This window comes from Salvelinus fontinalis, chromosome 28 (assembly GCF_029448725.1).
Source record: "Salvelinus fontinalis isolate EN_2023a chromosome 28, ASM2944872v1, whole genome shotgun sequence".
Taxonomy (NCBI): domain Eukaryota; kingdom Metazoa; phylum Chordata; class Actinopteri; order Salmoniformes; family Salmonidae; genus Salvelinus; species Salvelinus fontinalis.
Window position 1 is genome coordinate 44,429,384 of NC_074692.1, and position 71,728 is coordinate 44,501,111.

General features: G+C 45.4%; 3 protein-coding genes across 4 annotated transcripts; 1 reads left to right on the top strand and 2 right to left on the bottom strand.

The window, feature by feature from the left end:
* Positions 1–3,383: 3,383 nt before the first annotated feature.
* On the bottom strand, positions 3,384–17,670 carry LOC129826771 (E3 ubiquitin-protein ligase KCMF1-like). 2 transcript variants are annotated; one of them, XM_055887841.1, is made up of 8 exons: positions 17,476–17,670; positions 15,952–16,167; positions 15,392–15,531; positions 14,962–15,063; positions 13,674–13,854; positions 6,069–6,157; positions 5,475–5,707; positions 3,384–5,296 (listed from the first exon to the last, which is right to left on the bottom strand). In XM_055887841.1, exons 1-8 carry the CDS (start codon positions 17,489–17,491, stop codon positions 5,005–5,007), a joined length of 1,269 nt encoding a protein of 422 aa, XP_055743816.1. In that variant the 5' UTR covers positions 17,492–17,670; the 3' UTR covers positions 3,384–5,004. The 2 variants fall into 2 exon arrangements, with proteins under 2 accessions (XP_055743816.1, XP_055743817.1); XM_055887842.1 differs by having other exon boundaries at positions 15,952–16,119; positions 17,476–17,668.
* On the bottom strand, positions 17,515–29,315 carry LOC129825790 (collagen alpha-5(IV) chain-like). Its single transcript, XM_055885931.1, has 3 exons — positions 29,240–29,315; positions 19,653–25,226; positions 17,515–17,645 (listed from the first exon to the last, which is right to left on the bottom strand). The coding sequence occupies exons 1-3, from the start codon at positions 29,313–29,315 to the stop codon at positions 17,515–17,517; spliced, it is 5,781 nt and encodes a 1,926-aa protein (XP_055741906.1).
* A 3,304-nt stretch (positions 29,316–32,619) lies between these two features.
* LOC129826772 (endothelial lipase-like) lies at positions 32,620–51,929 on the top strand. Its single transcript, XM_055887844.1, has 10 exons — positions 32,620–32,970; positions 38,416–38,597; positions 38,755–38,934; positions 41,411–41,522; positions 41,813–42,037; positions 42,374–42,616; positions 48,189–48,309; positions 50,152–50,382; positions 50,724–50,831; positions 50,986–51,929. Exons 1-10 carry the CDS (start codon positions 32,880–32,882, stop codon positions 50,999–51,001), a joined length of 1,509 nt encoding a protein of 502 aa, XP_055743819.1. The 5' UTR covers positions 32,620–32,879; the 3' UTR covers positions 51,002–51,929.
* The last annotated feature ends 19,799 nt before the right edge of the window (positions 51,930–71,728 follow it).

The following is a 71,728-nucleotide window of genomic DNA, read 5'->3' on the forward strand; positions in this document are numbered from 1 at the left end:
ACACTCTAAAAGATAAGGCTACTGTAGCTAGTTTCATTTATTTACCCAAGAGTGCATATAGTTAGCTACATCTATGGGCTTTCATGATTTTCTGTCGTGCGTAATGTGACGTAGCCCATATCTAGTTGGGCAGGTTACTCTCTAAATGTAATCCGTTAGTTACTAATTACCTGCCCAAAATTGTAATCAGTAACGTCACTTTGGATTACAAAAATGTTGTAACTTAATCTGATTACATTCCGTTAATTTTTAAAAGCGACATTAGAAGAAGACAAATGTATGTTACCAATTTAATTAAATCTATTGCAGGATAAATCAATGTTAAAGTTTACATAGCTGGCCATATGGATATTACATTTTACTTTATGTGTTGGTTATGTAGGCTTCTTCTAACCCATTGCGTTCTACTACATATAATAATATGATTAAATTATATCTTTACCAAAGCCTATCAGAATTCCAGTCATTCCAATAAATGTTATACCCTCTGATCTTCTAGAATAGGACTTGGAAATATGGAAGTATAGATTAGCTACATTGTTTTACCTGAGCATAACCCCAAAACTAAGGACTTATTAGCCAGCCCTGCTGTGTTGTTTATGACTGTGTTGTCATGGAGACAGATTGGGCTCATTGATTCGAGATAAAAAATTAATTCTGCGCTCATGGAATGGCATGCTTTGAGCACAACTAAAAAGTGCTATTTACATGTGAAAAATTAATGGCATATGCATATTCTGCCCTACCAAGCAAAACGGTAGTAACAGCTAATTTGGTCGAAAATGAGTTCATGTCATTTTTTGCTACATTAAATACACGCTTAATCATGTGGACAAGTATCCTACCTCTGCCTCCTATTGTGTTTTGGAGATAATTGGGGTCATGTTAGCAGTAGTGTTACTGTGAAACCAAGGCAAATAAAAGCAATTTTTCTCAGTTCCATGCTATGAGCAGTTATTGCCTTTTTTTGCTTGGTAGGGCCGTACTGTTTACCTTTTTGTTGGTGGCACTTTGATATCTTGATAATATGCACCTGTTTTAAAGGTCAAATCCACAGATTAAAACAATAACAAAACGGATGGCCCCGCCTCTGTTTTGGTAAAAAGATGAGGTATTGGCCTGGAGAAATGTATTCATTCTCAGATTAATAGACAGAACTATGGATGTAAGGACTGACCACCATGATATCAACATGATAGTTGTAACCATGTTATGAGGATATACAGGACTGACCATCCATGATATCAACATGATAGTTGTAACCATGTTATGAGGATATACAGGACTGCCCACCATGATATCAACATGATAGTTGTAACCATGTTATGAGGATATACAGGACTGACCATCCATGATATCAACATGATAGTTGTAACCATGCTATGAGGATATACAGGACTGACCATCCATGATATCAACATGATAGTTGTAACCATGTTATGAGGATATACAGGACTGCCCATCCATGATATCAACATGATAGTTGTAACCATGCTATGAGGATATACAGGACTGACCATCCATGATATCAACATGATAGTTGTAACCATGTTATGAGGATATACAGGACTGCCCATCCATGATATCAACATGATAGTTGTAACCATGTTATGAGGATATACAGGACTGACCATCCATGATATCAACATGATAGTTGTAACCATGTTATGAGGATATACAGGACTGACCACCATGATATCAACATGATAGTTGTAACCATGTTATGAGGATATACAGGACTGCCCACCATGATATCAACATGATAGTTGTAACCATGTTATGAGGATATACAGGACTGACCATCCATAATATCAACATGATAGTTGTAACCATGTTATGAGGATATACAGGACTGCCCACCATGATATCAACATCATAGTTGTAACCATGTTATGAGGATATACAGGACTGACCATCCATGATATCAACATGATAGTTGTAACCATGTTATGAGGATATACAGGACTGACCTTTTTGCGCCGTTTATCAATGATGATTTGAATGTCATTGAGAAAACAGAGAAGTGTCAACGATTTTTTTTCTCGCAAACATCCTTTCTGAATTTAAAAGTAATTCTCTAGTTTTTAATCTGATTACAATATTTTTGCTGGTAACGTAACACATTAGTTACCGATTTTGTAATCCTTTAGTAATTCGTTACTCCCCAACCCTGCTCATATCATATAGCCTATCCTATTGGATGACTGCACAATATGTTGGTATTTTGGGGGGTGTTGGCTCATTAAATATCTTTAAAGTAGGGTTCATAAAATGTAATCAGGCATGAATGTTCGATCAAATCTCTTTTCAAATCCAGACGTAGTCCTGGATATGCTTTTGAATTACGCTTCTGGTTTTGTCGGGAAATACCAGGTTACACGGGAGAAAAGGGATTTGTTCCCGGGATGGATCATTTTGTAAAATACCGGGAAATTATTGAATCCTAATAGAGGCCCTGTTGCAAGTGCTTAAAGTAAGTCACAAACAATTGTTTGTCAGGCTGGGATCTATAAAGCAGTATGTCCTCCAATTGGATGACAACTAATATTCATTCCCTTTTCTTTAGAGCTTCAAATTGAGATTGTGAAATCTTTTTTTCTTCAATGTGCACACTTTGGATTCTCCAGCTTTTGCTGGGAATTGTCCACTGTTGGCATACATTTATTTGGTCCCAAAAACAGTGTGTGGAGGATTCCATTTGTCTAGTTGTATGAGTCTCCAGGTTAAAATCCATGAGGTTCATTTTAAGTTTCTAGAAGTCAATTGAAAAAGACCCTCCTGATTTTTCAGCACCACAATAGGCTTCTTCAGAGGGGTTAGGGATAGATGGTTACCTGCTGGGTTAGGGTTATAGATGGATGTATGGTTACCTGCTGGGTTAGGGTTATAGATGGTTACCTGCTGGGTTAGGGTTATAGATGGTTACCTGCTGGGTTAGGGTTATAGATGTATGGTTACCTGCTGGGTTAGGGTTATAGATGGTTACCTGCTGGGTTAGGGTTATAGATGGTTACCTGCTGGGTTAGGGTTATAGATGTATGGTTACCTGCTGGGTTAGGGTTATAGATGTATGGTTACCTGCTGGGTTAGGATTATAGATGGATCTATGTATGGATAGAAGGTTACCTGCTGAGTTAGGGTTAGGGTTATAGATGGATGTATGGTAACCTGCTGGGTTAGGGTTAGGTTTATAGAATGGATGTATGCATACTAGGTTACCTGCTGGGTTAGGTTTATAGTTAGATGGTTACCTGCTGGTCATCTCTGTCTGCCTGTTGCACCTCCAACAATGTAAGCCAGCTACAGGTCATCAAAGCAGTGACAGGGAGGAGGTGGCATTTAGTTGATTCTTGACACACACACACACAGCAAGATTGGTGTGGTTAATTTTACATCCAAAACAATTTTATTATTCTCCTCCAAGTTGAACAGTTGACCCTGCCTTTTCCAAACACCCAAACCATGTCATCGTCATACAGTACATTGCATTTGTTAAGGTAACAGTGGAGGCAAAAGTCTGTCCTTCATTCTCTCTCCTCCGTGACCCGGAAACCGATAAGTGGTGGAAGAGTGTCAATTCGTTAGTAGGCGAACGGAAGACAGTCCTCCCCTCAAAAGGCTCCTTTTCGCAAGGACGCAAAAGTGTATCCTACCCTGAGTCCATCGTGGAAGAGTTTTGAAATCAGCCACACACCCCCTTTGAATCAGCTGTTTTCTCGAAGAAGAAAAGCATGCACACATTTAAAACTATATTCTACTTATCCTTTTTATCTATAAAATGTTTTGCACCACTGGCTTTTTTAGTTATCACTTTATACATTTTATTTTGGGATTCCACCCTGTAAACGTAATTTGCCTGATGACGCGTGATTGGAGGAGTCATTTTATACAGGTGTATTTGTCCACTTTCCCCCTCTCCTCGATTACCTTTGACCTTTTTCCAAAAGGAGGCCAGAGGATGATGGAAGAGGGGAGGACGCAAGAGTTGAGCAAATCCAATTGAGAAAAGGCCTATCAGTCCAGCAAAAAACAACAAGGAAACTGTCAGGAGAGAGAATAGAATCAGGTTAGTTTTCATGTGATTGTCCATTGGCCTTCCCATGTTGCGTGTCTATGATCTCTTTATGTAGCGCATTTATGCAAACTGTATGCAGCTTCTCTCGATATGAAATTCAAAAAGGGGCCACAGTTCAGTTGGCACAAAGCAAGGCAACATGTCCCCATAAGTGATGTCATCCTGGGTATGGGGAGGAGCTAAATAATGATTAAAACCATTCAATCAACAGTCTAAGGAAAATCATAATTAGTGTAGAATTGAACAGCCATATAGTGACAGGATATGAAAGTACCCATAGACACTGAACAAATGATATCATAGGACCAAAAGAGATTAGTTTAATCTCTATGATCCCAAAAAAAAAATTTTTTTAATACAGTGCTTAATGGAAGACCTCTCTTGACAGTAGTTAAGGGTGAAGAATATCAACATTTGTTGTGGTAAATCAGCCGAGCCCCGTTTTATTATTACTAACCATAAACAAAGAACAGCTTAGCCTGCTGGGAAGAGTCTGTCCGCCTGCCGCCTCCTCTCAGTGTGTGTGTCTTTGCACTCGTTTATGATAATAAATTATCAAAATGGCTACCTACCTTGACCTGTTATGGTCAAACACACAGCTTCATGCGGAATTGATAAACGGCGTTCTTTTCATAGATTTATTTATATATAGATCTTTATATATAGTTCATTCTCTCGCTCTCTCTCTCTCTCACGTTCACATTCTCTCGTCTTGCTTCCGACTTCATGTACACAACGTGGGGTGGGGTCGAGGAAGGGGTGACAAGTGAGTTGACATCACCCAGTCAAATAAAAGAAAACGAAATGAATAACAACCGAAGCCAAGAAAAGAGCTGCAATCTTATTTCTTTCAGTTGACAAGCGACGGTCGGTAACGGCAGTTGGTGGTTTAAACGTTGTAGTGATGACGGCACCCAGCAGTGACGTCATCAAAGAGTCGGGGGTTGCTGCTCCTTCTGTTCTCGGAGGTTGAGGTTCTCCAACGCCACGTCCAAGGTCATGACATCCACGCAGCCCATGTCTCCGAAGGTGCCGAAATCCCTGAACGCGTCAGAACCTCGGATCACGGCGTCGTGGTAGTCATGGAGATCGTCATCTTCGCTGTGGTCGGGATCGGCCAGCAGGGTGGAGAGGAGGAGCTCCGTGACAAAGAGAGAGCGGTCCGCCCACTGGCCCTCACTCAGCTGGCGCTCCGCCTCCGACAACCTTGGCTCACTCAGTCTGGAGGAGGGGGGGGGAGTGAGAAAGAGATGGTGCTCCATTACAAACACAATACATTCTCCTACATGTAGCAGACAGCTTCAGAACAAGTCTCTTGTTCAACAAATATTACCTAAAACTAGAATAACCACAACAACAACAAAGAAGGTTAAACGAAGTGTAGCAGACAGTAGCTAACCTGTTGAGGAGGAACTGGGAGTTGCTGTGCTGTGTGTGTGTGGTGAACTCGTGATGCCCTGGGTTGGGGCTGGTAGAGTTGGAACTGGGGTTGGCGTTGTGATGCCCTGGGCTTGGATTGGCATTCAGTCCCGCGTTGGTGGACGTGCGGCTGCCGCGTTGCGTGACACTCCGGGCCGTCTCCAACTGCTGTCTGGCAGCCTGGGTCTGCTGCCGCTCCAACTGGAGCTGCATCTAGAGGAAGAGAAGAGGAGAAGAAACATGAGGAGGGTTAAGGAGAAGTAAGACATTAAGGAGTTCAGTACTTTGCTTTAAGGGCATAAAGTTACATATTACAGCTTTAAGGGCATAAAGTTACATATTGCAGCTTTAAGGGCATAAAGTTACATATTACAGCTTTAAGGGCATAAAGTTACATATTACAGCTTTAAGGGCATAAAGTTACATTTTGCAACTTTAAGGGCATAAAGTTACATATTACAGCTTTAAGGACATACTTGCATTACAGATTCTAGGATACGGACACCAGCAAAAGGAGGGGGCCGGGATTCAAACCTCTGGTTGCTGGCTCTCCTCTAACCTCTGGACTACCTACCTGGAGCTGCTGTAGCTGGGAGGCTGAAGGACCTGAACTCAGCTGGCCACCCGCCGACCTACGCACCCCCGATAACTGGGAGAGAAGCTCTGTGTGGGGAGAGAGATTGAGTTGAGGGGGGGGTGGGTCACATAAAATGCATTAATTCAACCCTAACCAGACCAGGTCTGGGAAAGAGTGAGATATGGTGTTTCCGAACAGGAGTCATATCAAATCAATGCTTGTCACGTACACAGCATGTATAAATGGTACAGCAGTTCAGTACAAATATCCCTCTCAACAGGACTAGAAGAATGAAATGAGTGATGCATCTACACTGCCTTCAGAAAAATATTCACACTCCCTGGACTTTGTCCTGTTTTCTTTGTTGTGTTACAAAGTGGGATTCCCTGTAACTAGGCCACTCAGGAACATTTAATGTCGTCTTGGTAACCAACTCCTGTATATTTGGCCTTGTTTGAGGTTATTGTCCTGCTGAAGAGTGAATGTCTCTCCCAGTGTCTGGTGGACAGCAGACTGAACCATGTTTTCCTCTAGGATTTAGCCTATGCTTAGCTCCATTGATACCCATAAAACATAGCGGTCAAACAGGGAAACGGTTCCAATTGTTTTTCCACCATTCATTTTTCCCCATAGCTGATTTTTTAGAAACACTTAAAGGGGCTGTGTTTTGTGTATATACCGTAACCCGGCGTGACGTTTTGATAACCATGTAAATCTCTCTTGGACAAGGTGACTTACCAATATAGTTGCCTGTGGTAATGCTTCAGTTTATTTTTATCTCCAAAAACTCCCCTAGTCCTAGCCGATGACAAGCATACCCATAACATGATGCAGCCATCACCATCCTTGATAATATGAAGAGTGGTACTCAGTGATGTGTTTGCCCCAAACATAACACTTTGTATTCAGGATATAACGTTAATTTCTTTGCCACATCTTTTGCAGTTTTACTTTAGTGCCTTAATGCAAACAGGCTTCCATCTTTTCACGCTGTAATTTAGGTTAGTATTGTAGAGCAACTACAATGCTGTTGATCCATCCTCAGTTCTCTCCCATCACAGCCATTAAACTCTGTTTTAAAGTCACCACTGGCCTCATGGTGAAATCTCTGAATGGTTTCCTTCCTCTCTGGTAACTAAGCTAGGAAGGACGCCTGTATCTTTGTAGTGACTGTGTGTATTGATACTCCATTCAAAGTGTAATTAATAACTACACCATGCTTGAATGGGATATTCAATGTCTGCTTCTTTTATTTTACCCATCTACCTATAGGTTCCCTTCTTTGTGAAGCTTTGGAAAACCTCCCTGGTCTTTGTGCTTCAATTCACTGCTCGACTAAGGGATATTACAATTATCTCTATGTGTGGGGTAGTCATTTAAAAATCATGTTACCCACTTTCACACACAGTGAGTCCATGCAACTTGTGAAACACATTTTTACTCTTTAACTTACACTGATCAAAAATATAAAACGCAATAAATAGTGTTGGCCCCATTTTACATGAGCTTCAATAAAATATTTCTCATAGTGTGTACAAATTTCTTTACATCCCCATTTGTGTACATTTCTTCTTTGCCAAGATAATCCATCCACTTCACAGGTGTGGCATATCAAGAAGCTGATTAAACAGCATGATCATTACACAGGTGCACCTTGTGCTGGGACAATAAAAGGCCACTAAAATGTGCAGTTTTGTCCCACGCCGCCACAGATGTCAAGTTGAGGGAGTGTGCAATTGGCATGCTGACTGCAGGAATGGCCAACAGAACTGTTACCAGAGAACGTTAATTTCCCTACCAGAAGCCGCCTCCAACGTCATTTTAGAGAATTTGGCAGTACATCCAACCAGCCTCACAACCACATCAGCCCAGGACCTCCACATCCAGGTTCTTCAGCTGCGGGATCGTCTGAGGGGGGTAACTAAGAAGTATTTCTGTCTGTAATAACGCCATTTTATGGGGAAAAGCTCATTCTGATTGGCTGGGCCTGGCTCGCAAGTGGGTGGACCTGGATTCCAAATGGGTGGGCCAATGCCCTCCCAAGCCCACCCATGGCTGTGCCCCTGCCCAGTCATGTGAAATCCATAGATTATGGCTTATGAATTTATTTCAGAAGTGTCTCCTGACCCCTCCTGTCTCAGCCTCCAGTATTTATGCTGCAGTAGTGTGTCGGGGGGGCTAGGGTCAGTCTGTTATATCTGGAGTATTTCTCCTATCTTATCCGGTGTTCTGTGGGAATTTAAGTATGCTCTCTCTAATTCTCTCTCGGAGGACCTGAGCCCTAGGACCATGCCTCAGGACTACCTGGCATGATGACTCCTTGCTGTCCCCAGTTTCAACTGTTCTGCCTGCGGCTATGGAACCCTGACCTGTTCACCGGACGTGCTACATGTCCCAGACCTTCTGTTCTCAACTCTCTAGAGACAGCAGGAGCGGTAGAGATACTCTGAATGATCGGCTATGAAAAGCCAACTGACATTTACTCCTGAGGTGCTGACTTACTGCACCCTCGACAACTACTGTGATTATTATTATTTGACCCTGCTGGTCATTTATGAACATCTTGGCCATGTTCTGTTATAATCTCCACCCGGCACAGCCAGAAGAGGACTGGCCACCCCTCATAGCCTGGTTCCTCTCTAGGTTTTGGCCTTTCTAGGGAGTTTATCCTAGCCACCGTGCTTCTACACCTGCATTGCTTGCTGGTTGGGGTTTTAGGCTCGGTTTCTGTACAGCACTTTGAGATATCAGCTGATGTAAGAAGGTCTATATAAATAAATTAGATTTATTTCAATAGACTGATTTCCTTCTATGAACTGTAACGCAGTAAAATCTTAGAAATTGTTTCATGTTGCATTTATATTTTTTGGGGTTCAGTATATTTAGGCAATAAAGGGGTTGAATACTTATTGCCTCAAGACATTTCAGCTTCTCATTTTTAAATCAATGTAATAAAAAATAAAAATAAATTCTACTGACATAATGTCAGTAGCTAGGTTTCAATCCAAATGGCAACAGATTTATGTGAATATTTTAAAATCTGCATAAATAAAATGTCCATTTTCCCACCATAGATGTTTCCATCAAATTGACTTGTTGCAGATTTTTTTTTAAGTCTGTGTGTGACGACATAGTGCACATAAATTATTTGTGGTTAAATTCCCCATGTACCGAATAAAATAAAATAAACAAAATGGGTTTCCAATCGCATTTTCAACTCTACTGATGCGTCGGTCACAAAACATGTTGCGTTTATATGGCGAATGTTCCCACGCTGGTCGTGGTTACATGCCCTCTAGTCAACAGCTCTCAGATACAGTGCGGGTAGTGTGGTCATGATGACATTATGGATAAAAGAGCAAGATCTTTTTTGTTTGGTGTGTTTTTTTTTGTCACGCATCGATCACTATGTCACCAGAATAAGAACCTTGACTTGTTTTAGAAAGGAGCATCAAGCTCACCACCATGTGAAGTTCATCATAACTTACTTCATCCGTAGACTAATAAACTGCATGCTTTCCTGAGTCGTAGTGGGAGGACCTCACAACAGATCTGTAGTCTAATAAACTGCATGGTTTCCTGAGTCGTAGTGGGAGGACCTCACAACAGATCTGTAGTCTAATAAACTGCATGGTTTCCTGGGTCGTAGTGGGAGGACCTCACAACAGATCTGTAGTCTAATAAACTGCATGGTTTCCTGAGTCGTAGTGGGAGGACCACAATATGTCATCGCGTGACTCCCAAATGTACTTTGATATTTATTTAACCTTTAACTAGGCAAGTCAGTAAAGAACAAATTCTTATTTATAATGAAGGCCTACCCCCCCCCCCCCAGCTTGTATTTTGTTTTGTCGACATTTGGATAGTTTACGGACAAATTACACTGAACAAAACTATTTTTAAAAACATTCAACAATTTCTAAGATTTTATTGAGTTACAGTTCACCGAGAGTACAGATAAGCATCTGCTGGTTTAAACAATAATAATTATAATGTAGGGGCGTGGATCAGAAAACCAGTCAGTATCTGGTGTGACCACCATTTGCCTGATGCAGCGCGACACATCTCCTTCACATAGAGTTGATCAGGCTGTTGATTGTGTCCTGTGGAATGTTGTCCCACTCCTCTTCAATGGCTGTGTAAAGTTAGCTGGATATTGGCGGGAACTGGGACATGCTGTCGTACAAGTCGATCCAGAGCATCCCAAACATGCTCAATGGATGACATGTCTGGTGAGTATACAGGCCATGGGAAAACTGGGACATTTTCAGCTTCCAGGAATTGTGTACAGATCCTTTTGACATGGGACCGTGCATTATCATGCTGAAACATGAGGTGATGGTGCCAGATGAATGGTACGACAATGGGCCTCAGGATCTCATCACGGTATCTGTGCATTCAAATTGTAATTGATAAAATGCAATTGTGTTCGTTGTCTGGAGCTTATGCCTGCCCATACCATAACCCCACCATGGGCACTCTGTTCACAACGCTGACATCAACAAACCGCTCGCCCACACGACGCCATACACGTTGTCTGCCCGGTAGTTGAAACCGGGATTCATTTCCGTGAAGAGCACACTACTCCAACGTGCCAGTGGCCATCGAAGGTGAGCATTTGCCCACTGAAGTCGGTTACGACACCAAACTGCAGTCAGGTCAAGACCCTGGTGAGGACGACGAGCACACAGATGGGCTTCCCCGAGACGGTTTTTGACAGTTTGTGCAGAAATTCTTCGATTGTGCAAACCCAGTTTCATCAGTTGTCTGGGTGGCTGGTCTCAGACGAAGAAGACGGATGTGGAGGTCCTGGGCTGGAGTGGTTACACATGGCTTGCGGTTGTGAGGCTGGTTGGACGTCCTACCAAATTCTCTAAAACACAGTTGAGGCGGCTTATGGTAGAGAAATTAACATTCAATTCTCTGGCAACAGCTCTGTTGGACATTCTTGCAGTCAGCATGCCAATTGCACGCTCTTTCAAAACTTCAGACATCTGTGGCATTGTGTTGTATGACAAAACTGCATATTTTATTGTCCCCAGCACAAGGTGCACCTGTGTAATGATCACGCTGTTTAACTTCTTATGGCTGCAGTGGCAGTATTGAGTAGCTTGGATGAAAGGTGCAGAGGTGCCCAGAGTAAACGGCCTGCTCCTCAGTCATAGTTGCTAATATTTGCATATTATTATTAGTATTGGATAGAAAACACTCTGAAGTTTCTAAAACTGTTTGAATTATGTCTGTGAGTATAACAGAACTCATATGGCAGGCAAAAACCTGAGAAGTTCCACTTCCTGTTTGAATTTTTTCTGAGCGTGGCAGATTTTCAACCAAGCTCTCATTGAAATTAAAGCGAGATATGGATGAGTTTTCACTTCCTACGGCTTCCGCTAGATGTCAACAGTCAATAGAACTTTGTCTGATGACTAATGTGAAGGGGGGCCGAAGGAGACAGGAATTAGTCACCACTGCCACGAGCTGACCATGCTTTGACCACGCGCGTTCACCTGATAGGCAGCTCCGTTCCATCGCTCAACTGAAGTCAATGTAATTCTCCGGTTGGAACGTTATTCAAGACGTATGTTAACAACATTCTAAAGATTGATTCAATACATCGTTTGACATGTTTCTACTGACTTATGGAACTTTTGGACATTTCGTCACGTTATAGTGGACGCGCTTTGTGACTTTGGAATTGTTTACCAAACGCGCTAACCAATTGGACATAAATAACGGACATTATCGAAGAAATCAAGCATTTATTGTGGACCTGGGATTCCTGGGAATGCATTCTGATGAAGTTCATCAAAGATAAGGAAACATTTATCATGCATTTTCTGGTTTCTGTTGACTCCAAAATGGCGGCTAATTTTACTAATGTTCTGAGCGCCGTCTCAGATTATTGCATGGTTTGCTTTTTCCGTAAAGTTTTTTTGAAATCTGACACAGCGGTTGCATTAAGGAGAGGTATATCTATAATTCCATGTGTATAACTTGTATTATCATCTACATTTATGATGAGTATTTCTGTTGAAATGATGTGGCTATACACTATCACTGGATGTTTTTGGAACTAGTGAATGTAATGCGTCAATGTAAACTTAGATTTTTTTATATAAATATTAACTTTATCAAACAAAACATGCATGCATTGTGTAACATGAAGTCCTATGAGTGTCATCTGATGAAGATCAAAGGTTAGTGATTCATTTCAGCTATACTGCTTTTTGTGAAAGCTATCTTTCGCTGGAAAAATGGCTGTGCTTATTGTGGTTTGGTGTGACCTAACAATTGTTTGTGGTGCTTTCGCTGAAAAGCCTATTTAAAATCGGACACTTTGGTGGGATTAACAACAAGATTGCCTTTAAAATGGTATAAAACACATGTATGTCTGAGGAATTTTAATAATGAGATTTCTGCTTTTTGAATTTGGCGCCCTGCATTTTCACTGGCTGTTGTCATATCGATCCCGTTAGCGGGATTGCAGCCATATGAAGTTAATTAGCTTCTTGATATGCCACACCTGTCAGGTGGATGGATTATCTTGGCAAATGAGAAATGCTCACTATCAGGAATGCAAACAAATTTGTTTTTGTGCGTATGGAACATTTCTGGGATCTTTTATTTCAGCTCAATGAACATGGGACAAACACTTGACATGTTGCGTTTATATTTTTGTTCAGTGGAGCCGTTTCCATCCTGTCGTGACATCTTTTATCCTGCATGTACTTCACACGCATAAAAAGTGATTAGTGACACAAAATCTCCATTTAATCAATATTCTATTCAGGCTGTAACACAACAAAATGTGTAAAACAGTCAAGGGGTGTGAATACATTCTGAAGTCATAAAGCAGCCCTATATGTACACAACAGGATGTACATTTTTCAGTCATTAAAAAAAAACACATCAGGCATTGAACCAATCAGGATTAGAATAACTTCCAAGGAATGTGTTATGGCAACACAGAAACGAACCCTGTCTTTACCGTCTAGACTGGTCTATAAGGGCCTTGGGTGTGTGTGTTACCGTCTAGACTGGTCTATAAGGGTCTTGGGTGGGTGTGTGTGTTACCGTCTAGACTGGTCTATAAGGGCCTTGGGTGGGTGTGTTACCGTCTAGACTGGTCTATAAGGGTCTTGCGTGGGTGTGTAGACTGGTCTATAAGGGTCTTGGGTGGGTGTCTAGACTGGTCTATAAGGGTCTTGCGTGGGTGTGTGTGTTACCGTCTAGACTGGTCTATAAGGGTCTTGGGTGGGTGTGTGTGTTAACGTCTAGACTGGTCTATAAGGGCCTTGGGTGGGTGTGTGTGTTAACGTCTAGACTGGTCTATAAGGGCCTTGCGTGGGTGTGTTACCGTCTAGACTGGTCTATAAGGGCCATGCGTGGGTGTGTAGACTGGTCTATAAGGGTCTTGCGTGGGTGTGTAGACTAGTCTATAAGGGTCTTGCATGGGTGTGTTACCGTCTAGACTGGTCTATAAGGGTCTTGCGTGGGTGTGTTACCGTCTAGACTGGTCTATAAGGGCCTTGCGTGGGTGTGTTACACAGTGCATGTTCTCTTTTGACAAATCTGCTGTGTGTGTGTGTGTGTGTGTCCTACCGGCTATAGGATCCATGGCCTCCCTGTTGTAGTTGGAGCTCTGTGTAGAGGTCTGTGTGGTAGAGCTCCCCCCGGAGGTTGAGGAGGTGAAGTGCATGTTGGATCGACGGGCCCTTGGCCCCCCTAGACCCCGACCCGGGTGGAACATCCTACGCACGTGCCGCACCCCGCTCGACTCATCGTGGAGCAACACCGTCAAGGAACATCATGGACACGTCATGAAATACAGTCTCTCTATGCACCGATCTAAAAACACACTCACAAGAGGCTAAACTGCAACACGCATCAGACAGACACGACAGACACACAGAGACAGACATAGACACACACAGACAGAGACACACACAGACACAGAGAGACACACACAGACACAGAGAGACACACACAGACACAGAGAGACACACACAGACACAGAGAGACACACAGAGACACCGACACACAGAGAGAGACACACAGAGACACCGACACACAGAGAGAGACACACAGAGACACCGACACACAGAGACACCGACACACAGAGAGAGAGACACACAGAGAGAGAGACACACAGAGAGAAGGACACACAGAGAGAGAGACACACAGAGAGAGAGACACACAGAGAGAGAGACACACAGAGAGAGAGACACACAGAGAGAGAGACACAGAGACACAGAGACACACAGAGACACACAGACAGAGACAGAGACACAGAGACAGAGAGAGAGACACACAGAGACAGAGACACAGAGACAGAGACAGAGACACACAGAGAGAGAGAGACACACAGAGAGAGAGAGACACAGAGAGACACACAGAGAGACACACAGAGAGACACACAGAGAGACACACAGAGAGACACACAGAGAGACACACAGAGACAGAGTTTGTTGCAGTACCCAGTGCTGTTCAGCAGATGACCCTGTGGTTCTTGATGAGCTTTTACACTGACATGTTGTTGTTTCCCTGGAGGCGTTTTCCACGTTAGACATGTTACATAGTAGAACTTCAGTGGAATGCCCCACAATTGGAGCATTACATTGTAGGAGCAAAGCAGAGTAGTAGTATGTTTGCCTGTAAAGCATATCAAGTTTCTGGGTTAGGGTTAGACTGAGTGGACTGCAGAGCAGACAGTAGTAGACTAATCAATCACATTTATTTTATATTGCCCCTTTTAAACCAGAGTGCTTTGCAGTTAGACAGTCTAGATTCCAAAGAGCAAGCAATGCAGAAGCGAAAGCACAGTGGAAAGGAAAAAACTCCCTAGAACAAAGAAACCAAGAAGAACCAGGTTCAGAGGAGTAAAGGATATCAAGTCTCTGGGGGCTCTGTGTTCAAGTGTGAGATGAGCAGCGAAGTCGTCGGTCACGTGATTAGGGTCCCCGCCGGGCAGCGAAGCACATATGGGACAGATCTGCAGAGGAGAAGGAGAGAACACAAGCCCATCTGAGCATGCTCCACATCAAATGGATTTGAACACACTGTTTTTTTTGGGTGCTGTTCATTTTACTGAACATGGCCTGGATGTTGATTTGGGGACATTTTTGCACCTCCCTCCTGCCTGGAAAACAATCTAGAGGAAGCACTGGTCTCTTTTCCACTGCAGAGATTTCCACCAATTTCCACCACAGGGTTTTCCCACCACAGGGATTTACACTATAGAGATGTACACTGGTGCTTGGCCTAAAGACTTGTGTTTCCATGCCCGAGGCCGGGTCCAAGAAAAGTAGTGGAAGACTTACCACCTCTAAGGAGGTCTCTGTATGTTCTGCACCAACGTGCTCCTGAAGAGAAGTCTCCGTGTAACCCATCCTGCCACAGTAGGGACAGGTGAAGGCCTGGGGCTGCTCCACGGACAAGGCCTCTCCTCCATAATATAGGTCTATAGTAAGACAGACAGGAGTGGGGGACAGGGTTAGACAGGTGAAAGCCTGGGGCTGCTCCACGGACAAGGCCTCTCCTCCATAATATAGGTCTATAGTAAGACAGACAGGAGTGGGGGACAGGATTAGACAGTAAGGACAAGTGAAAGCAGGAACTGCTCAACTGAGAAGGCTTCTCCTCCATAATATGGGTCTGGAAGGACAGAATCAGTGCAGGCAGAATTAACTCGCTATCTGACTAAAGTTTTCAGGGTGTTTAGTTGTGGTGTTTGTCTTTTACATCTCATGTCTGGTTATATGGAGGGGGGGGGGGGGTTGTAATAGCTATGTACTTACTGAAGTCGACCCTGGTTAGTATGCACTGCATGGTGTGAGTTGTAGTGTGTCTGTGGTGTATATGCAGGGGTGTGTGTACTGACCGAAGTCGACCCTGGTTAGTATGCACTGCATGGCGTGTTCTGTTGTGTGTCTGGTGGTCGTGGCTCCGCCCTCGTAGCACGACGCACACAGGTCGTAGTCGTAGCAAATTAAACACTTGTACCGCCGCCCCCGGAAGTTACCCTTCAAACAAGCATCGCAGCTCACACCTGGGGAAAGACAATTCACAGACGGACCATTTTGACCAATACCCTGTCCTAACCCCACAACACACAAGTCAGAGTATTAGAATAGACCACACAGATCAAACACACAGCAATAAAGCCAACACGGTGCAGCATTTAGCTAGCTACAATACACAACCAATATATTAGCATAACACTCATAATATTTACTAGCCTTTTAGCTACACAAGCACAGCAGTTTCACATTTCCAGTGTCCATGTGACTAATCAAGAGGCAGAACTGCATTGGCCAATATAGCTACAACGCCAGTGCAGAATTGATAGTCGTCGTTATTTAAGACGAGAGTAGACTGACATGAATTTGAAATATGTTTAACTGCTATACCCAGCTAGATAGCTAGCTATGCGGACCACCAACTTTGAGGGCAGGCAATTGCACGACTGGCTCAGTGCAGAACTGATGGCCCTGGTTATTTAAGACTGGCATGAATTGTAAATATGTGTAACTGCTGTACCCAGCTAGCTAGTTTGTTACGTGGACCACCAACTTTGAGGGCATGCAGCTGATTTGACTACAACAGTCGTGCTAAAAGCTAGCTAACGTTAACTGGCACAGCGAGCCAACAAACGGAGCTTGTCAACATAGCTAACTACTAGAGTTCGTTAGCTAGCTAGCTAGTTTGTATAGCCAAATCAGAACTGATCCAGGCAGCACGGTTTCCCACTAGCTAGCTCTTTTAATGTATGTTGGTGGATGTTTAACATGCTAAATAACTAAAGCGCTAACTAGCTACTGATGAAGGCCTCAGTTACAGGGCCTCGTTCAAGGCTACTTTGATGACAGTGCATTCACAACCTGTGACGTTAGCTAGGAAGGTTTGCTAGCTTGAAGGGGAAAGAAAACAAGAATGAAACTAACTAGGACACTTTGCCAAGGTGATGTTTTGACAGACACGATAATTAATACATTTCCATGTATAATGGTTTGCCGTAAGCCTAGTAAACTAGCTAGCTAGTTAGCTAACTACAGGTTAAAATGATAGCTAACTCTCCAGTTACCTAGCTATCTAGTTTAGCAAGCCAATTAACGCTAGCAACCTAGAAGCTAACAAACTAGGCTAGCTCCCGTGCGAACTAGTTAACTCTGGAAAATAGGATCTGTTTTCTTGGGCAGTGCCCTTGCACCCAACTAACGTCAGTTACCAAGATACGTTTAAGTTTTAGCTAAAGAATTACAGGAGCTATATAAAGTGGGTAAATGTATAGCGGCAGCCATTCTAATGCAGTTCATTACAAAATACACGAAGACCTTCATGTAGTTAGCTAGCCAACAATCGCTTCGCTGCGGTCTCGTCCAGCACTTTTTGCGGGTAAACTTACCTTCATGACGGGACATCCTATGGACACTAACACAGCCCCCTACGGGCTCACTCTGGCTTGAACCACGCAATTAATATCGGCTGGAGAATAGAAGCCGGGGCTGGCTGTCCCTGGCCTCTTCCTCATGAAGGATCCGGTTTGGCACAGTGACAGTGCCTTCTCCGCTGCTGCTGTGTCACCGTCCAATGCGCCGGAGCAACGCCAGAGGGCACTGTTGTCCACATTACTGCTACTCAAACCCAACTTTATTTGTCACATGAGCCGAATACAAGTGTAGACCTTACCGTGAAATGCTTAATTACAAGGCCTTAACCAACAGTGCAGTTCAAGAAGAGTTTAAACAATATTTACAAAAAAAAACCATAAAATATCAATAACGAGGCTATATACAGGGGGTACTTTTGTTTGTTGCAAATTTCCTGCAATTCTACCATTTTGCTCTGGAGCTTTGGCGACAACTAAGTATTTTTGAAACCTTCCGCTTTGGGCTGGATGTGTCAATGTGTAGTTCATACACAAGCTTTAGACCCTCGCCATTTGAGTGACAGCTAGCAATGCACACGCAGCAGAGCAAGAAAGAAAGCAATAACGTGGTGCACATATCTGCACATAATGTGATGTAGTGCACCAGATGTAGTGCAACTTTCAGAACTACTGGCTAAAAAGTATATATTTTTTTTAAACTACCTGAGAATCTCTTTAATATGATATCTGAGTGAAAGTGACTAACAAATCAACGTGGACCACTGGAGATCAGGGCCTCTTGGACACGTGATTACTGCAAATGTAGATAGCTGGCTAGACAAACTAGATTAAATTGACCCAATCTTAAAAAACGTTAACTGACATAGGCTAATTGAGTGACTGATACAGCCTAACAAGAGGGACATTGCTGACCAAGTTTCGATATTGCACCTTGTGTATTCTACTATTCTAACTCTCAACAGTAAGTTGAGACCCCGACTGAGTTTCCCCCCAAAATAATGTTTTTCTACATGTAAGGACCTCGGTGTCACCTTTCAGATACACATCAAGGTAGGTAGATACTTGAAACCTAAGATGTAGGTTAATTAACAATTTGTTTGTGTGTTTATCTTTTATCAGTTCCATGATTGTTGTCTCAGTGTTTTAAAGTAACCCAACCCCCGACCACAGAGAGCAAGCAAGAACCACATGTAACAGTATAACTTTAAACCGTCCCCTCGCCCCGACACGGGCGCGAACCAGGGACCCTCTGCACACATCAACAACAGTCACCCACGAAGCTTCGTTACCCATCGCTCCACAAAGGCCGCGGCCCTTGCAGAGCAAGGGGCAACACTACATCTAGGTTTCAGAGCAAGTGACGTAACTGATTGAAACGCTACTAGCTAACTAGCTAGCCATTTCACATCCGTTACACACAGTGGGCCAGGAAAAACTGAAGAAACCTTAAAAGGAACCAGGCTCAGAGAGGAAGCCAATCCTCTTCTGGCTAAACCGGGTAATGTATGACTACATCTGTCTGTATCTAGCTGTATCGAACTAGCTTACCTGGTTAAATAAAGGTGAAATATATATATTTTTTTTTTAAACAGCTTTGTGAATGATTGATTGATTAAGAATGTTATACTGTGTCCTCCTGGCTCTTGTGTTGACTGTCAACTGTCAAGCTGTGTTATTTGTTAGCCTACATTATCTCTGTGTCTTGCTGCATGTGCCATGTACCAATTCTACACTACAAGTACCCTCACAGGAACATACATCTTTACCTGATCGATCTCTGAATATGTTGAGACACAGGCAGACAGACACCAGGGGGAGACACAGGCAGACAGACAACTCTGACCATTCTGAAATCCTATCCAGTACTGATAACTGTGGTTCTGGAAATAAAAGAAACAAAACATGCATTCAGAAAGTATTCACACACCCTGATTTTTTCCCCCCACATTTTTTTTGTGTTACAGCCTGAATGTAAAATTAATTACATTGAGATTTTTAGTCACTGGCTAACATTGCTAGAAAGCTGGCTGTTTTTACAGATTTGAAATCAACAACAAAGGGCAACAAGGGCAGACAGTCACTAAGGGGGATGACATGAAGACTTGTAGTCATCAAATGAGGCAGATAGAAGTCTACTTCTAAGTCGACCAGATGGGCTACTGGTCCAACAGAAATCCTGTCTCTTGATGTACCTGGCCACCCCGTCACCAAGGTGCCTGAGGTCGCCAGACCAGGGTGAGTGTCATGGTGGAGGCCAGTGCAGGCTGGAAGAGGGGAGCCAACAGAACGCGGCAGTGGGTCAGGTGGCAGCTTCCCCCTCTGCCCAGGCAACAGTAGGACCTCGGGCAGTGGGTCAGGTGGCAGCTTCCCCCTCTGCCCAGGCAACAGTAGGACCTCGGGCAGTGGGTCAGGTGGCAGCTTCCCCCTCTTCCCAGGCAACAGTAGGACCTCGGGCAGTGGGTCAGGTGGCAGCTTCCCCCTCTGCCCAGGCAACAGTAGGACCTCGGGCAGTGGGTCAGGTGGCAGCTTCCCCCTCTGCCCAGGCAACAGTAGGACCTCGGGCAGTGGGTCAGGTGGCAGCTTCCCCCTCTGCCCAGGCAACAGTAGGACCTCGGGCAGTGGGTCAGGTGGCAGCTTCCCCCTCTGCCCAGGCAACAGTAGGACCTCGGGCAGTGGGTCAGGTGGCAGCTTCCCCCTCTGCCCAGGCAACAGTAGGACCTCGGGCAGTGGGTCAGGTGGCAGCTTCCCCCTCTGCCCAGGCAACAGTAGGACCTCGGGCAGTGGGTCAGGTGGCAGCTTCCCCCTCTGCCCAGGCAACAGTAGGACCTCGGGCAGTGGGTCAGGTGGCAGCTTCCCCCTCTGCCCAGGCAACAGTAGGACCTCGGGCAGTGGGTCAGGTGGCAGCTTCCCCCTCTGCCCAGGCAACAGTAGGACCTCGGGCAGTGGGTCAGGTGGCAGCTTCCCCCTCTGCCCAGGCAACAGTAGGACCTCGGGCAGTGGGTCAGGTGGCAGCTTCCCCCTCTGCCCAGGCAACAGTAGGACCTCGGGCAGTGGGTCAGGTGGCAGCTTCCCCCTCTGCCCAGGCAACAGTAGGACCTCGGGCAGTGGGTCAGGTGGCAGCTTCCCCCTCTGCCCAGGCAACAGTAGGACCTCGGGCAGTGGGTCAGGTGGCAGCTTCCCCCTCTGCCCAGGCAACAGTAGGACCTCGGGCAGTGGGTCAGGTGGCAGCTTCCCCCTCTGCCCAGGCAACAGTAGGACCTCGGGCAGTGGGTCAGGTGGCAGCTTCCCCCTCTGCCCAGGCAACAGTAGGACCTCGGGCAGTGGGTCAGGTGGCAGCTTCCCCCTCTGCCCAGGCAACAGTAGGACCTCGGGCAGTGGGTCAGGTGGCAGCTTCCCCCTCTGCCCAGGCAACAGTAGGACCTCGGGCAGTGGGTCAGGTGGCAGCTTCCCCCTCTGCCCAGGCAACAGTAGGACCTCGGGCAGTGGGTCAGGTGGCAGCTTCCCCCTCTGCCCAGGCAACAGTAGGACCTCGGGCAGTGGGTCAGGTGGCAGCTTCCCCCTCTGCCCAGGCAACAGTAGGACCTCGGGCAGTGGGTCAGGTGGCAGCTTCCCCCTCTTCCCAGGCAACAGTAGGACCTCGGGCAGTGGGTCAGGTGGCAGCTTCCCCCTCTGCCCAGGCAACAGTAGGACCTCGGGCAGTGGGTCAGGTGGCAGCTTCCCCCTCTGCCCAGGCAACAGTAGGACCTCGGGCAGTGGGTCAGGTGGCAGCTTCCCCCTCTGCCCAGGCAACAGTAGGACCTCGGGCAGTGGGTCAGGTGGCAGCTTCCCCCTCTGCCCAGGCAACAGTAGGACCTCGGGCACTGGGTCAGGTGGCAGCTTCCCCCTCTGCCCAGGCAACAGTAGGACCTCGGGCAGTGGGTCAGGTGGCAGCTTCCCCCTCTGCCCAGGCAACAGTAGGACCTCGGGCAGTGGGTCAGGTGGCAGCTTCCCCCTCTGCCCAGGCAACAGTAGGACCTCGGGCAGTGGGTCAGGTGGCAGCTTCCCCCTCTGCCCAGGCAACAGTAGGACCTCGGGCAGTGGGTCAGGTGGCAGCTTCCCCCTCTGCCCAGGCAACAGTAGGACCTCGGGCAGTGGGTCAGGTGGCAGCTTCCCCCTCTGCCCAGGCAACAGTAGGACCTCGGGCAGTGGGTCAGGTGGCAGCTTCCCCCTCTGCCCAGGCAACAGTAGGACCTCGGGCAGTGGGTCAGGTGGCAGCTTCCCCCTCTGCCCAGGCAACAGTAGGACCTCGGGCAGTGGGTCAGGTGGCAGCTTCCCCCTCTGCCCAGGCAACAGTAGGACCTCGGGCAGTGGGTCAGGTGGCAGCTTCCCCCTCTGCCCAGGCAACAGTAGGACCTCGGGCAGTGGGTCAGGTGGCAGCTTCCCCCTCTGCCCAGGCAACAGTAGGACCTCGGGCAGTGGGTCAGGTGGCAGCTTCCCCCTCTGCCCAGGCAACAGTAGGACCTCGGGCAGTGGGTCAGGTGGCAGCTTCCCCCTCTGCCCAGGCAACAGTAGGACCTCGGGCAGTGGGTCAGGTGGCAGCTTCCCCCTCTGCCCAGGCAACAGTAGGACCTCGGGCAGTGGGTCAGGTGGCAGCTTCCCCCTCTGCCCAGGCAACAGTAGGACCTCGGGCAGTGGGTCAGGTGGCAGCTTCCCCCTCTGCCCAGGCAACAGTAGGACCTCGGGCAGTGGGTCAGGTGGCAGCTTCCCCCTCTGCCCAGGCAACAGTAGGACCTCGGGCAGTGGGTCAGGTGGCAGCTTCCCCCTCTGCCCAGGCAACAGTAGGACCTCGGGCAGTGGGTCAGGTGGCAGCTTCCCCCTCTGCCCAGGCAACAGTAGGACCTCGGGCAGTGGGTCAGGTGGCAGCTTCCCCCTCTGCCCAGGCAACAGTAGGACCTCGGGCAGTGGGTCAGGTGGCAGCTTCCCCCTCTGCCCAGGCAACAGTAGGACCTCGGGCACTGGGTCAGGTGGCAGCTTCCCCCTCTGCCCAGGCAACAGTAGGACCTCGGGCACTGGGTCAGGTGGCAGCTTCCCCCTCTGCCCAGGCAACAGTAGGACCTCGGGCAGTGGGTCAGGTGGCAGCTTCCCCCTCTGCCCAGGCAACAGTAGGACCTCGGGCACTGGGTCAGGTGGCAGCTTCCCCCTCTGCCCAGGCAACAGTAGGACCTCGGGCAGTGGGTCAGGTGGCAACTTCCCACTCTGCCCAGGCAACAGTAGGACCTCGGGCAGTGGGTCAGGTGGCAGCTTCCCCCTCTGCCCAGGCAACAGTAGGACCTCGGGCAGTGGGTCAGGTGGCAGCTTCCCTCTATGCCCAGGCAACAGTAGGACCTCGGGCAGTGGGTCAGGTGGCAGCTTCCCCCTCTGCCCAGGCAACAGTAGGACCTCGGGCAGTGGGTCAGGTGGCAGCTTCCCCCTCTGCCCAGGCAACAGTAGGACCTCGGGCAGTGGGTCAGGTGGCAGCTTCCCCCTCTGCCCAGGCAACAGTAGGACCTCGGGCAGTGGGTCAGGTGGCAGCTTCCCCCTCTGCCCAGGCAACAGTAGGACCTCGGGCAGTGGGTCAGGTGGCAGCTTCCCCCTCTGCCCAGGCAACAGTAGGACCTCGGGCAGTGGGTCAGGTGGCAGCTTCCCCCTTTGCCCAGGCAACAGTAGGACCTCGGGCAGTGGGTCAGGTGGCAGCTTCCCCCTCTGCCCAGGCAACAGTAGGACCTCGGGCAGTGGGTCAGGTGGCAGCTTCCCCCTCTGCCCAGGCAACAGTAGGACCTCGGGCAGTGGGTCAGGTGGCAGCTTCCCCCTCTGCCCAGGCAACAGTAGGACCTCGGGCAGTGGGTCAGGTGGCAGCTTCCCCCTCTGCCCAGGCAACAGTAGGACCTCGGGCAGTGGGTCAGGTGGCAGCTTCCCCCTCTGCCCAGGCAACAGTAGGACCTCGGGCAGTGGGTCAGGTGGCAGCTTCCCCCTCTGCCCAGGCAACAGTAGGACCTCGGGCAGTGGGTCAGGTGGCAGCTTCCCCCTCTGCCCAGGCAACAGTAGGACCTCGGGCAGTGGGTCAGGTGGCAGCTTCCCCCTCTGCCCAGGCAACAGTAGGACCTCGGGCAGTGGGTCAGGTGGCAGCTTCCCCCTCTGCCCAGGCAACAGTAGGACCTCGGGCAGTGGGTCAGGTGGCAGCTTCCCCCTCTGCCCAGGCAACAGTAGGACCTCGGGCAGTGGGTCAGGTGGCAGCTTCCCCCTCTGCCCAGGCAACAGTAGGACCTCGGGCAGTGGGTCAGGTGGCAGCTTCCCCCTCTGCCCAGGCAACAGTAGGACCTCGGGCAGTGGGTCAGGTGGCAGCTTCCCCCTCTGCCCAGGCAACAGTAGGACCTCGGGCAGTGGGTCAGGTGGCAGCTTCCCCCTCTGCCCAGGCAACAGTAGGACCTCGGGCACTGGGTCAGGTGGCAGCTTCCCCCTCTGCCCAGGCAACAGTAGGACCTCGGGCACTGGGTCAGGTGGCAGCTTCCCCCTCTGCCCAGGCAACAGTAGGACCTCGGGCACTGGGTCAGGTGGCAGCTTCCCCCTCTGCCCAGGCAACAGTAGGACCTCGGGCACTGGGTCAGGTGGCAGCTTCCCCCTCTGCCCAGGCAACAGTAGGACCTCGGGCACTGGGTCAGGTGGCAGCTTCCCCCTCTGCCCAGGCAACAGTAGGACCTCGGGCACTGGGTCAGGTGGCAGCTTCCCCCTCTGCCCAGGCAACAGTAGGACCTCGGGCAGTGGGTCAGGTGGCAACTTCCCACTCTGCCCAGGCAACAGTAGGACCTCGGGCAGTGGGTCAGGTGGCAGCTTCCCCCTCTGCCCAGGCAACAGTAGGACCTCAGGCAGTGGGTCAGGTGGCAGCTTCCCTCTATGCCCAGGCAACAGTAGGACCTCAGGCAGTGGGTCAGGTGGCAGCTTCCCCCTCTGCCCAGGCAACAGTAGGACCTCAGGCAGTGGGTCAGGTGGCAACTTCCCACTCTGCCCAGGCAACAGTAGGACCTCGGGCACTGGGTCAGGTGGCAGCTTCCCCCTCTGCCCAGGCAACAGTAGGACCTCGGGCAGTGGGTCAGGTGGCAACTTCCCACTCTGCCCAGGCAACAGTAGGACCTCGGGCAGTGGGTCAGGTGGCAGCTTCCCCCTCTGCCCAGGCAACAGTAGGACCTCAGGCAGTGGGTCAGGTGGCAGCTTCCCTCTATGCCCAGGCAACAGTAGGACCTCAGGCAGTGGGTCAGGTGGCAGCTTCCCTCTATGCCCAGGCAACAGTAGGACCTCGGGCAGTGGGTCAGGTGGCAGCTTCCCCCTCTGCCCAGGCAACAGTAGGACCTCGGGCAGTGGGTCAGGTGGCAACTTCCCACTCTGCCCAGGCAACAGTAGGACCTCGGGCACTGGGTCAGGTGGCAGCTTCCCCCTCTGCCCAGGCAACAGTAGGACCTCGGGCAGTGGGTCAGGTGGCAGCTTCCCTCTCTGCCCAGGCAACAGTAGGACCTCGGGCAGTGGGTCAGGTGGCAGCTTCCCCCTCTGCCCAGGCAACAGTAGGACCTTGGGCACTGGGTCAGGTGGCAGCTTCCCCCTCTGCCCAGGCAACAGTAAGACCTCGGGCACTGGGTCAGGTGGCAGCTTCCCCCTCTGCCCAGGCAACAGTAGGACCTCGGGCCGTGGGTCAGGTAGCAGCTTCCCCCTCTGCCCAGGCAACAGTAGGACCTCGGGCAGTGGGGGCTTGTAAGGCCCTCAGGGGAGGAGCAGGAGTCATCTTGAGCTGAGCTTGAGCTATACGATTGGCCAGTGGTAACCCTATAGGTGCACTTGATTTGCTCTCTCGGGCCTGCCGGGTAGGTTCTACCTTCAGACATGAAATGGTTCAAAATGGGGAAAACTTTGCCTTCCTGGCGCAAAACGAATAATGTGAAGAGAAAAAAAAGAACACAAGGATTTATCGTAGTTTTTTTTTGACAGAAATGTTTGGAGATCGACCAGTGGTGGAATGGACCAGTGGTGGAATGGACCAGTGGTGGAATGGACCAGTGGTGGAATGGACCACTGTAAGTCTTAGATCATAAAAATCATTGTGCTGCCTTAGATACCTTTCCAAGGCCTTCGATACTGTTGACCATAACAATTTCCACACTGTCGGCTGAAATAGGCCTGGATCAGGTTTCTTGCAAGTGGTTTGAGAATTATCTGTCAGACAGGACTCAATGTGTGATCTCTGATGGTGTTTAAGTCTAGTTTCCTGGATATTACAAAAGGTGTACCGCAGGGGTCGGTACTGGGACCTGTTATTTTTTACTATTTATATAAATAATATTGGTCTATCTGTTAAAACTTGTGATATTCATGTGTATGCAGACAATACTAGTATGTATGTCATTGACCCAAATGTAGACCAGGTGTTAGAGCTGAAATCTCACTTTGTTGCCTTACAAAAAGCCCTGTTTGGTTTCAGTGGTGTAAAAATACTTTAAAAGTACCACTTATGTAGTTTTTTGGGATATGTGTACTTTACTATTTATAGTTTTGACAACTTTTACTTCACTACATTCCTAAAGAAAATTACATAAGTTTTACTCCGTACATTTTCCCTGACACCCAAAACTATTTGTTACATTTTGAACGCTTAGCAGGACGGGAAAATGGTTAATTTCACACACTTATCAAGAGAACATCCCTGGTCATCTCTCTGCCTTTGATCTGACAGCCTCACTAAACACAAATGCTTTGTTTGTAAATGATGTCTGAGTGTTGGAATGCACACCTGGCTATCCGTAAATAAATAAAAACACGGAAGTTGTGCCATCTGGTTTGCTTAATAGAAGGAATTTGAAATGATTTATACTTATGCTTTTACTTTTGATACTTCAGTATATTTTAGCAATTACATTTACTTGTGATACTTAACTTTATTAAAAATCAAATACTTTAAGACTTTTACTTAAGTAGTATTTTACTGGGTGACTAACTTTTACTCGAGTCATTTTCTATTAAAGTATCTCTACTTTTACTCAAGCATGACAATTGTGTATTGGTTGGTTTAAAACATTCTTAATGTGAGCAAAACGAAATATATGTTGTTCTCTAATTCTCGCCAAAAAAATGTTTCGGATGGACTACATATTTATTCATTGAATGGTTCTCCCATCGATCGGGTTCCCACCTCTAAGTATCTGGGTTTTTGGATTGGCAAGGATTTAATGTTTAAAAAATAATAATACTGATGAGCTAGTTAAAAAGCTACGATTGAAAGTGGGCTTCTTTTTTAGAAACAGATCTTGCCACTCCCTAAACAGCGGGAAGCAGATCGTACAGTCAATTTTCCTGACAGCTCTTGACTATGTTGACACAATTTACCGTCTACCGTAGCGCCCTTTGCTTTATCACAGGTGACAGTTGTAATGCTCATCACTACATCCTGTATAAAAAGGCTGATCCTCATTAACGCTTCAGGTTCTTCCGAACTCCATCAAATTTGGTAAATTCCCTGCCTCACTACTGGAACAATTTGCAGAACTCATTACAATTGGATGTTCTGGTGCCGCTCGGACTGTTTAGGGTTGATTGAGGACCTAGTAGCTGAGCTGTTGTTCGTCAACGTTGTGTTGTGTTTTACGTTGTATTTGGTTGTTGTATTGCTTTGATCAGGGCACCCATGGGAATGAGACCCTGGTCTCAATGGGGCTTTCCTGAATAAAAAAAGAATAAAAAAGATTACAGTTTTTGATCTAGTCTGTTATATCTGGAGTATTTCTCCTGTCTTATCCGGTGTCCTGTGTGAATTTAAGTATGCTCTCTCTAATTCTCTCTCTTTTTCATCTCTCTCGGAGGACCTGAGCCCTAGGACCATGCCTCAGGACTACCTGGCCTGATGACTCCTTGCTGTCCCCAGTCCACCTGGCCCTGCTGCTGCTCCAGTTTCAACTGTTCTGCCTGCGGCTATGGAACCCTGACCTGTTCACCGGACGTGCTACATGTCCCAGACCTGCTGTTTCCAACTCTCTAGAGACAACCTCCCTCAAAAGGTTCTACAGCTGCACCATTGAGAGCATCTTGACTGGCTGCATCACCTGTGTAGTATGCAAACTGCTTGGCATCCGACCGCAAGGTGCTACAGAGGGTAGTGTGTACAGCCCAGTACATCACTGGGGCCGAGCTCCCTGCCATCCAGGACCTCTATACCAGGCGGTGTCAGAGGAAGGTCCTAAAAATTGTCATAAGACTCCAGCCACCCAAGTCATAGACTGTTCTCTCTGCTACCGCACAGAACGCTGTACCAAGTCTGGAACCAACAGGACCCCGAATAGCTTCTAACCCCAAGCTCTAAGACTGCTAAATAGTTAACGCTTTGTAGTTAACGCTACAAAGTCCACCTTGTTAACATGCAACATGTCAGCATCCCTCTGTTGACAAGGAACATCATCTAGTGTCTCTAGTCCTATCACCATTACTTCTTCAACTTCACTCCTTTCTTCCACTCCTCTCACCACCTCCTGATAGGAGACATTCTGGACAGCCCTTATTCTCAATGCCTCCGGATAGGAGACATTCTGGACGGCCCTTATTCTCAATGCCTCTTGATAGGAGACATTCTGGACGGTCCTTATTCTCGACACCTCTGGATAGGAGACATTCAGCCCTTATCCTTCTCCTTCACCCTAACAGGACACTTCAGATGGAGTGGACCACCATGCGGGTCAGTCGTTGTGCACCATTTGCTTGATCCAATTTTTCATGTACAGTACCAGTCCAAAGTTTTTTGTACTATTTTCTACATGCCAAGACATCAGAACTATGAAACAAGCTGGTTGAGAGAATGCCAAGAGTGTGCAAAGCTGTCATCAACGCAAAGGGTGGCAACTTTGAAGAATCTAAAATATAATTTCATTTGTTTAAGACTTTTTTGGTTACTACATGATTCCATATGTGTTATTTCATAGTTGATGTTTTCACTATTATTCTACAATGTTGATTTTTTTTTAACAAAAATAAAGAAAAACCCTTGAATGAGTAGGTGTGTCCAAACTTTTGACTGGTACAGTACATCACTCGTTGGCCTCTGTACTGGTACAGATCTACTACTCACACCACTCCTCTCAGGATCCCTCCCTCTTGACCAATCTTCCTCTACTTTCTCCACTGCCTCAGCATACGACAACTTCTACACTACTCCAACCTTGGAAACCTCAAACCTGCCTCTCTCACACGGGACATTTCTGATCCCCCAGCTCCATGGGCACCCCTACAATTAATATATACTTTCTCCAATGCCCTTCTGCACACTTCTCCCACCTAGGATCCTCCCTCCTTCACACTGTTGCCACATGCCCATAAACTTGACACCTGTGACAACGTAATGTAATTGGCACAAACGCTTGTACGGGCAAAGACTCAACATCAAAACTCAAAAGGACAGACAACGACTCTTCTGTTTCACCACTCACGCCACCCTGTCTGCGTCGCACCAAACGACGAGCATCACAAACACCGAGAATCTTCCGCTTCAGTTGGTCAACTTTTACATTTACCATTACCCCAGTAATCACTCCTCTCAATGGAGCCCTTACCTCTCTTGTCCCCATTCGTTTAACACGGAGAGCCTGCTCCCTCTGACCAGCAGAAACACAAACAATTATCACAAGACCACTTCTGAATACCTTCACCGATTCCACAGCACCCAACTCTGTTTTCACCCACCCTGAAACCACAATGGATGTCACTCCCACTGTCACAGACTCATCTTTATCCTGACCCTCGGTGCAAGCCTCGGGCTCCGAGAACTTCATCACATCTACCACCTCCGGTACTTCGCCCTCATTCACTTCCATTTTCTCCTCCTGTCTTCGATCCGGCGTACAGCTCACTCTGCTGACACTTTCTACCGTTCTTCTTGAACACATAATTTCCCTTTTTCCCTACATTTTTTACCAACTTAAGCTGCTCCCTCTTCTTCCCTCTCTCTTCGACCTCCTCTGCCTCTCTTCTTCCCTCCATTCCTCCTCCGTATTCCAGGTATACAGAGCCTTCGGAAAGTATTCAGACCCCTTGACTTTTTCCACTTTGTTACGTTACAGCCTTATTCTAAAATTGATTAAATAAAAAGAATCCTCGGCAATCTAGACACAATATCCAACAAAACGAAAACAGGTTTTTAGAAATGTTTGAAAATGTATTAAAAATAAAAAAACATATACCTTATTTACATAAGTATTCAGACCCTTTGCTATGAGACTTAAAATGTAGAAAACGTGCATCCTGTTCCATTGATCATCTTCGAGATGTTTGTGCAACTTGATTGGAGTCCACCTGTGGTAAATTCAATTGATTGGACATAATTCGGAAAAGCACACACCTGTCTATATTAGGTCCCACAGTTGACAGTGCATGTCAGAGCAAAAACCAAGCCATGAGGTCGAAGGAATTGTCCGTAGAGCTCCAAGACAGGATCGTGTCGAGGCACAGATCCGGGGAACGGTACCAAAAAATGTCTGCAGCATTGAAGGTCCCCAAGAACACAATGGCCTCCATCATTATTAAATGGAAGAAGTTTGGAACCACCAAGACTCTTCCTAGAACTGGCCGCCCGGCCAAACTGAGTAATCGAGGGAGAAGGGCCTTGGTCAGGGAGATGACCAAGAACCTGATGGTCACTCTGACAGAGCTCCAGAGTTCCTCTGTGGAGATGAAGAACCTTCCAGAAGGCCAATCATCTCTGCAGCACTCCACCAATCAGGCCTTTATGGTAGAGTGGCCAGACGGAAGCCACTCCTCAGTAAAAGGCACATGACAGCCTGCTTGGAGTTTGCCAAAAGGCACCTAAAGACTCTCAGACCATGAGAAACAAAATTCTCTGGTCTGATGAAACCAAGATTGAATTCTTTGGCCTGAATGCCAAGTGTCACGTCTGGAGGAAACCTGGCACCAGCCCAGTGCCAGGTGAAGCATGGTGGCAGCATCATGCTGGGGAGATTATTTTTCAGCTGCATGGACTGCGACATCAAGTCAAATATGAACGGAGCAAAGTACTGAGAGATCCTTGATGAAAACCTGCTCCAGAGCACTCAGGACCTCAGACTGGGGTGAAGGTTCACCTTCCAACGGGACAACCACCTTAAGCACACAGCCAAGACAACGCAGGAGTGGCTTCAAGACAAGTCTCTGAATGTCCTTGAGTGGCCCAGCCAGAGCCCGGACTTCAACCCGATCCAACATCTCTGGAGAGACCTGGAAATAGCTGTGCAGTAACGCTCCCCATCCAACTTGACAGAGCTTGAGAGGATCTGCAGAGAAGAATGGGAGAAACTCCCAAAATATAGGTGTGCCAAGCTTGTAGTGTTATACCCAAGAAGACTCGAGGCTGTAATCGCTGTCAAAGGTGCTTCAACAAAGTACTTCAACAAAGTACTGAGTAAAGGGTCTGAATTCTTATGTAAATGTAATATTTCAGTTTTCCATTTTTACAAAATTTGCTAACATTTCAAAAAAAAAACAACTGTTTTTGCTTTGTCATTATGGGATATTCTAAGTAGATTGGTGAGGGGAAAACACCATTTTTGAATAAGGCTATAACATAACAAAAATGTGGAAAGAGTCAAGGGGTCTGAATACTTTCCGAAGCCACTGTATGTCTCCTTATGATAATAAACTTCTCTTGATATACATCTTGTTCTTGCCCTCTCAAGGGACGCCATTTAACCGGATGTCACAATCTCCGTACAATCTGCACAAACCCCATCGGGATGTAGCCTCAACAGTGCAAAAACAACAGTAAACGGGATCAACTGTTTACATGCCACAGTATCTCATTTTAGATCAGCATATGCCAGGCATTTTATCCGGGTTTCTCATAAACGTTTTCGGTTTATTGTAAACGGGATATTATGTTTCTATGTCAACTCAAAAATAGAATAATCAAGTATCCCGAATAATAACGAGATATTGGTGTGCATGTAAACTTGGTCAATGTTTTGATTGTCTCCTTTTCAAGTGTATTTAGAATAGAAACAAATAGAATATAACTTTATTGTCCAGTCAAGGATGGACATTTTCTTGATATCTCTATTGAATGTTGCCTAGAAACCCCACGTTGAATTGCATAGAATTCTGTCGGGCAGAAATAAAGGTTAGAATCAGGAACGTTTACTCTCACAGCTCTACAAGCCAGAATGTTGAGTAAAATTATATTTTAAAGTACTTTACCGGTTGTCCATGCGGTTGGTCCTTTTTAACGGTAGGAATGTGAGACAATATATCCACAGGAAAGTATAATTACATCAAATGTTAAAGCACTGATAGTGCGTTCCATTTCTATCACCTGAAGCATGGGCACAAGATAAAAAAATACATGCAGGAGATGCATGCTGATTTGCCGAGTTCGTGAACGTGTTTACAAGGTTAAAGAAATATGAACTCAGTACCAGCGTTTTGAAACGTTTATTTAATTATATACTTTCCGGTGGATATATTGTCTCACATACCTACCGCCAAAAGGACCCAATTCACCTACAACCGGTAAAGTACTTTAACATATCATTGTATTCCACATTATGGTTTGTAAAGGTGGTGAATGGAAACTTTACCGATTCAAACGCTCATTCCCGAAGTAGAATTGTATGCAATTCAATTTCTGGTTTCCAGGCAATATTGATTGCAACCAGAAGCCACACAATTGAAATTGAATCGTTGATATTCACCTCCAATTACACTAATAACGTTTCCTCTCTGAAACACAATAGGCTATTTAAAAAAAAAAAAATCATCTACCAGATCACTTGCTCAGTGTTTTTACGGTCAACTAAATAAAGCCTCTAAATGTGAGTGATTACTATGGGGTAAATGCCAAAGGAAGGAGAGACTAGAGGTCCCGGTTGACCTGTAAATTTACAGACAATATAGTGTTGCTGTGATGTCTACAGGTTGTGATTGCGGTATTGGCACTTGTCGTCCATGCGTAACTGTAGTGGTTCTATTCAACGTAGTCTAATCTGTGTACTCCCATGCATACATGGTCGGATCACATGGGTGGCATTGTTTGTTTTCAGAGACCGCTCATAATATAGTTTAAAAGACAAGGTGAAGCTACTACAAATTCATTCATGAATTCTTCGCCACGCCTTTAAAACGTAAAGAAATTGTACTTGACCAATTGCAAGCCTTGAATCCCCACATAGCGCTCTGCCGATGATCAGACGACTAAAGGAGAAACTATTTAAATCTCTAATGAACAACTTGACTCTAGGTCACTCAACTCTCACTGCTCTCAGGCGCACACGAACCACCGTCTCGCTGATACTTGGATCATTGGACATAAACTCACTGAACACACGAGTAACTGTTAAAGAGCCGGTTATCTTTACATCGACGGACTTCACATTTGTTTGCGTGAGAAAGAAATGAAAAATATCACTTTTTCTTTGTGGATTGTCCTACTTTGTGAAATTGCGCTCTTTGCGTCGGGAGTGGAAGACAACGAACTTTTCAAAGGTAAAAAAATACATCTAATCCGACTATTTCATTGACATTTAACAGCATAATCCAGGGTTTCCCCATACTGGTTCCTTGGACCCTTAGGGGTGCACGTTTTGGTTTTTGCTTAACACTACACAGCTGATTCAACTAGTCATCAAGCTGTGATCATTTGAATCAGCTGTATAGTGTTAGGACCAATACCAAAACGTGAACCCCTTGAGGTACCGAGGTCTGAGTTTGGGGGAAAGTTGGCATAGCCTATTCGGAAAGCCTACATTTTTTAAATATTAGGTTATCCACTACAAGAATGACAGTCAATATGGGGAATATTATGCTACACGCCATGAGGAAAGGGTCATTCAGACAAGACGCAGATTCAATGGAAATCCCAGAGTTAATTATAATTTTAACCCATTAACACAGCATGTCTGGGGTTTGAATGCATCGATCCTCTCAGGACCAAGTGGTGAGATAATGGAGACGGGGAAGAGCGGGAATGGATTTTCATGTGAGATACGTGTCCTTGGGAAGTGCTCGTGATGTGGCGCAAAAGCCGGACTAGACGTCACATCGCGTGGTTCTATTTGGAATTGAGATTTTTTTCCGATGACTCCGCGTTATACCGAGAACCGCAGTGTCCTGTCAGGGCTGTTGGCTTGTTCTATAAGTCTGTAATCAATCAAAATTATTTTAAAAGTTTGCTTTCATCTAGGAAAAAACATTTTTTTATCTTATGTCCATAATTATTCCACTGTATCCTGGTCCGAAGAATAATTCATACAAACTTGGCAGTCAAGTTTAAAAAATGTATTAAAAAAAATAAAAAAATCCTGAATATAGTATTTGCCTTGACACTTAACGTCTTTTAGTTTTCCTTTTCCGGTATTTCGCGTGAAAGTGTCAGTAAGAACACAAGGCCATATGGAATAGAAGTGCAGGGGATTTCTGGCGTGCCGAGATATTGCAGTATAGTAGGCAGCCGGCTTTGCCTTTACAGCCAACTGATACTGTCACAGAGCAGTTGTAACCTACGGTACATTCCCACATTTTATACACTGTCCCCCCCCCCCCCCCCCCCCCCATGTGCACTAAACTCCACACATAGGGTAGATGATAAACGGAGGGGGAATGAAAAGCACAGGTCTTGATAGGTATCTCTGTATTGCTTTCACCAGTCTGGTGCAGTGAATGAAATACCAAGGAAACACTGAGCCGCCTTCAATATGCTAGCTCTTTTTACCTCCAATGCCAGGGAACAGCAATGGCGTGGCATGGGTGTAAAATTATGCTTATTCCTTTCTGTGATGAGAAATTAATTTACAATGCTATATCTAATCAGTTGTTGTTTTTATAATATTGTCCTGTGGCACCCATACATTGATGGTAGTCTGGAGGAGGACTTGAGTAGATTTGTGTTGTACCCTAACTCTACTAATCCCCATTTATCATTTACAGAAGCACATTGCACTTCCTGTCAATCTCCTCTACCTCGCTATTTTTAAAGGTGACAGCTTGAAACAATTTTTTTGGGCAAACGCTCCTAACATGCTGACTAGACTAGACTGGCCGTGCGTGTCTGCTATTGCGCGCATCAGCGAGCATTGCAAAATAAATATTTACATGCATGTTATTCAATCATTGCATCTACACTGCTCGTGTGTGTCTTGCGTAGCCAGACGCTAAACAAGAACGTGTCTCTATTTGTGACGCTTGACGCTGCAAGTCCCGCCTCTCCCATCTCCTCATTGGTTTTTAGAAGCATATACCCACGTGGGTGATTGAAAGATGAACTGAGGTCCACACTCCAGTCCAGTTGGTAGTGGTAATGCACCTTAAAGTTGGTTGCTAACCAACATATAAAGTCCAAAGAAGAAGTGTGAAGGAGAGATTACTAGAAACGAACTCGGTTTAACCCTTTTATCTGTGGATTGTTAGAGGACCTTGTGCGTTTCAGGTAAAATGACAACCCAATATTTATATCCCAGGACAAATTAGCTAGCAACATAAAGCTAACTAGTTAAATTGAAATGCATGTTTAATGCTTTCCGACCTGTCCCCAAGTTTTTTTTTTTATGTAGTTGGTTCGGAGTTCGTTTTGATATTTCAACGTGCGCGTCCTGATTCGTGTCTGGTGTGGGTCAAAATCAACATGCACGCGGTCAGTGTAGTCAGCATGTAAACTATGATTATGGCTTAAAATCCGATCAGAGAGAGAGAAAATGTCTTTGAGCGAGCAGAACATCATTGGCACAGATAAAATAATGTCAAACATAACTGTACACAAAGAAATGTGATTAAAACAAGTGTGTGCATGCAATTGTCCACCAGCAAAAGTCACTTGTCATAGCTAGCCAGGTTGAGCAGTAAGTGCCTGCTTTTCCTTGGCTGCTTTTCCTTCACTCTGTGGTCCAACTCATCCCAAACACAATCGGGTGATTGTGGAGGCCAGGTCATCTGACGCAGCACTCCATCACTCTTCTTGGTCAAATAGCCCTTACACAGCCTGGAGGTGTGTGTTGGGTCATTGTCCTGTTGAAAAACAAATGATAGTCCCGCTAAGCGCAAACCAGATGGGATGGCGTATCGCTACAGAATGCTGTGGTAGCCATGCTGGTTAAGTGTGCCTTGAATTCTAAATACATCAAATGTCACCAGTAAAGCATCATCAAACCACCTCCTCCATGCTTCACGGTGGGAACCACACATGCAGAGATCATCCGTTCACCTACTCTGCGTCTCACAAAGACACGGCGGTTGGAAGCAAAACTTTCCAATTTGGACTCATCAAACCAAAGGACCGATTTCCACTTGTCTAATGTCAATTGCTTGTGTTTCTTGGCGCAAGTATTATTGGATTCCATTAGTAGTGGTTTCTTTGCAGCAACTCGACCCATGAAGTCCTGATTTCACGCTGTCTCCTCTGAACAGTTCTGTTACCTCAATTCTGTGAAGCATTTATTTGGGCTGCAATTTCTGAGGCTGGTAACTCTAATGGACTTATCCTCTGCAGCAGAGGTAACTCTGGGTCTTCGGTTCCTGTGGTGGTCCTCATGAGAGCCAGTTTCAACATAGCGCTTGATGGCTTTTACATTTGCACAACTTTCAAAGTTATTCATTTTCTGGATTGACTGACAATGTTTTAAGGTAATGCTGGACTATTGTTTCTCTTTGCTTATTTGAGCTGTTCTTGCCATAATAGGGACTTGGTCTTTTACCAAAAAGGGTTATGTTCTATATACCACCCCTACCTTATACCACCCCTACCTTCCCACAACTGATTGGCTAAAAACTCATTAAAAAGGAAAGAAATTTCACAAATTCACTTTTGACAAGGCAAACCTGTTAATTGAAATGCATTCCAGGTGACTACCTCATGAAGCTGGTTGAGAGAATTCTAAGACTGTACAAGCTGACATCAAGGCAAAGGGTGGCTACTTTGCAGAATCTCAAATGTTTTTTGGGGGGCGGTTACTACATGATTCAATGTTTCATAGGTTTGAATGTCTTAATTTTTCTACAATGTAGAAAATAGTAAAAATAAAGTGTGTCCAAACCTTTTGACTGGGGAGAATCTGCTACCATTCATTGAGTACATAATCAGTCCCCAATAATGCAATGTAAACTGACGAACCTGTCAGAATCAGCTTTATTTGCCAAATACATATGCATGGCCAGGAATTTGACTGTGAATTGGTGCTGCCACAAACAAAATGTATAATGATCCAGATATGGTATGAACACTAAGCTGCATGTAACCTAGTAGATTAATGGCACAACGCTATTACCTAAAGGTTAATGTGGAAAAATCTGTGCCCTTGAATGAAGCACTTAACCCTAATTACTCTGGATAAGAACTTCTGCTAAATGACCAATTTTAAACAAACCAAGCTAAATTATGTTGGAAGATATGTGCAGTTGTGGGATGACGGTGCAGGGTAAATAGTGCGAAGTCCATGGATGAGAGGACCAGGTGGACTGTTTACCATGCCACGTGGGAAGTAACTGTTCAAGTAGTGGGAGGTTTTGGTCGCGCTTGACCTGAACTGTTTGCCTGAAGGGAATCTTTGGTGGAAGGGGTCGATGGTTATCTTTACTGCAATCTTCCTTGCCCTGGAGTCGTACAGGACCTCCAATAGAGGGCAGGTGGCAGCCAATGGCCCCCCTCAGCAGACCGGACAATCCATTGCAATGATGATGATTGGACTTTATGGTAATTTAGAATTGAATCGGTACACACAGCATTCATTGGAGGACAGAACAATTGGAGTGAGGAGTTCAATTGGCGTTTTAAATGTTTTAGCATCTTATTGTTGCATTCGAGGTAGCAGTTCATTTTAAGACTGCTCTATCGACAGAGTAAACTATGGCTAATAATTTAGCCAATTAAGTGATGAGATGTGGGCCTTGACTGAGCCCAGCTGTGGGGCAATTCCATGGGAGGAGTGACGCTGACACTCAGATGCACAGGTGCTATCCTATAGGTTCATGAGGACCACTCTACAGTGTATATGACAGTAATCATCCTAAACCTCTCAAACGCAATATTCCTCGACTAATGCGAAACTGCAGCAAATCAAATGATTTGAGACCTAAAGCGGAACTAAGGAAGTGCCTCGAACACAGCTCATAAACGAGCACGATTGACTGGTAGAGCCGCCCTCCTCACAATAAAGACAAATGTGAGATCTGCTAGGGATTACGTGAAATTTTGAATGTTTCTCTTTCTTCCAGAGGTGGCTTTTGTTTACTATGTGAACCTAGCTACCTAGTAGTAGCTTCTTGACTTCCTAAATCTATGTTTAGGAAATTGTTAGAGGCCCTTTGGCTCGACTGCTTCGATGGCTAATCATTCAGATCTTGTCTTTTTGTTGTAAATACTATTAAAATATTCTGCATAGCCAGAAGAGGAGTTTTAAGCTGGGTTTCTGTTTAAGCTGATTGTGTAAAGAAAAAGCTTTAAATAAATGTGATTTATTCAAGTGGAATGTTTGTGTAGGAATGTTGCATAATGATCATACTCTTAATTTGAATTTTATTTTAACCTTTTATTTAACTAGGGAAGTCAGTTAAGAACTAATTCTTATTTACAATGACAGCCTAGGAACAGTGGGTTAACTGCCTTGTTCAGGGGGCAGAACGACAGTTCTTTTTTTTCATCTTGTCAGCTCTGTGTTTCGATCTAGCAACCTTTTCGGTTACTGGCCCAACACACTAACCACTAGGTTACCTGCCGCCCCAATAACCTGTGTAGTTCCTGCTGCTACAACTGACAGTAATATCATGTTTGATTGAAATGAGGGACACTCCCCATGTGAGGGTATATAGGTGCCTCCCTACATGTTGTATTATTCAAGGCTCTGAAGGCGACTCCTGCTGAACTGTAATCCTACGTTTTTGAGTATCTTTTTCCATGCAGCTAGAGATGTTGCTCATTCTAATCCCCCCCCCCCCCCCTCCCAGATGAGGAGTTTAAAGTGCTCTACGGTGACGAGGCGCTCCATGACCGGATCACATACAACATGAGGAAGAGCCTGAATCTAGACGTGGACGGCTGCATCCTTCTGCCTGGTGAGAAGAGGAGTCTGCAGGAGTGTGGCTTCAACGTCACAGCCAAGACCTTCTTCATCATCCACGGCTGGACGGTAAACAGAAGCACACACACTCCTTATCCCCCTATTCCACCTTTCTGTCACCGGTTGCTTTAGTGAGCCTTTGCTGTGTTTTTAGGCAGAGGGTTGCTCTTCAAAGCGTTGTCTGTGTGTAAGTTTGAGGATCACCGTCTTGCTCTCTCCTATACAGACGAGTGGGATGTTTGAGAGTTGGATGCAGAAGCTGGTGTCTGCCATGATGCAGCGAGAACCGGAGGCCAACGTGGTCATCGTTGATTGGCTTCCCATGGCCCACCAGCTCTACCCCGACGCGGTCAACCACACCCACCAAGTTGGCCTCAGTGTCGCCACCACCATCAACTGGCTCCAGGTATGTGTGTGTGTGATTTGATTGTTCAGCGGTCTATTACGTTGCAGTATCAGTGAGGAGGGCTGTTGAATACATTGATCTTTAAGCTTACATGTACTGACTGTTCATAAACACATCACCCCTTTATAGTGTCCTTTCTCTCAGGGACATTTATCTAAATGATTGATGTGGGACAGGGCCTCGTTTTCCAGTTGCGTTAACTTTAGCGTTACGATAGTAGCGGTTGCGTCGTTATTTAAGAGCCGACTTACACTTTTTTTGTAAAAAATAAAAAGTTTTTACCAAACGTTCACGTAGAGTTCGTTAAGTGCATCGTTAGACCATGTGTCTACCGACGGGATCGGAAGAATAGCAACGCTGCTCTCGGATCAGCCTTCTCCACTCAAATCTTAGAAGTTAACATTATAATTATTCCACTACTACTGACAATGGATCAGCTCCTAGAGGGATTACTTCCTATGGCTGCAAATATTGAGGCGGCTTATGATGCTTACATAATAATAATAATAATAATAATAATAATAATAATAATAATAATAATAATAATAATAATAATACACTAAATTCGACTGGGCACACCTTGGTACACATTAAATGTATTGAGGCTAAAATGATGCCGTAGCCTAGTGGCTACTTAATGCAGTCATCTCAGTTTTTATTTGAAAGCCAAATTTTCTTTCACTTGTTTTTGTAACAATTTGTCACAAGAATTCCCAATGATAATAACAATCAATCAATAGCTCTGACCAATCCCCGAGCTTTGTAAGACCATGGGTATAATAATAATTAGTCAAAGACTCAGCTTATACAAAAGGTTAGTACAGTTTTATTCAGAGAACGTTCTAAAGTCAAGAATACAAAACAATTCATTTTATACTGACTTCTCACGCACAACCATACACACAACCATACAATAATACATAGACACAACCATACGCACACACATACACTACCCAGTCGACAGAGATTAGTGACCTTGTCCTTGAGACGTACTCCCCGTTCTCTCCCAAATCTTTAGTCAGGTCGGCACCAAGCTCAGACAAGTCTGTTTAAAATACCATGAAGACAGATTGTCTTTACCCTAATTCTGACTAGGACTACACATTTATTGATTATGATTTTTATACATTCTAGTCAATTCCATACAATTATGTTTCAGGGCGGAATATTCTAATCATTCAATTAACAGATAATTCTCAACTATCACAATTGCAAATCATTTTGCAAGTAGATTTTTTTTTTTAAGTTAACCTTTTATTTAACTAGGCAAGTCAGTTAACTCTTATTTTCAATGACGGCCTAGGAACAGTGGGTTAACTGCCTTGTTCAGGGACAGAATGACATTTTTACCTTGTCAGCTCGGGGGATTTGATCTTGCCAACACACAGTCCAACACTCTAACCACTAGGCTACCTGCCGCCCGACTTGTCAACTTCGATCCAACACTCTAACCACTAGGCTACCCGCCGCCCGACTTGTCAACTTCGATCTGACGTTATCGGCGGTCAGTCGGATAGATGCCTAGCCTAAAAATCTTGATTCTGTGTTTAGCGGAGACCTTTGTGAAAGACCCCCCCCCCCCCCCCCCCCCCCCAAAAAAAAGATCTAATGATATACTTTGGCTGCTCTACGAGTAGTCTTGATCAAAAGCTCTGGGGAAACCGAATGGTGTTTATTAAAGATGGTTCTAATGATACTCTTAATACTAGGAAGGCTCTGGGGAAATGAGGCCCAGGACCATCAAGTAATTTAGCGAGTGAGCTCCAGTGTGCTAGAGAGGACAGCTGAGTGTCCCAATACCCTTCCAGTCCAGCCAGCTGACTACAGTAATGGTGATGTGCAGGATTGACTGGCTGGGAACTTTTCCCTCAGGAACAGAACAGCTGGCAATGTTTCCAGGTGTTGTTGGGAAATCCTGGTATACTGTGAATTCTAATGAGGGAGTTGTGGGTATTTTCCATTTGGTTGTACGGGATCTCGCCAGATGCTCTTGGGGAAGAGTTGGCCTCTGTCTAGTTTGCAATGGGTCTCGTTCTCATCACGAGTCAACTGCTGTGTGACCTAGTGTCTTCTTTTTGACTTCCACTAAGAGCAGAGACTGGGTGTGGTTCCAATCCACCGTACCGCTTTCCTTTCTACCTCTGTTCAGATGGCTGAGAGGGAAAAGGAGGTTATTTAACAGTATTGGGACGCATTCTATGTCTCATTCAGGCCAGGCTCTCAGGCTCTGTCCCCATAACAGGCCAGGACACCGCTGACACACAAGCCCAGGGTTCAGGCTGTGGGTAAGAGGGTAGACTGCCTTCAGAGACGAGCAGAAGGTGGAAGTGCTTTTGCATGGAAGGGAGAGCGTGAACGTATTCTGATGACTCATTATCTCCACTGGGATTTGCTGGTTCCCAGGGAACGACTGACTGCTATTGGCTGAGGGTGTGTGTGTGGCAGCAGCTGATGTCGGTTGTCATGTATCCGATAGGAGGAACAGCAGCTGCCCCTGCAGAATGTGCACCTGATTGGCTACAGCTTGGGGGCCCATGTGGCAGGCTACGCCGGAACGTCTGTGCGAGGGACTATTGGCAGAATCACGGGTAAGTTGTGGGAGGTTTATGACCTCATTCACTGTTGCTCCTCATGACTCTGAACAGGCAACAGTCTGAGCCTTTGGAATGGTGCCAATCCCCTTTTTTAAATCAAACTCCATATAGTCAAGTATGAAACCAGTACCACCTTAGCATCGACATGTCTTCATGGAGTGATGGCTGTGGCTGTAGTCACGGTGTATTGACTGCTAAGCTGTGGCTGTATGCCTAATAGATCTTAGACACACCTGTCTTGTCCACCAAATGAGACGTTCCTGTTTCTCCAATCTCTCCTATAGGTCTAGATCCGGCAGGGCCCATGTTTGAGGGGGTGGGAGATGATAAGCGCCTCTCATCGGGCGACGCCGACTTTGTGGACATCCTGCATACGTACACGCGCGAGGCACTGGGTATAAGCATTGGGATCCAGCAGCCCATCGGCGACATTGACATCTACCCCAACGGTGGAGACGTGCAGCCAGGCTGCTCCCTGAGGGAGATGCTTACCAGTGCAGCTGGAGGAAGTGAGTACCACACACAGGAAGATGTCACTGAGGGCCCCCCCCCCCAGTCTAAAAGCATTGGATTGGTGTAGGCATAGGCTAGAGGGAGTTTCCATACACCAGTAATTTCCTTTCAAATCCATGAAGGGAAGTGAACAAGTGCTCACTTTGGGTGTAAGGAGAGATTGTTGGAACACACCACTAAACGCAGTGCTGTACCAAGTCTAACTGACTGGTATTTTCTGCTGTTGTTCCTTTGGCTAGATGGGAGTTGGCTGTTGTCCGTTGGTTGTTGGCTGCTTGTCATGTGATTGGTTAGCTGTTGCTTATCAGTGCTGTAAACTCTTTCCTCCTCAGGCTTCATGGATGTGATTAAGTGTGAACACGAGCGGGCTGTGCTCCTGTTTGTGGACTCGCTGATGAACAACGAGTACATGAGCCTTGCCTACCAGTGCACCGACCCCGAACGCTTTAAGAAGGGCATCTGTCTGAGCTGCCGCAAAAACCGCTGCAATAACATGGGTTACAACGCCAAGAAGATGAGGAAGAGGAGCAACTGCAAGATGTACCTGAAGACCCGTGCTGCCACACCCTTCGGAGGTGAGCTGGGGATTAAGTAAATCTGTGTGTGGGGGGACATATTGCCATGGGGCAAAGAAATTAGCCGTTTTATAATTCACATTTTGCCATGTTCCCTCTGCATGGCTAGGTTTCCATCCGACAGATTTTCATGCAAATATTTTAAAATTTTGGGGGGGGAAACAATGTGTATTTTCCCACCAGAGAAGTGTTTTTCCATCAAATTGACTTGTTGTAAATAAAAGGCAGTGAGTAACGATATGGTGCACATACCTTGACCTTCTGCGGTTAATTTCCCATGTACCAAATAGTGTACCATGTCCTGACCCATTTTCAACTCTGCTGATGGGTTTTCTCACCTGTGTGTGATAAATAAAATGATTTGTCACATGCGCTGAATACAACAGGTGTAAACATAACTGAAGTGCTTGCAGTTTCTAAGAAAAATAAAAGTTAAGGAAATATTTAATGAATAAACTAAAGTGAATTTTTTTTTTTGCCATTTAATTATCTGTTCAGCAGTCTTATGGCTTGGGGGGGTTAAAAGCTGTTAAGGAGCCTTTTGGACCTAGACTTGGCTCCGGTACCACTTTCTGTGCGGCAGCAGAGAGAACGGTCTATGATTAGGGTGGCTGGAGTCGTTGCACTTTTAGGGTTTTCATCTGATACCGCCTAGTATAGAGATCGTGGATGGCAGGAAGCTTGGACTTAGTGATGTACTGAGTTGTACGCACTGCCCTCTGTAGCACCTTGCGGTCGGTTGCTGAGCAGTTTCCATACCAGGTGGTGATTATAACCAGTCAGGATGCTCTCGATGGTGCAGCTGTAGAACCTTTTGAGGATCTGAGGAGCCATGCTAAGTCTTTTCAGTCTCCTGTGGGGGAAGAGGTGTTGTCATGCCCTCTTCATGGCTGGGTGAACAGGGAGTACAGGAGGGGACTAGGCACACACCCCGGGTTGAGGGTCAGCGTGGCGGATGTGTTGTTACCTACCCTTACCACCTGGGGGCGGCCCATCAAGAAGTCCAGGATCCTGTTGCAGAGGGAAGTGTTTAATCCCAGGGTCCATAGCTTTGCGATGAGCTATGTGGGCACCAAGGGAATTTAAAAAATATATATATATATTTTTTTAAACGCTTTAACTAGGCAGGTCACTTAAGAACATTCTTATTTGCAACGACTGCCTACACTATGGTGTTGAACACTGAGCTGTAGTCAATGAACAGCGTTCTCAAGTAGTTGTTCCTTTTGTCCAGGTGTGAAAGGGCAGTGTGGAGTGCAATAGAGATTGCGTCATCTGTGGCGCTGTTGGTGCGGTATGTGAATTGGAGTTGGTCTGTTCTTAACTTTTTATAGTCCCGTACCCCTTCAATCAGTCAACCTCCAGCTGCGCACCCCCTCTATCACCAGGGTCAGCGCACTCTCAAATGTTGTTTTTTTTGCCATTGAATGCCTGCCACACACACTATACAATACATTTTATTAAATATAAGACTGAGTGAAGTTTTCACAACCCGGCTCGTGGGAAGTGACAGCTCTTTATAGGACCAGGGCACAAATAATAATCAGTCATTTTGCTCATTATTTTGCCATCTTCCATAAAACCTTATTTGTTCATCAAAAATTGTGAATAACTCCCCACAGGTTAATGATATGGTGTACTTGAAGGGATACCCTTAACTCTGCAATGTTGAATTTAGTTTTCATGCTAGTGAGGGTTGAGAATCCACACTCGGATAGGTACGTAGTTACAAAGGGCATCAGTGTCTTAATTTGCCAAGGCAAGAAACTCTGAGAGCAGCCATATCCAGAAATCTGGCAGTGGCTTCTGATTTTTTTTAAATTCAATTTTCACAGAACCGCTTGTTGCAATTTCAATTATGCTCTTGTTCAAATGGTGGTAAATGGACTGGCGGCAGGGCATGAAAGGGATACCGAATCCAGTTTGTTTCAGGGAAAGTAATTGGGCACCCACCTCACACAGGTGCTTCGCTATATCACATTTGACATTGTCCGTAAACTTGAGTTAATTTGCACGCAAATCATACATACAATGACGGAAAGACCTGTGTGTTGTCCTTGTTAATGCAGACAGAGAAGAGCTCCAACTTCTTAGCCTCAATTTTGTACCACACATTGAATATAGTTGTAGAGAGTCCCTGTAATCCTAGATTCAGATCATTCAGGCGAGGAAAAAACATCACCCAGATAGGCCAGTAGTGTGAGAAACTTGTCATCATGCAAGCGGTCAGACAAGTGAATTGGGGTCAGTAAAAACTTTAAGCTCGTCTCTCAATTTAAAAAATGTGTCAATACTTTGCCCCTTGATAACCAGCGCATTTCTGTATATTGTAAAAGCGTTACATGGTCGCTGCCCATATTGCATTATGCAGAAAATACACAAGAGTTCAGGGGCCTTGCTTTAATAAAGTTAACCAGTTTCACTAGTGTCAAACGTCTTTCAAGCTGTCAGAGCCTCTCGATGGATGCTGCAGTGTACCCAAGTGGCGTCCGGAGCAACTGCTTGCACGCGTGTTACCCCTCCACTATGTCTCTCTGTCATGGCTTTTGCACCATCAGTACAGATACCAACACATCTTGACCACAAGTCCATTTGATGTCACAAAGCTGTCCAGTACTTTAAAAATATCCTCATGTTGTCCTGGTTTCCAGTGGGTTGCCGGAGAGGATGTCTTCCTTAATTGACCCCCCCCCCCCCCAATAAACGGAACGTGACATGTACCAGGCCCGCCACTAGTGACTCATCCAGCTGTAACGCATATAATTCACTGGCTTGTATGCTAAGCAGTAATTGTTTTAAAACGTCTCCTGCCATGTCACTGATGCGTCGTGAAACAACACTGTTTGAAGAAATTGTTTAGTTTGTTTTGGCCTTTCCCCCATAGCATTGTCCCAGCCGTATGTGTGGTAGCAGGAAGAATTAAGTCCTCCACAATAGTGTGGAGCTTGCCTGTCCTAACCACTCGGTAGCTCACCATATAAGTCACTTCTAGCCCCTTCTTGTTAATGGTATCTGTTGCTTTAATACATGTCTTACTACTCGAATGTCGTCTTCATTCTCGCTGAAATCTCCTGTGCTTAATTTTATTAGACTCTATCAGGGACAGGTGGAAAATGTCAGTGAAGAACCTTGCAAGTAGGTCAGCGCATGCGCTGAGTAAAAGTCCTGGTAATCCGTCTGGCCCTGCGGCTCTGTGAATGTTGACCTGGTTTAAAAGTCTTACTCGCATCGGCTACCAAGAGTGTGATCCCAGTCGTCCGGAACGGCTGGTACTCATGCGTGTTGCTTGCATGCATAAAGTCATTTAGCTCGTCTGGTAGACTTGTGTCCCTGGGCTGCTCGTGGCTGGGCTTCTTTGTAGTCTAATAGTTTGCAAGCCCTGCCATATCTTAGCATCAGAGCCGGTGTAGTAGGATTGAATCTTAGTCCTGTATTGACACTGCCTGTTTGATGGCTCGTCAGAAGGCATAGCGGGATTTCTCATAATATTCCGGTTTAGAGTCCTGCTCCTTGAAAGTGGCAGCTCTACCCTTTAGCTCAGTGTGGATGTTTATATAAATAAAAGATCCCAGAAATGTTCCTTATGCACAAGTTATTTCTCTCCAATTTTGGTCACAAATTTGTTTCGATCCCTGTTACTGAGATTTTCTGGGGACAATAAAAGCCCACTATAAAATGTGAAGTTGTCACAACACAATGCCACAGATGTCTCTAGTTTTGCCGAAGTGTGCAAATTTCCATGCTGACTGCAGGCATGTTCACGAGAGTTGTTGCTAGATTATTTAATGTTAGTTTCTCTATCATAAGCTGCCTCCAAGGTCATTTTAGAGAATTTGACAGTACGTCCAACAGGCCTCAAAACCGCAGACCACGCCAGCCCAGGACCTCCACATCTGTTTTCTTCACCTACGGGATCATCTGAGACTAGCCACCCGGACTGATGACTGAATCATTTCTTCACAAACGGTCTCTGGGAAACTCATCTGCGTGCTCGTCGTCCTCACCAGGGTCTTGACCAGACTACAGTTTGCCGTTGTATCTGACTTCAGTGGGCAAATGCTCACTTGATGGCCACTGGCATGCTCAAGTGTGCTCTTCGTGGATGAATCCCGGTTTCAACTGCACCAGGCAGACCATGTACGTGTGGGCAAGCGGTTTGCTGATGTCAATATTGTGCTCAGAGTGCCTCAGTGTGGTTATGGGCAGGCATAAGTTAGGTGAGCCAATTGCATTTTCAATGTTAATTCTGAATGCACAGAGATACCGTGACAAGATCCAGAGGCCCATTGTCGTGCCAGTCATCTGCCGCCGTCACCTCGTGTTTCAGCATGATAATGCAACAGCCCCATGTCACAAGGATCTACACAATTCCTGGAAGCTGAAAATGTGCCCAGTTCTTTCATGGCCTGCATGCTCACCAGACAGGTCACCCATTGAACATGTTTTGGATGCTCTGGATCGACGTGTAGGACCACGTGTTCCAGGAACTTCGCACAGCCATTGAAGAGGAGTGGGACAACATTCCACAGGCTACAATCAGCCTGATCAACTCTATGTGAAGTAGATGTCAAATGGTGGTCACACCAGATACTGACTGGTTCTCTGATCCACGCCCCTACCTTTTTTTTTAAGGTGTGTGACCAACAAATGCATATCTGTATTACCAGTCAAGTGAAATCCATAAATTAGGGCTTAATGAATATTATTCCAGTTGACTGATCTCCTTTTTATATGAACTCTAATTCAGTAAAATCTTAGAAATTGTTGCACTTATATTTTTGATCAATGTTTCTATGCAAAAAAAAATTCAATAGGAAAAACAAGAAATGCAGCGAGTGCTGTCATTCCGGCTTTAGTTTGAAGTGATTGAGTTGGCTCGCTCCTCTCAATAGTAACCTGGCTAGGAAGTAAATGCTCTAATGCCTGGTGAATTTGTCCATTAATCTCCTTGTTATAGAAAACAGCTTAAACAAACAAATGTCGCTACTTTTCTGTTATTCTGGCTGCACTGTTTGCTGTGACCGTTAGCAGATGTTTTCTGGCTAGCAAGCGAGGGATAAGAATGTTGCCAGCCATCATTGCAACGGAATATTTAGACCGAACGCCTGGGTGGCGTCCATAGATTTATAACGAGACCTAACTTGTCTCTGGCAAGTGAACGAACAGGTGGCTAGGGTAGCAACCCTAGATTTGATTCAGGACTATCTTGTGGAAGGATGAAATGGTATAAATACATGCATAATTTAAAAGAAATATGAAAATATCAGTCATTTTAATATGTTAACCTGTTGCATAAAAGTGATGCCTTGTGAACATGTGTTTGGGGATATATTACCACAGTTTCTCTACTTTGTCTTGGGCTTAACACTTGTGCCAATATCCTCCAGACACCGGCTTCTCGGGCATTATCACTTAAATATAACACACCTTATCAGTACTTGACCAGTAGCCAAGCGATTATCTCCGAATCTGTTTTTTTTTTATGACCCAGTCACACCTTGCAGTCATAAAGCTACTGTATGGCTCCTGCCCTGTGATATCTATGTTGCCTTGTGCGTTTGTCTCTCCCTAGGCATCCATTATCAGATGAAGATGCACGTGTTCAACAGAAAGCAGGCTGACGATGCTGACCCAACCTTCCACGTCAAGCTGTATGGAGCTCACAATGACACAGATGACCTGCATGTAGACTTGTGAGTACTGCTGCACTCTACTCTTCTCTACTCAGTGGCAGTTAGCCTAGCGAGTTTGGGCCTGATTTAGACTTAGGAAATGTACGCCTTTCCTACGCACTTAGTAGCTGGTATTCAGACTTGTCTTATGCAGATTTTGTAAATAAGCTTTCCTTGTGTGCACTGAATACATTTAATTCAACCTCTGAAAACCCTTCCACTTGCTGGCAAACAGATGTTCTATGGATTGTCATTCAATAGGGTTTTCAGTACGTTTATCTAATGCCAGCCCTTTAAATACGGTGTACTAAAAAATGTATTGCTGACACTCATTAGAATGCATGGACATATTTGTCTGTTTCAGCTCCAACTCAATAGTAGCTAGTTTTTAGGTTAGGAATGTATGAATCATAAGAAATAATAATAATCATAAACTTTACGCACCCAAATGGTGGTTTTGAGTCGTCCTGTAAATTGTCATGTTCAATCTATGAAATATTGGAAGATGAGCAGTGTACAATAGGGGTTGACCAGTAATAATCCTCAGTGATCATGGATCTGTTTTGATGGCGGTCCTGTTGTCGTGAACCGTGCTACAAGTTTAAACTGCTAGGTAAACTCTTCATTCCGTAATGATTCAAGTAGGTTACATCTCCCAAATTATGATGCGTTAGCCTAATATTATCCACTAATGCTAGTGGCCCTCAGGAACGACTACACCAACGTGACAGACGAAAGCTGACTGGAATTATGTGGGCTTCAACTTGAAGGAAAAGAAAGTGACAATTTATACTTGTATGTGGGTATTACTTACGGTGGCTAATGTTTAACACGATTCAACTCTGCAGGTTTTATAGAAGCATAGTTTGAGTCTCAACTTCACCCGCGCAAATTCAGAATAACGGCACAGCTATTTATAGTCCAATTCACGCCATGTTGAGGAGATCAGTCATTTGGAAGCAAACTGAAGGTTTCACATTCGTCTCCAGTTATCATAAGGAAAATAATCTAAAACAGTTGCTGTGTGTATTTCCACCAGTGGAGGCTGCTGAGGGGAGGACGGCTCATAATAATGGCTGGAACGGAGCGGATGGAACGGCATGAAGCCATGTTCTGACTGCATTTGATACTATTCCGCTCTAGCCGTTACCACGAGCCCATTCCCCCCCCCCCCCCCCCAAAAAATCTTTTTTTTTTCAATTTACCTGCCAACCTCCTCCTGTGACTCACAATCCCCTTCTCCAAATGGATGACTCATTTACCTTATCAATGTATAAATTACAGTGCATGTAGATTTATATTTACAACGGGGGTTATTAAGTGATGCAGAATACAGCATTGACACCGCCACACCCCTTTAATTTCTTTGCTCTCCACCACGCGAATAGTGATGATAGTAGTACTAAAATTATATTCTACTGCTTAAGGTAAAGGTTAGAACTCATAGATAGAAGGATAACAAGGGAGTTACCTTATTTTTTTACGTACGCTTAACTCTGGTTGGAATTCACCCACTTCAAGCTTTTGGGCCAGTAACCAAAAGGTAGCTAGTTCGAATACCTGAGCCGTCAAGGAGAAATTTCGGTGGTCTTGCGCCAGACACTTAACCCAAGTTGCTCCAGGGTCGCTGTTGATAGTGGCGTGACCCTTTGGGATATAAAAAAAAAAAAACATTTTCCAATTACACTTGCGTATAACACTTATGTGTGCGTGTGAAATGGTGCAAATATAAACACTATTACTACTGTACTCATGTATAAAGAAACTCTGAACACTTGAGTTGTGTAATGGCAATTAGTGAATACTTTATTTTTTATTTAACTGTAGCTAGACAATGACCGTTTTGTGTGTCTCTCCCTCCAGTCCAAACAAAGTGGGTCTGAACCTAACCAACACCTTCCTCGTCTTCACTGAGGACGACATCGGGGATCTGCTGAAGATCCGTCTGAGCTGGGAGGGGGCGTCCGAGTCGCTAGGGTCCCTCTGGAAGAACATGAAGAAGTCTTTCTGGTCCTGGAACAGCAACGACCCACCCAGCAACCAGGTGCTGGAGGTCCGCAGGATCCGTGTCAAGTGTGGAGAAACGCAGAAGAAGTAAGTTGGGAGGCAGAAAGTGATGGCCATTTTTTGTTTTTTTCCCACATGCCATTCAATAGAATGGAAAAGGAGTTCAGAATTGGGATTTTAATTCTAGTAATTATATTTCTATGGTTGGTTCTCCAAGCAGAGTCGGCTGTCTTTGATTTGATTAATACTCTCACTCAAACAGCCTTTGTTTATAAATCAGGAAATGGAGTCATTTAGTCATGAATCAACTGCATCTTGCCGTTAAACATTCCGTTTTTATATTTTCATTGTTTTTAGCATATTTTTATCTGCTGCTTGATGTTGTGCTATCGGTTCCTTGTTTCACTTATTGGTTTGTGCTTGTGTAGGTTCACATTCTGTGCCCAGGACCCCTCGGTGACTGAGATCTCTCCAGGACAGGTTATCACTTACGTCAAGTGTCGTGATGGCTGGGAGGTCAAACCCAGTAAAAAAAGGTACAGCTCAGCCCATTCACTTAGTGTTGCGTTCCCTAACGGTGTCTTATTCTTAGATACAGAATTTGTATTATTTTAAACCATTAGGTCCTGAGATGAATGGATACATGTCTAGTCAATCCAGTATATTGACCCGGTCCTCTTGCTTTGATAGGTTGCATAACTTATAAGGATTCAGCACTTCAATCAATCAACGCACCAATGGCATGGGACCGAAAGGCGGAAGGAATGTCGGTAAGGACTGCCTTTTCTTCATCTGAGCACTTTGATTGGAGGAGTGATGAGCCCACGGTGGGAGGACCTTGGACTTGGGATGCACCTGGATGTTTACTGGTGGTCACATGACTCTGGGCTCTGGCCAATGGGACGGCGGGAGGCTTCACGTGCGCTGTCTGTCAGGACCTGAGAATTCCCAGAGTGTTTCTTTTGTACGGACGGACTGTTCAACTCGGGGGAAAATAAAAGGTTGTGTTATCCATCGGCCATTTTCCCCCCCAACAAACCTAGTCTCTTTACTGTATATTTGTATACATTTTCTGAAAATGGAAGCACTGCAAGACCATGGTTATTTATCAATCCCAACCACATCCTGTACTGAAGCACATAGTTACGTTGTTTGAATCATTTCCTCTGAGATGCAGTGTTTTGTGTGGTTGAGTGACTTAGCTTTTGCATGTGTGAATGTGTTTGCATGCATGTAGTGTATGTGTGGCGTGACCAAGGGTATGAGCGTGCCTATTGGCTAGAGCGAGTTTAATGTGACTACACTGTAAAACTGAAGGATGTGACTGGGCTACATGCACTTGATCTTTCACTGTTTTTTTTTGTTTTTTTTGTAGGATTGCAAAATTCCCAGGTTTTCCTGAAATCTTGGTTGGACGATTGCGGATTTGTTAGTCCCTTCGGTGTCCGGTAATCTTCCAACTGGGATTTTGGGGAAAAACCTGGGAATTTGAGGGAAATTTAACAGAATTTTGCTACCCTACTTCTGTGTAAAGTGTTACTATTGTTATTTCGATGTACCACGACGTCTGTGGCTGTGTTTTTATGTATATAATGTAAATGTTTTTTGAAAAAAGAAATCACTTTGTAACTATTTTTTTTGTGTGTTTTTCTTTCGGCTGGATGACAAAGGTGCATGACCTAAAAGGCTGTTCCTTTTGGCTCCTCAAAGTATAGAATAGTTGAAATTACTGCAGAAGTTTCATGTTTTACTTACAGATTAGGTTACTACTTTAAGTATGACACTTATGTTGCACTAACTTATGCCCCAAAAAATCTGATCATTCCCAGATGTTCAGTGAGCTTGATGCTGAAAAGACACGTTTTCAACCAAAGTCGTTTCAACATCGTTTGCGCCTATGTACTGCCTTCCAGAGGCCTAGAAGTACTGTTGCCACGGTTTCTGATTCCTTGGCTTGCCTTGGGTCAGCGGTGCTACTTTAAGTTGTGTTACAGTGCCGGGGAGTTTGGCCTCATTTTGACAGTGGAAATTCACCAATGCAACTCTAGCAGAAGTCTACGTAGCCCATGGTGTGATGCTGGGATTAATCTTACGGAATCTAGTAAACAATCCAAAAATTGTTTTTGGGAGGGGGGGGGTTATGACCCACATCTGCCAAAGTCCCTGTTGGTTGCACTGTTAGAGTAGACCACTCCTGTATAGCGCTTTCCCTGTTGGTACACATGACACAGCTAGAGTAGGACCCTACTCTTCCCAAATGCCTCTTCCTTGCCTCCTCTTTCCCCTCCACCCTCTCTAAACGCATTGGAGAAGAAGTTCCAAGGGGAGGGAGCTTGGCTCTTCTCCAATGCAGTTTGAGGTGGTAGAGAGGAAAGACTGAAATGCGTTCTGTCTAGCCAGCTAGTTAATCGCCACACCGATTCAGCTTATACTTTCTCTCTGATGTGCTTCCAAAATCTCACAGGTGACGTTCCAAGGCACTGGAATTCTTGGGAAAACCTCAAAAGGAAGGAGAAAATTAACCCCAGATTAATTGTATTTATGATGCACTTTCCCAGATGCTCCATTACCTTTACAGTATGTGTGGTGATACTTAGCTCGCCTAATCCACCAGTAAACCTCTGTCACACGGTTTCAATACTTTATATTGGGGGGGGGAATAGTTTAAAAGAAATGTAAACCATAAGATTGCTGTACATATCTCACTAAATTGACAGGTTTCAAATCTTCAACATAGCAAACCAGGTGTGACGATTTCGGCAGCAAATTGACTTTCATGATGTACGGTACCCATAAAATTAATTGGGACTTCCGACCCTACTGTGCAGCCATATTTCATTGGAAATTGGCCCAATGTTTTTTTTTTTTTTTTTTTACCGTAAATTTCTGTGGCTACGGCATAACAGACTGTTTCAGCCTACATCTGTTACTACTTATTGGTCTGCACGTCACAATCAAGGAAGTGAAGTGATTCTTGGAGAGTTTGAGAAATTTAAATTTCCCACCGCGAATGTGTCTGGCTCGCTTCTCATGGAACTGAAATTAGAACATGTGGTACAACTCCAACCAGGAAATGGACGTTGTGTGGCATTTCTTACTGTAAATAAATACTAATGAATTTGTCTTAGATGGCGAAGTAATTCAATCAGTCAAGTTTCAGATTCATACTGTCAATGTTGGAACATTTCTTTTACAGAAATAGAGATCACCTTTCTCAATTCTAAGGCTTTTTATAATCTGGGAAATATTTTGGAATGTGAAAACATTTCTAGAATCAATCTGTAATAGAAATTAAATCAAAATGATCACTACTGTTCTCCCTTTTTAATTTTAACTTTTTCACTATGGTAGTGACATTTGTTGGGGAATTTAGGTATATATTTCAAATATACAAAGTATGTTTACCTTTTTAAAGTTGGAAGACTTGTGAAAATAAGATACAAATGTGACTTTTAGTTATGTGCAGTACCAGTGAAAAGTCTAGTGTCTAAATACAGTTACTTTTTCCTACATAGTTGTCTTCACTATTCTACAATGAAATTACACATGGAATCATGTAATCAAAATATATTTAAGATTCTGCAAAGTAGCCACCCTATGCTTTGACGAAAGCTTTACACTCTTGGCATTCTCTCAACCAGCTTCACCTGGAATGCTTTTCCAACAGTCTTGAAGGAGTTCCTATGTTTCCTGCGGTCCAACTCATCACAAACCATCTCAAATGGGTTGAGGTTGGGTGACCTGATGCAGCACCATCACTCTCCTTGGTTAAACAGCCCTTACACAGCCTGGAGGTGTGTTGGGTCATTGTCCTGTTGAAAAACAAATGATTGTTCCCACTAAGCCCAAACCAGATAGGATGGCGTATCGCTGCAAAATGCTGTGGTAGCCATGCTGGTTAAGTGTGCTTTGAATTATAAACAAATCAGTGTCACCGGCAAAGCACCTTCACACCACCTTCGTGGTGGGAACCACACATGCAGAGATCACCTGTTTATGTACTCTGCTTCTCACAAAGACATGGCGGTTGGAACCAAAAATCTCCAATTTGGATTCATCAGACCAAAGGACAGATTTCCACCGGTCTTATGTCCATTGCTTGTGTTTCTTGGCCCAAGCAACTCTTCTTATTGGTGTTCTTTTTCGTAGTGGTTTCTTTGCAGCAATTCAACCTTGAAGGCCTGATTCACACAGTCTCCTCTGAACAGTTGATGTCTGTGACTTGAATTCTGTGAAGCATTTATTTAGGCTGCAATTTCTGAGGTGCAGTTATCTCTAATGAACTTATCCTCTGCAGCAGAGGTAAATCTGGGTCTTTTCCTGTGGCGGTCCTCATGAGAGCCAGTTTCATCAGTGCTGTGATGGTTTTTGCAACTGCACTTAAAAACGTTCAAAGTTCTTAATTTTCCGTATTGACTGACCTTCATGTCTTAAAGTAATGACGGACTATTGTTTCTCTTTGCTTATTTGAGCTGTTCTTGCCATAATATGGACTTGGTCTTTTAGCAAAAAGGGTTATCTTCTGTATGCCACCTCTACCTTGTCACAACACAACGGATTGGCTTAAACACATTAAGATGAAAATAAATTCCACAAATTCACTTTTAAGCAGGCTCACCTGTTAATTGAAATGCATTCCAGGTGACTATCTCATGAAGCTGGTTGAGAGAATGCGAAGAGTGTTGCAAAGCTGTCAAGGCAAAGGGTGGCTACTTTTGAAGAATCTCATAACAAATATATTTTTTAATTTGTGCAACACTTTTTCAGTTACTGCATGATTCCATACAGGAATGTGTTATTTCATAGTTTTGTCTTCACTATTCTACAATGTAGAAAATAGTAAAAAATAAAGAAAAACCCTTGAATGAGTAGGTGTGTCCAAACTTTTAATTGGTACTGTATATTTAACCCACAATTTACACCACTTGTGTAGAACAAGCCATATATATAGTTCAGCCAGGTTTTACGACGGCCATGTTGGCACTTTTTTATTCTTAATACGAGAGCGCCTCCAACAATTCCCATAATGAAATTACCTGCTGTGAACAAGCAAAATGGAGTAGCGAATTTAAGACGATATTATTCATTAGCGTTCAGGATAATATGTATCCAAGTCTGTGGTGTCAAAGCAATTTGCATATCTGCTTTCAGTGGACATCTTCATAGGTTTTGGAAACTATGGAGGAGGAAACTTTCTTGACCAAACCGCATTGGCCCAACCCTCTGTACACTGTATATGGCTGTGAGGAAGTACCACAGAACAATGAGACAGATGTTTCACCAGATGTATAAATCTGAAGCATCTGGTTGGCCTTTCCACTCACCACCAAATATGGCGTTGAGATGAAGCCATGTGGGAGAAGATGGAGCGAAAGGGGTTTTTGGCTGACGACCTGCTAATTTTCTCATCGATGAAAAATGTGATCTGTATAGTTCTCTTCCCAAAAAACTAGAATCTGTTACGTAGAGTGGACTGTTGTTTTGTAAACTTTACCCATTTTTCTAAAGTTGTAAAAGAAAATGGCATTGTTTTAAGAGTTCAAGGGCGAATTGAGTTATTGCACACGAGCACTTTACAGAGTAGGCGTTCCCTAATAAAAATATGCAAATACATTCTAGAACGCACCATTAGAATGTTGCTAGCTCGTGTGTGGCCCTGCCCCCCTTGCTTTTTCTGCCCACTATGATTACATTTATGTAACGACAGGCTGTTAGCTATAAAAAAATATTTGGTAGCGCTATAGGTTTATGCTGTGGTCAGGGGTTGGACAAAGGTCTATCGTTTTCATGTTGTCCAGGGGTGTACTGTGAGTGAGCAGTGGTTGCCGTACTTTGGAATGATTGTCTCCCTAAGGCACACTGGTTGACTTCCACATTAACAATGTCCCTGCAGGGGTCTAGGATTTCTGAGACTGACCCAAACAAAACCTTTTTGGAATTTTCTTGTGTCCTACTGATAACCAAAATAATTGTTGTTGTTGTTGTTGTTGCATTATCTGTAATGTGGGTGCAGTGTTTTGCACAAGAGTAGTATGAAACCCCTGCTCTCTATCGCCCCGTCTGGTGGCAGCTGGTTCTGCATGGTGTGGCATGACGTGACGGCGGGCTCCACCGGCCCTGGCATCGTGATGCAGGTCCTCTATAAATACAGTAGAGGTGCCGTCATCGTCATAATTAAAGCGCTTTTAATCATACAAGAATGATCTCAAAGATAAAATGGAGAAATTAAGCATCAAAGTCTAGGAGGAAGGCCATTCGATTAGAGATGAGTCTTAACTGGGACCTTTAAGGCAGGCGTTATCTGGAAGGGAGTTCCATAGGCGTGGTCCATAGGAGGGAAAGGCACGGCCTCCCCATTCTGCAGAGCCTCGTTCTGGGGGCATGGAGCAGTTTGACTCTAATGTGAATCGGGGGGAGAGTAGGTCTGACACCATTTAGGGCTTTGTAGACAAGGAGGATCATTTTACAGTCAATTCTTATGAGCAACATGTAGCCAATCAGCAAGGATTTTTAAATGTTTTATTTAAAAGTGGCAAGTCAGTTGAGAACAAATTCTTATTTTACAATGACGACAGACAGTGGGTTAACGGCCTTGTTTAGAGGAAGAACGACAGATTATAACCTTTTCAGCTCAGGGATTCAATCTTGCAACCTTTCGGTTACTAGTCCAACGCTCTAACCACTAGGCTACCTGCCGCCCCAATGATGGGGTGATGTGGGGAGACTTTTTAGTTTGTTTGTCAGAATCCTAGCGGCACTTTTTTGGATGAGATGTAGTTTATGAATTGAAATTGCAGGCAGGCCTCCAAGTACTGCATTCCCATAATCAATCCTGGAGAAATTGAATGGATGGATTTAGCTTGTCTGTGTCAGATGTGGTGAGACAGGCAGGAGGCAGGAGGCAGGAGGCAGGAGGCAGGAGATGTTCTTTAGGTGAAAGAACAACGTTTTACAGACGTGACTAACGAGGCCATTGAAGGAGGGAGCAGGGTTGAATTTCACAGCCAAATTAGCAATGACTGAGGGGGGGGGGGGGGTGATGTGTCCATCTATGACAGGGTGGAAGCCGCAGAGGGATGATGTGTCCATCTATGACAGGGTGGAAGCTGCAGAGGGATGATATGTCCATCTATGACAGGGTGGAAGCCGCAGAGGGATGATGTGTCCATCTATGACAGGGTGGAAGCTGCAGAGGGATGATATGTCCATCTATGACAGGGTGGAAGCTGCAGGGGGATGATGTGTCCATCTATGACAGGGTGGAAGCTGCAGAGGGATGATGTGTCCATCTATGACAGGGTGGAAGCTGCAGAGGGATGATGTGTCCGTCTATGACAGGGTGGAAGCTGCAGAGGGATGATGTGTCCATCTATGACAGGGTGGAAGCTGCAGGAGGTGGTGATGACTGGAGACAGAGGGATGATGTGTCTATCTATGACAGGGTGGAAGCTGCAGAGGGATGATATGTCCATCTATGACAGGGTGGAAGCTGCAGAGGGATGATATGTCCATCTATGACAGGGTGGAAGCTGCAGGGGGATGATGTGTCCATCTATGACAGGGTGGAAGCTGCAGAGGGATGATGTGTCCATCTATGACAGGGTGGAAGCTGCACAGGGATGATGTGTCCATCTATGACAGGGTGGAAGCTGCAGGAGGTGGTGATGACTGGAGACAGAGGGATGATGTATCCATCTATGACAGGGTGGAAGCTGCAGAGGGATGATGTGTCCATCTATGACAGGGTGGAAGCTGCAGAGGGATGATGTGTCCATCTATGACAGGGTGGAAGCTGCAGGGGGATGATGTGTCCATCTATGACAGGGTGGAAGCTGCAGAGGGATGATGTGTCCATCTATGACAGGGTGGAAGCTGCAGGAGGTGGTGATGACTGGAGACAGAGGGATGATGTGTCCATCTATGACAGGGTGGAAGCTGCAGAGGGATGATGTGTCCATCTATGACAGGGTGGAAGCTGCAGAGGGATGATGTGTCCATCTATGACAGGGTGGAAGCTGCAGAGGGATGATGTGTCCATCTATGACAGGGTGGAAGCTGCAGGGGGATGATGTGTCCATCTATGACAGGGTGGAAGCTGCAGAGGGATGATGTGTCCATCTATGACAGGGTGGAAGCTGCAGAGGGATGATGTGTCCATCTATGACAGGGTGGAAGCTGCAGAGGGAGGATGTGTCCATCTATGACAGGGTGGAAGCTGCAGGGGGATGATGTGTCCATCTATGACAGGGTGGAAGCTGCACAGGGATGATGTGTCCATCTATGACAGGGTGGAAGCTGCAGAGGGATGATGTGTCCATCTATGACAGGGTGGAAGCTGCAGAGGGAGGATGTGTCCATCTATGACAGGGTGGATGCTGCAGAGGGATGATGTGTCCATCTATGACAGGGTGGAAGCTGCAGAGGGATGATGTGTCCATCTATGACAGGGTGGAAGCTGCAGGAGGTGGTGATGACTGGAGACAGAGGGATGATGTGTCCATCTATGACAGGGTGGAAGCTGCAGAGGGATGATGTGTCCATCTATGACAGGGTGGAAGCTGCAGAGGGATGATGTGTCCATCTATGACAGGGTGGAAGCTGCAGAGGGATGATGTGTCCATCTATGACAGGGTGGAAGCTGCAGAGGGATGATGTGTCCATCTATGACAGGGTGGAAGCTGCAGGGGGATGATGTGTCCATCTATGACAGGGTGGAAGCTGCAGAGGGATGATGTGTCCATCTATGACAGGGTGGAAGCTGCAGAGGGATGATGTGTCCATCTATGACAGGGTGGAAGCTGCAGAGGGAGGATGTGTCCATCTATGACAGGGTGGAAGCTGCAGGGGGATGATGTGTCCATCTATGACAGGGTGGAAGCTGCACAGGGATGATGTGTCCATCTATGACAGGGTGGAAGCTGCAGAGGGATGATGTGTCCATCTATGACAGGGTGGAAGCTGCAGAGGGAGGATGTGTCCATCTATGACAGGGTGGATGCTGCAGAGGGATGATGTGTCCATCTATGACAGGGTGGAAGCTGCAGAGGGATGATGTGTCCATCTATGACAGGGTGGAAGCTGCAGAGGGATGATATGTCCATCCATGACAGGGTGGAAGCTGCAGGACGTGGTGATGACTGGAGGTTACCTCTCAGCATGGCCTCTGTCTTGTTTCTGTTCAGTTGGAGGAAGTCTCATAGACCACCCCAGTCTAAATAAACAGCTTTTCTGACTTGGTGGCAGGTCTCTGAAGTCTATTCAGGTTCTTACTGTACACACACACACACAACAGACTACCTGTGTGAACGTTGCTGTGTTCTCATGCTTTTGATTATAGTGCCCAATGGCCACACAGGTCAGTTACATTGCTGTCACCTAGTCCACATGGCAGAAAGCACCTGTTCCATACCGTGTGAGAGCCTGCGTGAACAGTTCCTTCAGAAAGTATTCATACCCCTTTGTCTTATTCTACATTTTGTTACAGTCTGAACTCAAAATGGATTTACATCGATGCTTTTTTTCCCCCCGATTTCATCTACACACAATACCCTATAATGACAAAGTGAACGCATGTTTCTTACATTTTTCTGCCATGTATTGAAAATTAAAAACTGAAATCTCATTTACTTATTAAGTATTCACAAAAGCTTTGCTATGACACTCTGAATTGAACTCGGGTGCATTTAATTTCCTTCAATCATCCTTGAGATGTCGCTACATCTTGATTAGAGTCCACCTTTTTGCCAAATCAATTGTTTGGACATGATTTAGAAAGAAACACACCTGTTTTATATTCCTTCCCACAGTTGACAGAGCATGTCAGAGCAAAAATACCAAGCAGAAACTATACCGTGACATACAAGGAACTGTCTGTAGAGCTCCGAGACAGACTTGTGATGAGGCAGATACACTACATGACCAAAAGTATGTGGACACCTGCTCGTCGATCATCTCATTCCAAAACCATTTGCATTAATATGTAGTTGCCCCCCCCCCCCCCCCCCCCCCTCCCTTGATGATATAACAGCCTCCAATCTTCTGGGAAGGCTTTCCACTAGATTATGGAACATTGCTGCGGTGACTTGCTTCCGTTTAGCCACAAGAACATTAGTGAGGTCGGCACTGATGTTGGGCGATTAGGCCTGGCTCGCAGTCGGCGTTCCAATTCATCCCAAAGGTGTTTGATGGTGTTGAAGTTGGGGCTCTGTGCAGGCCAGTCAAGTTCTTCCACACCAATCTTGACAAAACATTTCTGTATGGACCTTGCTTTGTGCACAGTGGCATTGTCATGCTGAAACAACAGGAATGGGCCTTCCTCAAACTGTTGCCACAAAGTTAGAAGCACAGAATCATCTAGAATGTCATTGCATTCTGTAGCGTTAAGACTTCCCTTCAATGGAACTAAGGTGCCTGAACCATGAAAAATGCCCACAGACCATTATTCCTCCTAAAATGTACAGTTGGCACTATGCATTGGGGCAAGTAGTGTTCTCCTTGCATCTGCCAAACCCAAATTTGTTTGTTGGACTGCCAGATGGTGAAGCGTGATTCGTCACTCCAGAGAACGCGTTTCCACTGCTCCAGAGTCCGATGATGGTGAGCTTTTACACCACTCCAGCTGATGATTTGCATTGCGCATGGTGATCTTAGGCTTGTGTGCGGCAGCTCGGCCATGGAAACCCATTTCATGAAGCTCCCGACGAACAGTTATTGTGCTGACGTAGCTTCCAGAGGCCGTTTGGAACTCGGTAGTGAGTGTTGTAGTGAGTGTTGCAGAACAAACTATTTTTACGCACTACGTGCTTCAGCACTCAGTGGTCCCGTTCTGTGAGATTGTGTGGCCTACCACTTCGCGGCCGAGCCGTTGTTGCCCCTAGATATTTCTCCTTCACAATAACAGCACTTACAGTTGACCGGGGTAGCTCTAGCAGGGCAGAGATTTGAGGAACCACGTTGAAAGTTGAAAGTCACTGTCATTCTACTGCCAACGTTTGTCTATGGAGATTGCATGGCTGTGTGCTCTATATTATACACGTGTCAGCAATGGGTGTGGTTGAAATTGCCGAATCCACTAATTTGAAGGGGTGTCCAAATACTTTTGTGTATATATAGTGTGTCTGGGGAAGGGTATTAAAAACAATTTTATACTCCCAAGTGTTAAAAGTTCTCCATCATTGAGAAATTAAAAAAGTATGGCACTACCCAGACTCTGCCTAGATCTTGTCGTCCCGACCTAAACTGAGCAACCGGGCAAGAACGTCGAGTAGCGAGGCTATAACAGTAGCAAGGCTATATACAGGCACCGGTTAATCGAGCTAATTGAGGTAGTATGTACATGTAGGTATGGTTAAAGTGACTATGCATATATGATAAACAGAGAGTAGCAGTAGCGTAAAAGAGGGGTGGGGGGGGGGGGGACAATACAAATAGTCCGGGTAGCCATTTGATTACTTGTTCAGGAGTCTATGGCTTAGGGGTAAAAGCTGTTGAGAAGTCTTTTGGTCCTAGACTTGGCGCTCCGGTACTGCTTGCCATGTGGTAGTAGAGAGAACAGTCTATGACTGTGGTGGCTGGGGTCTTTGACAATTTTTTGGGCCTTACTTTGACACCGCCTGGTGTAGAGGTCCTGGATGGCAGGCAGCTTAGCCCCAGTGATGTACTGGGCTGTACTCACTACCTTCTGTAGTGCCTTGCGGTCGGAGGCCGAGCAGTTGCCGTACCAGGCAGTGATGCAACCAGTCAGGATGCTCTCGATGTTGCAGCTGTAGAACCTTTTGAGGATCTGAGGACCTATGCCAAATCCTTTTAGTTTCCTGAGGGGGAATAGGCTTGGTCGTGCCCTCTTCATGACTGTCTTGGTGTGTTTGGACCATGATCATTTGTTGGTGATGGGGACACCAAGGAACTTGAAACTCTCAACCTGCTCCACTGCAGCCCCGTCGAGGAAAATGGGGGAGTGCTTGGTCCTCCTTTTCCTGTAGTCCACAATCATCTCCTTAGTCTTGATTATGTTGAGGGAGAGGTTGTTATTCTGGCACCAACCGGCCAGGTCTCTGATACATAGTATGTCCAGGATCCAGTTGCAGAAGGAGATGTTTAGTCCCAGAATCTTTAGCTTAGTGATGAGCTTTGAGGGTACTATGGTGTTGAACACTGAGCTGAAGTCAATGAATAGCCTTCTCATGTACGTGTTCCTTTTGTCCAGGTGGGAAAGGGCAGTGTGGAGTGCAATAGACATTGCATCATCTGTGGATCTGTTTGGGCGGTATGCCCCGCGGCATGCCCCTGGCCCCGCGGCCTTGTGAATGTTAAAGGTCTTACTCACATCAGCTATGGAGATGGAAGCCACTTGTGATGAAAAGGCACATGACAGCACGCCTTGAGTTTTCAAAAAGGCACGTTATAGACTGGGAGAATAGGGCGAAAGATTCTGTGGTCTGATGAGACAAAAATGTAACTCTTTGACCTGAATGCAAAGTGCTATCTGGAGAAAACCAAGCACAGCTCAGATGACCCGTCTAACACCATCCTTACTGTTGAAGCATGGTGGTTGCATCATGCTATGGGGATGCTTTTCAGGGGCAGCGACTAGGAGACTGGTAAGGATAGAGGGGAACAATGAATGGAGCCAAATACAGGCAAATCCCTGATGTGGAAATTCTGCCCACAGTGTGGTGCCTACCGTGGGAGAGAGAGAGAGAGGATATGAGGGTGGACTTTCACACCATACCACCCCATGGAATAGCAGAAGAGGCGAGGTACAGTAGACAGTCAGTTTCCATCAATTCAGCGATTTCTCAAGAATTTCACTTCCCGTAATGTCCCTTGTATGCATAAATATGAATGAGAGGTGCCAGGAACATGACCTTCCCTTTCTCAATTACCATATGACTGCTAAATCGCCATAACATATTAATAATGGTTCAGGGTTACTATCTGCACACTCCCAAGACTACACTACCAGTCAAAAGTTCGAGAACACCTACTCATTTAAGGGTTTTTCTTTATTTTTTACTATTTTCTCCATTGTAGGATAATAGTGAAGACATCTAAACTATGAAATAACAAATATGGTATCATTTAGTAACCAAAAAAAGTGTTAAAACAAATCATATTTTATTTTATATTTGAGATTCTTCAAATAGCCACCTTTTGCCTAGATTACAGATTTGCACACTCTTGGCATTCTCTCAACCTGGAATTTCCACATATGCTGAGCACTTGTTGGATGCTTTTCCTTCACTCTGCGGTCTGACTCATCCCAAAACATCTCAAATTGGTTAAGGTCGGGCGATTGTGGAGGCCAGGTCATCTGATGCAGCACTCCATCACTCTCGTTCTTGGTAAAATAGCCCTTACACAGCCTGGAGGTGTATTGGGTCATTGTCCTGTTGAAAAACAAATGATAGTCCCACAAAGCACAAACCAGATGGGATGGCGTATCGCTGCAGAGTGCTGTGGTAGCCATGCTGGTTAAGAGTGCCATGAATTCTAAATAAATCACAGTGTCATCAGCAAAGCACCCCCAGACCATTACCTGTCCTCCTCCATGTTTTACGGTGGGAAATACACATGCGGAGATCATCCGTTCACCCACACCGCACTCACAAAAACATGGCGGTTGGAACCAAAAATCTCAAATTTGGGCTAATGTCCATTGCTCGTGTTTCTTAGCCCAAGCAAATCTCTTCTTCTTATTGGGGGCCTTTAGTAGTAGTTTCTTTACAGCAATTCGACCGTGATGGCCTGATTCACACAGTCTCCTCTGAACGGTTGATGTTGAGATGTGTCTGTTACTTGAACTCTGTGAAGCATTTATTTGGGCTGCAATTTCTGAGGCTAGTAACTCTAATGAACATATCCTCTGCAGCAGAGGTAACTCTGGGTCTTCCATTCCTGTGGCGGTTCTCATGAGAGACAGTTTCATTATACCGCTTGATTGTTTTTGCGATTGCACTTGAAGAAACGTTCAAAGTTCTTAACATTTTCTGTATTGACTGACCTTCATGTCTTAAAGTAATGATGGACTGTCGTTTCTCTTTGCTTATTTGAGCTGTTCTTGCCATAATATGGACTTGATCTTTTACAAAATAGAGCTATCTTCTGTATACCACCCCTACCATGTCACAACACAACTGATTGGCTCAAACGCATTAAGAAGTAAAGAAATTCCACAAATTAACTTTTAAGCAGGCACACCTGTTAATTGACATGCATTCCATGTGACTACCTCATGAAGTTGACGAGTTTGTCAAGGTGTTCCGCACCAGGCGGGCGAATAGGGTTGGCTTCATCCTTGGGGAAATTGGGTCCGAAAGGCCAAGAGGAGAAGCCAAGCTTTGGCTTTGTTGGTGAAGAGGCGCCATATTACTCTGTGCCGACCTCTATTGCAGATAGAGGTCCTGAGTACGGAGCGAGAGATTCAGTGATGAGATTTCCTCTGCTTGCTTAGAAATCAATATTTCCATCTTCATCACCTGAGTTCTCTCATCGTTCATTTGGTCAGCGACTTCAATGAGTTCTGCTGACCTGTCATCCAACTTAGTCATTATGTTCATTAACTGATCGTCTTTGGTCTGCAGCATTTGGAGTAGAACATTGTTACTTTGAGTAACGTTCAACAACACTGCATGCATGTTATCAAGTTGCTCGCTCCTGTTTGTAGATATCTTGTCAGATTTATCCAGTTTGGCATGGACATCATCGTATTTAGTTTTGGTTAAAATGAGTTGTTGTAGAACACGATTTTGTTGAAGAGTTTGTGCTCGTTCGTCGTCGTAAGTTTTTTTACATTTAGTTGTTCACTTTTCAAACGCAGATCCTAGCTAGCAGAATTTTTCCCTTTTCTGCTTGTGTCATTAGTTTCCCGGGTTCCCTCCACTTGTCCCTTTATGTCTACCGTTTCTGGCTCGTGCTTCAGCATGTGCACTGCGGTATTGGACCGATGCCATTCTTGGCTGGCAAGACATTAGAGCTACACTGGAGAGAATCTTTACAAGACCTGCGCCCGATGGTTGATTTTGGAGCGTTTTCCGCGATTTGTACTGTTTTTCCGCTAATGGCATATTTAGGGTTGATATTGCTGCTGAGGTTAGCGATCAATCCTTTTATGGGTGAGTTTTCACTAATTAGCGGGGGAGTGGGGACCACCCCCTCTGATAGCTTGCACATTAGAACATTTGAGAGGAGAAAAAAATATATATATTTTTTTTCCCCAAAGTTTGGTGTTGTAAACTGCAAAGATGATTTTAATCTATTTATAGATGTTAAATGAACCATCAGTACTGTATTGGTAATGTAGGCGTTGGACATGAATGAATTTGCAAATTGACTTGATTAATCAATGATAATGATTAATCATACCTGTATAGGCAACTGGGAATTAAACTTGAATTAACCTGAAAAGTTGGTTCCTCTCGGTTAATATGGGAAAGTTTAAAATATGTAATTTAATTGGAAGAACCTGAAAAGATATGTTTGACAATTTCACTTATTAAATTGAATGAGACGATGATATCCAATCAATTGAGATTGTCTGGATTATCATACGTGTAACCAGTAGAGCAAATATTATGGTATGTTCACCACTAGGTTCACTTCTCCCTGAGGCCGAAGCCACATGGGATTCCCGCTGGAGGCGGGACTTCCTTCAGTACTGGGTAGTCCTGAATGAGCTTTGCAAAAGCAAATTTCACAGATTAATCAATGTTTTTTTTTTTTTTTTTAATGTTTTTTTTTAAATTTTACCCCCTTTTCTCCCCAATTTTCGTGGTATCCAATTGCTAGTAATTACTATCTTGTCTCATCGCTACAACTCCCGTACGGGCTCGGGAGAGACGAAGGTCGAAAGCCATGCGTCCTCCGAAGCACAACCCAACCAAGCCGCACTGCTTCTTTAACACAGCGCGCCTCGCCCAGCCCGCCACAGGAGTCGCTGGAGCGCGATGAGACAAGGAAATCCCTACCGGCCAAACCCTCCCTAACCCGGACGACGCTGGCCCAATTGTGCGTCGCCCCACGGACCTCCCGGTCGCGGCCGGCTGCGACAGAGCCTGGGGGCGAACCCAGAGACTCTGGTGGCGCAGTTAGCACTGCGATGCAGTGCCCTAGACCACTGCGCCACCCGGGAGGCCGATTAATCAATGTTAATGATATATCAAATCTGTATAGGTAATTTGGGAATTAAACTTGAATTAACCTGAAAGCGTAGCTGTATCAAGGTTAATGTGAAAAAGTTTCAATTGTCTCATTTGTAGAAACCAATCAATTTGGATATTATTTAAAATGTCCATTTGAAAAAGGTAAGTCTGACAATTTTACTTATTAGTTCAATTGAATGAGACAGCGATATCCGATCAGTTAAGATTGGCTGGATATCATAAGTAACCACTTGTTAACAATGTGGGACAATGGTGAACCTCAAAGGGATATTTATAAAAACACAAAAAATGATTCTGTACCACCACTTATCCCTGAGAGCTGAAACCACATGGGATTCCCGCGAAGTCTCTGTCAGGAATTTATGACCTGTCGTACAGTCATAAAACTTGTGGTGGGAGGGAGTGAGAGAGGGGGGAGCCATGATATAAACCCCAAAGGGCCACGTCGTGACAGGGGAGTTTCTCCCATTCTTCTCTGCAGATCCTCTCAAGCTCTGTCAGGTTGAACAGGGAGCGTGGCTGCACCATTATATTCAGTTCTCTCCAGAGATGTTTGATCGGGTTCAAGTCCGGGCTCTAGCTGGGCCACTAAAGGACATTCAGAGACTTGCCCCGAAGCCACTCATGCGTTGTCTTGGCTGTGTGCTTAGGGTCGTTGTCCTATTGGAAGGTTCACCTTGACCACACCCCTTAACCAGGTCACCTGACAGGTGCCTCTTACATGGCTCACCTTGACCACGCCCCTTTAGCAGGTCACATGACAGGTCCCTCTTCCATGGTTGCATCCAAACACTTAAAAGACACATCCTATCCCCTCAGCCCTCAAATTAAGTGGACACTTCTGATGACGTATCATGACGTCAGATAAGTATACACTTGCAGGGCAAGGGGCGAGGGAGGAAGGAATGATTTTTAAATGGACCAACCTTGGCTGGAAATTCGTCAGTCGTTCATCCCGCGATGACTGTGTTTCCAGCCGCCGGTAGCTTGTGGGTGCTTGATATGGGCTACAATCAATTATGAGTGCATGTCTACTTATATTAACTATATCATTATTAATATACGCCTGCTGTATGATAGCTAGCAAATTAATTAGCTAACTAACGTTAGCCTGCCTAGCTGGAACTTCTGAAGAAGGAAAATGTTTTATTTCTACAATTTCCAAAAGATAACCAAACAAAAACATGTTTACTTTTTACGAGACGTGTATGTGCCGTCATGTGCATTGGTAGCACAATTTCTAACTTATTTGCATTCGTTTTTACTTACACTTGTATGTTGACTTCTCCATTGATGTTGTTTTTACGTTTTCGCTAACTTTTCTTAGCGTATGTACAATCGTCGCAAATTTAATTATTGGGAGTTTCAGGCCCCGGAGTGAACATAATTGTATGCTCGCAAAGCCCACTCAAAACGTGGGCTGAGGGGCTTACGTTGCAAACTTCACTTGCTTGGCTAATCATTTGGAACACCCTGCAAGATGGCGACGGGGATTCCCCCAAGGGCATAAGTGGACGAGGGTGTGTCTTTTAGGTGTTTGGACCGTAACCAATGGCTGGCCCTGACCACGCCTCTTTAGCAGGTCACTTGACAGGTTCCTCTTCCATGTTTCAGCTTGACCACACCCCTTTAGCAGCCAAGGCTAATCATCTGAAATTGAGACTCTATTCCCCACTGGAAGTGGTGTTGGAGGGCCAGTAGGAGGCACTCTTTCCTCGGGTCTAAAACATATCCCAATGCTCCAGGACACTGCCCTGTGTAGGGTGCCGTCTTTCGGATGGGACGTTAAACGGGTGTCCTGACTCTCTGTGGTCACTAAAGATCCCATGGCTCTTATCGTGAGAGTAGTTGTGTTAACCCCGGTGTCCTGGCTAAATTCACAATCTGCCCATACCATCATGGCCTTCTAATCATCCCCAGCTTACAGTTGGCTCATTCATCTCCCTCCTCTCCCCTGTAACTATTCCCCAGGTCATTGCTGTAAATGAGAACGTGTTCTCAGTCAACTTACCTGGTAAAATAACGGTAAAATAAAAAATAAAAATGTAATTAAAAAAACTGTTGACCAGAGCCCTATTCCCTATATAGTACACTACTGTTGACCAGAGCCCTATTCCCTATATAGTGCACTACTGTTGACCAGAGCCCTATTCCCTATATAGTGCACTACTGTTGACCAGAGCCCTATTCCCTATATAGTGCACTACTGTTGACCAGAGCCCTATTCCCTATATAGTGCACTACTGTTGACCAGAGCCCTATTCCCTATATAGTGCACTACTGTTGACCAGAGCCCTATTCCCTATATAGTGCACTACTATAGACCAGAGCCCTATTCCCTATATAGTGCACTACTCTTCCAGACCTCCTATACTGGGTCTGGTTCAGTTGGCACCAACAGAAGAAAATGGTTTGAAACTTGGAGGTTCTCACCTGATTTTGTCTAATAAGATGAAGTCGTTTTCTGTTGTAATTCCCAGGAATGGAGAAGGTTGAGAACCCCTGTCCTTATCGAAACGACCCAGGTAGAACTCCTGCCCTTATCAACACAACCCAGGTAGAACCCCTGTCCTTATCGACATGACCCAGGTAGAACCTCTGTCCTTATCAATATGACTCAGGTAGAACCCCTGTCCTTATCGACATGACTCAGGTAGAACCCCTGTCCTTATCGACATGACCCAGGTAGAACCCCTGTCCTTATCAACACAACCCAGGTAGAACCCCTGTCCTTATCGACACGACCCAGGTAGAACCCCTGTCCTTATCGACATGACCCAGGTAGAACCCCTGTCCTTATCGACATGACCCAGGTAGAACCCCTGTCCTTATCAACACAACCCAGGTAGAACCCCTGTCCTTATCAACACAACCCAGGTAGAACCCCTGTCCTTATCGACATGACCCAGGTAGAACCTCTGTCCTTATCAATATGACTCAGGTAGAACCCCTGTCCTTATCGACATGACCCAGGTAGAACCCCTGTCCTTATCAACACGACCCAGGTAGAACCCCTGTCCTTATCGACACGACCCAGTTAGAACCCCTGTCCTAATCAGACAGGACCCAGGTAGAACCCCTGTCCTTATCGACACGACCCAGGTAGAACCCCTGTCCTTATCGACACAACCCAGGTAGAACCCCTGTCCTTATCAACACAACCCAGGTAGAACCCCTGTCCTTGTCGACACAACCCAGGTAGAACCCCTGTCCTTATCGACACGACCCAGGTAGAACCCCTGTCCTTATCGACACGACCCAGGTAGAACCCCTGTCCTTATCGACACAACCCAGGTAGAGCCCCTGTCCTTATCAACACGACTCAGGTAGAACCCCTGCCCTTATCAATATGACCCAGGTAGAACCCCTGCTCTCTAGAACCCCAACTCTTGATCGGCTATGAAAAGTCAACTGACATTTACTCCTGAGGTGCTGACCTGTTGCACCCTCGACAACCACTGTGATTATTATTATCTCTATTATCTCTATCTCTATTATCATCTATGAACATTTGAACATCTTGGCCATGTTCTGTTATAATCTCCACCCGGCACAGCCAGAAGAGGACTGGCCACCCCTCAGAGCCTGGTTCCTCTCTAGGTTTCTTCCTAGGTTCTGGCCTTTCTAGGGAGTTTTTCCTAGCCACCGTGCTTCTACACCTGCATTGCTGGCTGTTTGGGGGTTTTAGGCTGGGTTTCTGTACAGCACTTTGTGACATCAGCTGATGTAAGAAGGGCTTTATAAATACATTTGATTGATTGATTGATTGTCAACACGACCCAGGTCAAACTGATTCAGAGTCAGTTTGGGCCTGTTCCTGACCATTCCTGATTATTATTTGACCATGCTTGTCATTTATGAACATTTTGAAAATCTTGGCTCTCTCTAATTTTCTCCTTCTCTCTTTCTCTCGGAGGACCTGAGCCCTAGGACCATACGTCGGGACTACCGGCCGTGGTGACTCCTTGCTGCCCCCAGTCCGCCTGGCCTTGCTGCTATTCCAGTTTCAACTCTTCTGCCTGCGGTTATGGAACCCCTACCTGTCCCAGACCTGCTGTTTTCAACTCTTAATGATCGGCTATGAAAGCCAACTGAGATTTATTCCTGATTATTATTTGACCATGCTTGTCATTTATGAACATTTTGAAAATCTTGGCTCTCTCTAATTTTCTCCTTCTCTCTTTCTTTCTCTCGGAGGACCTGGGCCCTAGGACCATGCGCCGGGACTGCCGCCCGTGGTGACTCCTTGCTGTCCCCAGTCCGCCTGGCCTTGCTGCTATTCCAGTTTCAGCTGTTCTGCCTGCGGTTATGGAACCGCCACCTGTCCCAGACCTGTTGTTTTTCAACTCTTAATGATCAGCTATGAAAAGCCAACTGAAAATTATTCATGATTATTATTTGACCATGCTTGTCACTTATGAACATTTTTGAACATCTTGGCATAGTTCTGTTATAATCTCCACCCGGCACAGCCAGAAGAGGACTGGCTACCCCTCATAGCCTGGTTCCTCTCTAGGTTTCTTCCTAGGTTTTGGCCTTTCTAGGGAGTTTTTCCTAGCCACCGTGCTTCTACACCTGCATTCTAGCTGTTTGGGGTTTTAGGCTGGGTTTCTGTACAGCACTTCGAGATATTATCTGATGTACGAAGGGCTATATAAAATAAAATTGATTGATTGATTGAGTGCAACCACTGGGGGTCAAATGTAATAGGGCAGTCATGTGTGTTCCCGACAGGCCACGCCACACAGACTTGACCTTTTATTTCTGGGGTCACCAACGCTTCACAGTCTCAGGACAATACAACACACCTAGTGAATGGCGTTGGATGCTCTACAGTCCTCAAACTCCACTCGGGACCTGGAAGTTAGTTCCTGTGAGTTTTTGTTTCATTGTTCCCCACTAATCAGGGAGTGATTTAGACATGGGACACCAGGCGTGTGCAATTAAATATCAGGTAGAAAACCAGCAGGCTCCTGGACCTCGTAGGATCAGAGTTGAATACCCCTGCTCTAGAGTAGATGAGTTGTGTGCCAAATGACAACCTATTCCCTATCAGGGGTGTCCAACTCACTCCATGGAGGGCAGAGTGTCTGCTGGTTTTGTTATTTACTTTACATTTGTTTTCACTTCAGACCTTGACAACCATGTAAGGGGAGTTCCTAACTAATCACTTCAGACCTTGACAACCATGTGAGTGGAGTTCCTAACTAATCACTTCAAACCTAGACAACCAGGTAAGGGGAGTTCCTAACTAATCACTTCAGACCTTGACA

Bases quoted from the DNA above. Each gene is read 5' to 3' on its own strand.
- LOC129825790 (XM_055885931.1), bottom strand. From the start codon at position 29,315: ATGGAAGTGAATGAGGGCGAAGTACCGGAGGTGGTAGATGTGATGAAG. The intron at 25,227-29,239 runs GTCAGGATAAAG...TCCTCCCCTGAG, and splicing joins GCCCGAGGCTTGCACCGAGG to GGCCTTACAAGCCCCCACTG. The intron at 17,646-19,652 runs GTACATCAAGAG...ACGGTGACACAG, and splicing joins CTTGGTGACGGGGTGGCCAG to CAGCAGCGGAGAAGGCACTG.
- LOC129826772 (XM_055887844.1), top strand. From the start codon at position 32,880: ATGAAAAATATCACTTTTTCTTTGTGGATTGTCCTACTTTGTGAAATT. The intron at 42,038-42,373 runs GTGAGTACCACA...TTTCCTCCTCAG, and splicing joins TACCAGTGCAGCTGGAGGAA to GCTTCATGGATGTGATTAAG. The intron at 50,383-50,723 runs GTAAGTTGGGAG...GTGCTTGTGTAG, and splicing joins TGTGGAGAAACGCAGAAGAA to GTTCACATTCTGTGCCCAGG.
- LOC129826771 (XM_055887841.1), bottom strand. The intron at 6,158-13,673 runs GTAGGACACACA...CTCCCCACACAG, and splicing joins GGCCATGGATCCTATAGCCG to AGCTTCTCTCCCAGTTATCG. The intron at 5,297-5,474 runs GTTAGCTACTGT...CCCCTCCTCCAG, and splicing joins TCCCAGTTCCTCCTCAACAG to ACTGAGTGAGCCAAGGTTGT.